General features: G+C 40.7%; 2 protein-coding genes across 2 annotated transcripts in view; both read right to left on the bottom strand.

The window, feature by feature from the left end:
• Window positions 1-24129: 24129 nt before the first annotated feature.
• On the bottom strand, window positions 24130-53669 carry wnt10a (wingless-type MMTV integration site family, member 10a). The gene is made up of 4 exons (XM_037788879.1): window positions 53181-53669; window positions 51031-51296; window positions 44459-44832; window positions 24130-25574 (listed from the first exon to the last, which is right to left on the bottom strand). The coding sequence occupies exons 1-4, from the start codon at window positions 53240-53242 to the stop codon at window positions 25008-25010; spliced, it is 1269 nt and encodes a 422-aa protein (XP_037644807.1). The 5' UTR covers window positions 53243-53669; the 3' UTR covers window positions 24130-25007.
• A 15646-nt stretch (window positions 53670-69315) lies between these two features.
• wnt6b (wingless-type MMTV integration site family, member 6b) overlaps window positions 69316-72089 on the bottom strand; it is a 24652-nt gene continuing 21878 nt past the window's right edge. The window contains exon 4 of the mRNA XM_037788807.1: window positions 69316-72089. This exon is cut by the window's right edge and continues 1011 nt beyond it. The gene's annotated coding sequence lies outside the window, so the exon portion shown is untranslated.

A 72089-nucleotide genomic window follows, 5' to 3' on the forward strand; every position in this document is an offset into this window, starting at 1 on the left:
TGGCGTGAACAAGAGTGACAACGAGTTTTGTACTACAAAAGAAGGGGGATGCTCATCCCATTGACCCTTCACAATGTCATGTTTTCAAATAGCTGGAACGGTGAAATTGAGGTTAGGTTACAAACGTGTGATTCAACATGACCTTTTCAAAACATTAAGGGGCATTGATCCTTCCCGGCATTCATTTCATAAACCACAAAAGCCTCAAAACAAAGCATATTTCAAGCAATTCATTATTTACTTTGTACCTCTTGGCATCAATGAGGACAAGAGACAACGTTTCTCTGCTTCATTTGCTTATGACTGGTGAGCTGTTTTGTTAGTCTTATCAAATGTTTTCATAGTTCTGCATGGTAAGCTTGCCCAAGTGAGTCAGCTTTTACAAATCTACAAGTTGTTCTAGCACCGATCTTACTGTAACTAGATACAAAGGTCTCTGGTGCATTGTAAACAGTGTCCTCAATGCAGCATTATGCTGCTGGAATTTGCAATACACAGTACAGTACAGAGCGGACACACCACTGCTCATAGCTTCATAGTTTCATACTCTACATGTGGCAATACGGCCTTGATTTTATGCATTAATACTGAGTCATCAAGAACTTATACAAGGCAAAACATTCATCCAATGCATCTTGTTGTCGATGTCTATAATCACAAATCTGATTTCACTAATCTTAGTTTTCAACGGGCAACATGCAAATCAAGAGAGTGGTGGTAATAGACGTAAGAAGTGGATGTAGTCACCATGACATCACCTATTCATTTGTGGACTGCAGTTTGGAAGTCTCTAGTTCAGCATTTTGGCTTCCGAGCGCTGAATAAGACATTTTTAGGTGACCAAAAATGAAAAAACACGGACAACTCCCAGACTGGACAATGCCGTGGTAGCGACCTGTCAATCACAAGGTAGCCACTCCCTAAAGCATCCCCTGCTTTATGGTCTATTTGACTTTAAATGGGACCATAATTTACTAAATGAACATCAAGCTGTATTGAAGAAGACTTGAAACTAGCGATTGAGACCATAAACTCATGTTTACAATGTTTACTGAGGTAACAAATCAAGTGAGAACTTTAGTTAGGATCATTTTCTCATAGACTTCTATACAATCAGGCTTCTTTTTGCAACCAGAGGAGTCGCCCCCTGCTGGCTGTTAGAAAGAGTGCAAGTTTAAGGCACTTCTGCATTGGCTTCACTTTTCAGAATCAGAGGTTGCCGCATGGTGGTAACGCACCGAAGCTGTTTGGTAACTGCTAAAGATTCTTCAAGAAGAATTACTTGTGCACTTTAACAGTTTAGTTTACAACCCTGGATGTATTAAGGAGAACTGGATACCGTGTTCAAAGATGGCGCCCCATTCATTCCTATTAAAATTGAGCACATATGCCAAAGAAGTCCCTGTGGAGGAGAGACTTCAGAGACCAGATCCGAAGCAAACTGTAGCACATGGATTTAAGGCAATCAACTTAATTAGCAGAATAACGTTTCAACACCAACTGCGTCTTCATCAGAGACTTCCCCTGGCCGAGCCGGATGACTACCTTTTGGCATAAACCACCTAAAGTAAACTAATCATATGGCTCTATTAGACTTCCCAAATGTTACTGGATCAAATTAATAATACACAGAGTCATTTCAGGGTGTTTGTGTCACTCAGGCACATTGAAAAACGCTTGTTGGGCCAGTGTGTCTGTCTGCTGGAATACCAAGTGGTTACCTGACCCAAATCACCTCACAGCCAAGCACTGCTCGTATGAGAGAGACAAATGTTTTCCTCACAGGCTCTCACTGACATGATCTGCTCTGCTTTAAGTTCATGTTTACTTTGTTTCTTGTAATGTATTCGTTGTTTTTTGTTTTATTTTGAAAGACTTAACTAATCCTGCCATTTCAGTTCCTGCCCTAGTGTGTTTCCCGCCTCCTTGATTAATTTCCCCTGTCCCTCGTTGGCCCTGCGCTCACCAGACTCTCTCACACTCTGCTCACCTGTTCCCACTTCCCCATTAGTCAGACACTACATATACAGGTCCACCTCCTTTGTTCTGTTGTCAGTTCCTTGCTACCTGCCTGTTATCTGTCAGACCCTCAGTCATTTAGGGCTTTTGATCATTGTAAGCTTGAAAAGTGTAAAACACTGAATTCATCCTGCAGCTTCTTCATCTGTCTGCATTTGGGTCCAATCCATTTCCCTGCATTGCCAGTTGTGACACTCACAAATACTGCTCCCTGCTAGTAAATAGAAAAATCTAAGAGAAAAGAAGTTTAATAATGACATTCCTACATTTCACTTTGTGGAAGTCTACAGTGCTACAAACCAGTATGTTCTCCAGTTCTCACAGTTCAACCATAATGAGAATTTTAGGCCTCTGTTAAAACCCTTTTTCCGCCACTGCCAACCCATGGCGATGTAGAACATATGACAGATATTACCCGGCTTTCTTTATATAGACCTAGCCCTGCCTAGCCCTGCCCAACACTTTCCTCATGGTCCCAAACCTGACAAGCACAAAGAGGGACACACTGAGAGAGAAATGCATTAGGAGATGGAGTAATTAATACATGTTTCTGAGCATGACGCATTCGCTAAAGACAGCAAGCGGGAAGATAACCGATAGAGAGATCAGAGAGACGGACAGAGAGAGTCTGGATCTGAGCTCTATAGAGGAGGAAACCACGGAGAAAACCTCTGTGGCCAAGGCATCCATCATGCTCATGTTACTGCGATGGGAAGAGATTGCTGACCTCACTAGCAGATGTGCAGCCTGCTGGCTGGGCTGGGCTGCAGGGTTGGGCAGGGAACAGTTGGACTGATGCATCTACATGGACATTCCCATCCAAGTTCTTCAATGGCCATTTAGCTAGCATGCTTGTAATTGAATGGTCATCTTGCTGGTACAGTACACTTATGATTAAATGGCCATGTAGCCTTAATATGGATCTAGAATGGAACAGTCGGCTAGTACAATGATACTGAGGGAAATAAATCTAATCTATTTTAGGGTTGTTTTGGAAAGCTAATGTACGGGCTGGGTCTGAACCTCCAGGTCTGAGAAGTGAAGCTCATGCTGAAGTGCCTTAAATTTGCATTCATTCTAATAGCCAGCAGGGGGCGACTCCTCTGGTTGCAAAAAGAAGTCTGATTGTATAGAAGTCTATGAGAAAATGTGCCTACTTCTCACTTGATTTATTACCTCAGTAAACATTTTCGTTAACATTAACGTTTCAAGTCTTCTTCAATACAGCATGATGTTCATTTAGTAAATAATGGTCCCATTTAGAGTCCAATAGACCATGAAGCAGGTGATGCTTTAGGGTGGGGCTACCTTGTGATTGACAGGTCAATACCATGGCGTTGTCCGGTCTGGGAGTTTTACGTTTTTTTGTGTTTTCGTCTTAGAACTTTAATCCTTTCACAGTGTGTTTTCAGTTCATGAAAGTTAATTACAACATTTTAGTCACCTAAAAATGTCTTATTCAGCACTCTGTTGTACTTCGCTCCACCCTCTCGAGTCACTTCTGGTTGCAAAAAACAAAAAACAAGAATGCAACGTGTTTTAGTAGCCTAGACAGAAGAAGGACGCGGAACTCAAACCCCAGTCAAATCAAGCCATTTTTATTTATATTGCCCAATGTCACAGATCACACATTTGCTTCATGGGGGTTTACAATCTGCACAACATACAACACCCTCTATTCCTATAAGGTAAAGACCCACTGAAGGTGGTGGGATGCAATGTTCACCCCCTTTAATTTTCTATGGAAGACAAGCAAATCGCTTCACAAGACATTGTGGGATTCCAGGCGATTCGAGACTGAACACCAACACGAAAAAATAGATTTGCATAAAGTTTAACATTTTTTAACTTTATTGCTTATTTACATAATGTTTAATGAGCAAGCTGCTTGCAAGCTTGCAAGCACTGACAGGCCCAGGCGAGATAAGCGAGTAGTGGTTGAGGCGATTTGTTCGCTTCCAGTGGTTCTTCTCCATTAGACCCAGGTATTCAAAAACTCCCCTTGAAAAAAACTTTAACAGGGAAAAAAGTGGAAGAAACCTCAGATAGAGGAGGGATTCCTCTTCCAGGACATATACTAGACATGCAACATATGTTGTGTGTACAGAATAGACTGACATAGGATAGATAGGATAGAATTATAGATAGATTGTAAACATAAAATTTGAAGAATATGGATCCAGGAGGATGTTAAGCAACTTCCAGAGCCACGCGACCTCCTCTGCACCACGGAGACCTGGAAGAGGAAAGACTAAAAGCTCAACATTCCCACTGATAGGAGAAAAGAAACACACACACAGAAGAAGAGAGAGACGAGAGCAGAGACTGAATCTCCTAAAGGACGAAGATCCAGATCCAAAACATCTGGAATGAGGCACCAACAGCTGGGGGAATGTCAGTCCTTTGTGCTGCATATTTCTATGTGACAAACTGTTCTTGATTGAAAACCACTGGATCAATGTGTAGTTGCTCTGTGCTAGAGGATGTAATTACTAAAGCCTGCACAAAGATGAGCAAGTTATGACAACAGCACAGATCAGCTTCTCTTGAGAACTGCTGAAAATAACATTTGGCCCCTAACAGCCCAGTGTTCATGTTCATGAAGACTCGGTCCCATGTTGGTGTGTTGACATCTTTACACCTGAAAATGATCAAATCTTTGACCTGTTTCAGCCATGTCAATATCATCCGATCTGGACTGAGCTCTCCAGGATTTTAAAACATCTAAAACTCTTCTGCCCTTCTCATCCTCTTTTTCTCATCTGCTGTCATTTCCCACCTTTTATGTTATCGCTACTACTTTTTCCCTTTTTGTTCTTTCGCTCCTTATTTGTCTTTAAGCCACCGTGCAGTCTCTCCCTGCTGCCTTTATCTCCCCCCCCCATCTCTTGATCCCAGCGCTCTCTCTCTCACTTCTTCTCCACTGGAAAGTCCCCTGAGTTTAGCAGTGGCACCGGGAGCTGCAGCAGCAGTGTTTGGGTCACACTGGTGAGGGGAAGGCACGCCACTGGCAGCTGGCCTACCACATTAGAGGACTTTGGTGTACGCATGTGTGTGCGCTTGCATGTGTGTGAGTGCATGTGTGTGTGTGTGTACAATAATAAGAGCCCTGCTGCCTGTCAGCCACAAGGCAGCAGCTGCTCAGGCCCACAGATTAGAGGCTTGCACTGCACTGGATGCCCTTAGTGAGTGGTTAGATGGATGGATGAATGGATGGATGGATGGATGGATGATGTTGAGAGGTTGGGAACTGACCGTTCACTAAGACCCTCTCAGTTAAAGTTGCTATACCTGCCAAGCTTTACATTCTAGCACGGCACATATACAATCATAATGGCGGGAAATTTCCAACTCAAAATTCATCGTAATTTTCAGACAGAAGTAGAAAAAAAGCAGATTTCTCAATTCGTCAATATTGCAGGCTGAAATGTTTCCAGGTGACTCATTTGAAAATAACAACCTGCAAAATATGCATTTGATGTACATGGTATCATGCTAACTCAGCCCGATTTACAGTAATGATGCACAAATACTCAGAAAATATAATCCCCAAATCTAATAAAGTGCAGGACAAAGCCACAAATGTTAACCTGAACTCCGAGATAGGAGCAACTCCCACCCAGGCAGCGTGCTATAGACATGAACAGAGCTTTTTCCAATATGACCTGTAACGCCTATATTAACAAGATGAATCAAATGACTTTAAGAAACGTGACAGTATTGGATATTTGTTCAAATGCGTCCAACAACTTATGTTTTCCTGACAAGCATCCTCTTGTAGTCGTCTAGATCACTCTCCTCTGTTCATCAAACAAACCTCAAACATGCAAAAACTTTTAAATGAGTCTGGGGTGCATAGTTGTCTTTGACAAACTCACATATACCATAACAGTGATGTTTTCCTAATCTCGACCGCAGACATATTATTTTTGGGCATTTTTTGCCTTTGTTGGACAGTCATATTGAAGAGGCAGACAAAGGGAAGAGAGAGAAGTGGGACAGATGCTACAGAGGTTCTTGGAATCAAACCTGAGACGTTGTGATTATGCGGCATGCACTGCACGGTGAACAATTATCCATTTAGATATGAAGAATTGTTGCTTATAATAGCCAAAATCGAATCAATCTAATCAACTAAAATTATTTTAGTTAGTTAATAGTTTGGCTATGAATACCAAAAGTTAATTCATTACTTAGTTGAATAAAGGGATTTGCCCAACTCAATTGAGTCCTTGCTCTCTGTAGGGTTACTTGCAACTTTTTTTGGCAGCTCTTCTCCGATATACTTTTTTCATTCCTCCATAATGTTTCTGTCCTAAGTCAGTTTTATGAAAGTTTAAATTGAAAGTGGCTTAAAGTACAACATGTAACAAATGGATGGATTCATTCTTTACAACTGACAACAGCAAAAAAACAACAACTCTTCCTCTGTTGTCTGTACATCAGCTCGACACAAAGACCCATTCTATTACACTTCCACAAAAATAAGGGGTTATTTCAGCTCACTAAAGTACTGCCAAATGACAAAACCATCCCACAGAAGTTTAATACAAGACGTATTTCATACATGCCAGTATAATTACATCCTCAGATCCCCCAGGGTCAAAGTAAAACAGTTTAGGTGTAAATGAAATTCCACCCTGGATTTTAATTCCTTATCATTAATCTCTGTCAGTGCAGTGTTTTTGAATGTCTCAACAAGAGTCAAGAGTTCAGTCAAGAGTCTTATCCACCTTCGTTACTGATACAATACTGTAACTGCAAACAAATTATTACAATGTCAATGAATAGGAAAAAGGCTTAGTGGCTTATTTGGTGTTTTAGCTTTTCTAAATGTAATTTTGATTTGGTTTAGTGATAAATATTAAGGTAATTTGGCTTGATGCAAGTAAAATCAGGACATAAGTTTCCTCGCTCCCTGTCCTTTGATAACATAGTACAGTACAGTCTTGAGTAAAGTTTAACAGGCCAAATATCTCCTTTATTGATGTCTAAAAAGCTCATTCTTTCCACCCAACAATTATTTAGACTAGCTGAGATGAGGTAGTCATCACACATCAGCTGCTCCTCCTCAGTGGCGTTTTCATGTATTCAAACTGAACCGCATTCGGTTGCCAGCTGCTAAGGACTACTATAAAAGAGTAGGTGGCTGCCGTATATCCCACCTGTGCATAAAATCAGTTTTTAGGGTGGAATTTCCCTTTAGGCGGGAGCTATCAGTCATGTGCCAGTGAGGTATCCCCCCTGATCCTCTGTTGTGGTTTTCTCTGGGTGAGATGAAGGCTATTGCTGTGACACTGGGAGGTAGGCGAACTCTTAAATGCTCCCTCTCTGTGTCTGATCTCTTTGTTCCCTACATACTGGCACACACGTGCATGAGTGAAAATACACACACACCAGTGAATGAATGAATACAAGTACATGGAAACACACACACACACATTCATGCACGCGTACACCGTTAGTTGATCCCTGTAAGAGTATACTCTTTATGTCATAACCCCAATAAAAGCACAGCCCTCCAGATGTCTGGTGTGTGTGTCATTGTATTGGGCAGATCACGTAAGATGAATGCCCACTCACTACATCAGAAAGAATTCACAATCCTCCACACACACACACACACACACACGTCATCCAGGAGGTGCGATCATGCCAGTGGTGGAGAGGTGGTGAGACACCAGCAGCGGCTGCCTCATACATAAAGGAATGCTGTTCAGAAGACATCTGGTGCAGGTAGGGATGTAGCGTGGTCAAACATTATGTCATCATGTTCAGGTGCTGCTGATAAAGAAGGGGATTGTTCGTACACCTCATGCTTCACACTCAACACACAATTACACAAATTGTCTCATTCTCTTTGACACACGAGCACTCACACATTCAATTATCTTACATTTCAGTAATAACGTAAATCTATTATGGTGACTCAAGAAAATGTAATGACAGAACCAATTCATCTGAGGCATCCTGCCAGATGGATTACCACAAACAATATTCCACACATCTTTGAATAATGGTAATGGTGGTGGCGTGGTAACTTTTTGTAAATCTTTTTATTGGGATTTTCAGAGTGAAACTTACAGTTTCGTAAATAATCTTTTGTGGTGATCATAATGTCATACCATGACAAGATCTTCAAATAGGCTATAGCTGAAGGCTATTATTATGCTGCTGAAACAACTGATAATAATACTGCTGTTCTTGACTTTTTAGGATGGCAATGTGGCTTTGTCGTCGGTCTGTCCACCACTTTAGTCCAGAACGAAATAACTCCACAATTATTGGATGGATTGTCGTGAAATAAAAGGATGAACGTCTCTCCCTATTGTGATCCCTTGAAATTTCATTTAGCGCCACAATCAGGTCACAATTCAACAATAAACTAATCACTTTCCCATCAGCCTCAGCTGTACTGTTCTGTGTTTAATGAACTAATGCCAGCATGCTACCATGCCAAACTAAGATACTGAATTCGTTAAACATTATGCCTGCATAGCATTTTCATTGGGAGCATGTTAGCATGCTGATGTAGGCGTTCAGCTCAAAGCACCGCTGCACATAAGTACAGCCTCAGAAAGATAAATGGCTGTAGACTCTTATACAGTATATACAATTAACCCTGTAGCTATAATGGCATTTGAAGTGAGCAGTCACAATTGGAGGCCACAGAATGTTTGTTTCTTAACATTTCGGCTACAGAGCACCCACTCCATGAAGGCATTATGTCCTCGTTTTCAAAAGCATAATTTTGGGACGGGCCAAAGGCCAAAAAAGAAGATGTCTTTTCATATTTAGTGTATAAAGAGTGTAGCCCCTTTTGTGTAGACATTAATGACCATCATTAATGACCAAAGACTTTGCGTTTGGAAGTCTACTCGTGGCTTATAGGTCTCATCCACTGGGAGGTCCCTGGTCTGCAGAAATACATACTTTGAAAAGATTGTATGTGTGTGCACACGCAGATATACATGTGCACTCGCACACCCGCCTTCAGCGTGGGGCAGGTTTGAACACTGTGGTAGCAGTGAAGCCTTGGCACTCCCCGTCTGACATGTTCAAATCTGTCCTCATCACTGATTCTCCACTTAATCTGCACCTGATCGCCTCTGTCTGTCACATCAAAAAGAGAAGGGAGGAGTGGCAGAGAGAAATGATGTGTGCCCTTCTCTAATTTGCTTCTATATACGTTAATACTAGAGGTCAATAAAGTACCTTTGAGTTAAACTGGAGGTAAAAGGAGCAGCATCTGCAGGGTTAAGTGATGTGGTGGAGGTGTTGGGGTGGTGGGGGACATGAAAGCTCCGGTCACACCTGTATGAAACAGAAGGTGAAAGTTTTAGGCTACATTCCTCACACTCTTCCCTTTAGTTAAACACATGGAATGTACTGTATGCTGTATGTCTGCAAAAAAGTGAGAAACTGTGTGTGTCTGTGTGTGTGTGTGTGTGTGTGTGTGTCAGAGGTAGCAGTTAGAGGCACAGACATGTAGGCTACATTGCAGACAAACAGATCATGTCTGTTTCTGTTGCAAAGCAAAGTGATACCAAAATTGGAACGCTGTTGCGAGAGATACTGTAGAGATGTGCTAGTGCACTCAGACATCAATTATTGAGTGCATTTCTCAGTCATATGATGTAAGTAAGAGTACTATACAGTATACTGTATACTGTACATTCTTTATGAGTAGAACCAGTGTCTGTGTGAGAGAGAGCATGACAGAACCGTACAAGCACAAAGTAAATAAAATAAAGGCCAGGTGATCCAGCCTGTTCCCGGCAATATCTGCCCACGTTGTACCTCAGTCTGCAGACAGGGTTGCCCTGCGGGATCATGGGAGAGAAACAGGAGGGATGGACAGGAGGGAACGGAGGAGGGAAGAATGTGAGGAATGAAGGGTGAGCTCAGCCCCAGCAGGTCTGTGCAGAGACAGCATGCGCGGTGAACTCTATGTAAGGTATTAGAAATGGCCTAAGGACACATCTTTGCCTCTGCCTCGGCTCAACTTGCTACTGATTAACCTACATCGATTCAACTCTCACACCCTTTCTTTGACACTGTCTCCATCCGTAGAGAAGAAGAATCACACTCATTTCCTATCAGTTAACAAGCTTGACTAACAGTTTATTAAAAGATGTATTTGTACCATCAACTCCTGTCTCATAACTCGTAAAAAATGTTTTCTTTTATGGGGCAGTTTGGGTAAAATAAAAGTGGGTGATGCCACACAGCTAATCTGTTAAAGCTTACTCCATTTTGGACTTCATTCCCTCTAAGGTCAGCACCGTCAAGATGGCTTGCTGAGATGGCAGTGTTTCTGGCAGCAGCCAACTGATTGCGATTAGGTCTTCACGGTGCATTGCAAATAATAATAAAAGGAATCCTCTGGACTACCTCTATCTTCTCACACACCGAAGAGCTGGTTTTAGTGCTAGAAAGCTTGGCGTATTGGAGTTAAGACTGACATGCTCATTAATTCTTCATATTTTTTTGTGAATACCGCCCCTGATATTTACCAACTATAGAGACAAGGAGGAAAACTCTTTTAAGTCCTCATCAAGGCTATGCATACAGCTGACAACAGTTTTGGTAATGACCATGATTGAGGCTAAGGCCATGATGATAAAGATTTTGACCTTCACTGGAACGGATAACTGGAATTCCTGTGCTGTGTTGAATCTCCAGCAAAACTGCACCATAATGTCTAAATGGTGCTGTCCTACAAATGATCAGTTGGTATGATGGTGTCTTTCCTGAACAATAGGCTACCTGTATCAGGCTACCAATGAGGAATTATGGATAGTTTCCAAATTGGGCCCCTCCTCCACACCCACTCCAGGTCATGTAGTTTCCTATGATACCAGTTTCTTCATTCTAGATGTAAAACTGAAGTTACACCCACAAGGCGAGTTCCAGATAAGGGTTGCTGAAAAGCTGACGGCCAGAGAAGTGAGCCACCTTCACCCCAGGCCTTTCAGGCCGACGTAGAGCCAATCGCTGTGAGCCACCACAGAGGAAATGTTGAAACTCAACCGCACCATTTTCACAATAACTGCAGGGTGTGGTATTAATTAATGTGTTATTCTTGTAACTTTTATTGTCAGTGATATAAGTCAGTAAGCAAATAGGTGTAGCCTTAGATCTGTGACCTTTTCATGGGCCTTGGACCTGGGTCATCTGTACCCTTTGAGCCCCGCTGACGGTGGGGCAGAACTGTATCCTAATGGGGATGTGAATTAGTGAAATGTAAGGTTTTCTTTGTCAACAAAGGACCCATATATTGTCTATTTGCATTGTTTATGATGACATAATAAAGGTTACGCAATGTAACGCTTGTTCCATGTACACAAGCAGCTCACTCAAGCTAAACAGTATGCTGAATCAGGCCAGACCACCAACAGTTCCACTGAGTTACTTTAACTCCTCCGCTGATCCTTAGAGTTCATTATAATCCTTTGATGCTCAACAGGTCACAGGAGAATATCTAAGGCATTAAAAGACTACAAATGAGAAATTACCCACAAATGAAGTCGTTGGGCTAACCACTAGTTGTCAGATCTTACTATAGAACCATACACACCCTTTCTCTGAGGCTTAAATGTCTGGTCTGGTAGAAGATCGTGGGTTGCAGTCCATCATGGGTCAGTAAAGTAAAGAAGAAGGTAGGAGGTGGAAAGGAGAAGGGCCATAAAAACAAGCCTCTGAAAAGCTTAAGATTAAAGGGTACCACTGCTTGTCCCTCGTTGCGTTATTAATGCCGAAATTAGTAGTAAGTATACTGTCTCAGATGTTTTTAAGGCTTGGTTGTTGAAGCAGCAATTTAACTTGTTTGGGGCAGATAACTGATCAAAGCAGGACAAGCCGGGGTTGTAAAGGAGAAGGCTGAAGTCCATACAACTACAGAGAAAAATATAGAAAAAGAGAGAGAGACGAATAAAGATACTGTACATGTATGACGTGTTAAAGCAAAGTAAAATTATTTCATTTATATAATTTATTGAAGATAAAAGTTTGATGAGAACATTTTTTAAAGCTACTTGAATTAAAGATGGCAGAGTGTGGGCCTACACAGCTAAAGACAAGGGTGAAAATTCAGTCTAACCATGGCAGGTGCTTAGTTTAAAGGAGATTCTGTTTTTTTCCAACCTGGTAATTAATTGTGGCCATTCAGAATAAAGTGGCAATGCACTCACTATCTGCATTGTAGAGATTCGTGGAGAAACAACATATATCCAACAACAAAAAATATATTACAACAAGCAGCACGACCCTTCTAAAGCTTTCCAAATAACTTTATTAAATTATGTAATTTGCTTCCAGGGCAACTTGCCGGCTAGCCAAGCTACTGCCATTCATCTGCAGTAATAACAAATATAGCATGATTGTACAGGGTAAATTACTATGAAGGGCTGAATGTTTAGTCAAGCCAGCCTCTGCCTTTTCTTCCAGTTGATTTTTTAGAAGGTGAAGCACAGTATCCCCAACGGCAATGCTGATCAGAGCAGCAAATTCATTTGTTGTAGCAGCTGGGATCACATCTACAGTATATATTCCAAGTCTGGCATCAACGGGTCCCACCTTTTGCAGCAAAGTTCAGTAGGCTTTGGAGAGTAATGACCGCGGGAACACCACCAGTTTCCGGAGGTACTAAGCTCTGGGGGACGGTCCAATGTTGCCTTTCTTCCTCTGAATCCATTCTTCGTCTTTGTTCTTCCAAATGAGTTAGCTCTTTGTCTATGTACTCTAGTTCAAACATATACGAACCGATGCAACCCACCTCCACCCCATCATCTCCAGTCTTCCTTGGTTGGATCTTCAGCAACTCCCTTCACCACCAGCACCAGTGTCTGGACTCCAAGGGCGAATGTACCTAGTCTCACCACGGCATCACTACCTTCTTTAATACACTACGTCATGATGGAATCTAATCACCAAAGACTTTGCACTATTCATCTTATCATGCACCATGTAATAAATTATTGTTGATTCGAAATGGAGTTTCTCCCGATTGAACTTTCTCTTGTTTGCTGCTACTTATTGAGCAAGCACTAAACTGACAGCTACCCATAGCCTCGCACAAAACCAGGCATGCACATATAGGCAGTTAGTGTAGTTAGGGGACAAGTTGCCCTGGAAGTAGAATCCTATGCAGTTAGCTATTAGTGTTAATCCAGTGGGTTTATTTCTATGTTGCTTTCAGTCAAGGCCAACATTCAAAATTAAGTTTATTTGGAAAGCATTCAGTGGCTTGCGCTGCTTGCCCCAACATACTCGTTTTGCTGGAGGAAGTGGTAAGTACAAAGATAGCGTGACTTGTCAGAATGGCCACTTGTGAGATTAAGACCTTCAAGTTGAAAACTATAAGGATCAACAAGAACAGAGTGAACATTACCTAAGGCACGTATATTGTCTAGCTGTCAACGGTGCGAGTGAATAGAGGGCGCCCTGGCCTGCTGAGTCACAATTTTTCTAAAACAGCCAAGATTCTTGATGGACAAAGCATGAATAGTATGAGATTAAAACAGGTATGCCAATTCAGTACAGCAGAAGGATGTTGATGAGGACTTCCATGATGGCTGTACTACTTCATGTGTGGTGGTTGGGACGGTGGGTGGTAGAGGGTTTCCAGCAATTACAAAGAGACAGATGACAGATGAGGAAAGAATGCAGACACAGAAGACCAAAGATTAATGGCACATTAAGTACATTCCTTTGTTTGGGTGCAATAATCAAGATATCAGCCACTCTCACATGTGTCTTTTAATTCAGCTGAGGCCAGTCTCTTGAGGCTGAAGCAATAGTTCGACATTTTGTGAAATGCACTTATTTGCTTTCTTGCTGAACGTTAGACGAGTCTGTTCGTCCGATATGAAGCTACAGCCAGCAGCTGGTTAGCTATACTGAGAATAAAGACTGGAAATAGGGAGAAAAAGCTGGCCTGCTCTGTCCAAAGTATAACAAAATCCACCTGTTAAAACTCACTAATTAACACTCTGTATCTCATTTGTTTAATTTGTGCAAAAATATTTTCATTTTAAAGAAAACACCCGGCCAAGAAATACGAATTGTTTAATAATTCAATAAATAGTCCAACTATTCTTTACAGATGTGATCGTAGGGGAAAGATCTTCTGTAGAATCAAGGTTCTGCAATAATTTTCTATAATTTTAACTACAACTACAGTATTGACGATAACCGTGATATATACAAAATTTAATATTGATATGTTAATAATACACATATGATAATATTGTGTACATTTTTGTACAGGTATGGTTACAGACTCTCTCTCCACCTCCCTACTTTCGTATTTTGAGTGTAATTCATATGCGAAACGCACAATATACACAGTTGAAGATGAATTTGACTGATAACATTATTATTATTTTCAAAATTTCTCTAGATGTCCTGTCAATATTGTTATTGTGAATTATTTTGCCCGCGATAATCGTTTAGTGAAAATCTGATGTGACATATATGTGACAGCCCTGTGACAGTCGATCAATTTGAATGCATCAACAACTTCAGCAATTAGTATTTTTAAAATAAAAAAAAAAAATAAAAAAATCCTGCTGTAGATGCAAGGTAAGGAATGGATTTATATTTAAGCCGTCTTACCACCACAACACCACTGGATGCATCAAACATTCGTAGGCCATGTTCATATAATTATTAATATCTTAACTACTGTAATCATGTACCTTCGCTTACGTTTGGTCATGCACTTGTAAAAGGAATTTATGGTGGGAAGCTTTGCACTGGAAATGGCTTTGCAAGCTAGATCACTAATTACAGATGTTTTGAACTGCTAAAGAGGCGATGATTACTGAGCTGTGCAGCTATCAATATGCACCTGAAACAGTTCTTTCTCACAATGCATTCTTGTCTGTACTTTTTTTTCTCATACATATGAAACATCATCAGTCATTGCCAAAGTACTGTCCTGATTCAAAGTCCGCATTTTAGCCAAGCAGCAGTCGTACAAATACTTGCAAACATTTGCTGTTCTCTACTTAGCTGAGCTCAAAGTGCAATATTTCAACCAGTTCTAGGTGCATCAGTACAGCTAAAGGTTCCTCCTGAGGAAAACCGCTGGCCCTCTTCCATATATAGCCCTTCTTGTGAGGAAATGTTTGACCCTCACTGATCAATATTTTAGGAAATTGCTCCTTGTGTCACTCCCCATCTCCCAGCTGACAAGGACGTGATTGCCGTGTGTGTGTGTGTGTAAGGCTTGAGTTAAAGTGAATGCGTCAGCAGGCCTGTAGCATTTCTCCCCACCATCTCATTCCCTGTCAGGCTTCAAGAAAGTGGAACTCAAATCCAGTGGAGCAAGTGTCAGCTTAGGTCGAGCGGAACATGTTGCAAATGGTGTTAAAAGCATGTACTCGTTGGCCTCCGCTCTCAATAATTCATGAGAGAAGGCCCACAAAAAATGATCCCTGTTTCCTCTTCGATCCTTCCCTGGTGGAAGAGGGCATGAATTAGTAACACAGATCAAACTGCAGTGTTAGCGCAGATCAAGTATTTGTAAAGAAGCTGAAAGGACTATATACAAGACAGGTCCTATGAGATAATGTGGATGTTCCTGCATGTACCCTGTTCCTGTCACATTGAATTTTAATTTGGAATGGAGCAATTCTACAAGGTATAAGAATGATGAATTAGTTATCAAAACGCAAGACCTATCTTTAGACAGAAATGTCTTGGAAAAGAATTTTTAAAAGTGGTTTTCATAAAGTTGAAACTGAAATACTCCAGCGTACTGGAGAATGTACATTCACATCATTAAAGTTGATGAACAAATAACTCGATAGCAGATAATTTCGAACTGATTTAACCTTAGATGGTTGTTCTGCTTCAGTAGAACAGGCAGTAATTGGATTAAACTATCCACTTGTGTGGTCTTCTCTGATCTATCCTCAGAAAGAGCCACGCATGCTGATGTGGTATGTCCAAAATGACAGTGAGGGATTGCGGTGCTTCCAAACTTTACTAACGTGCATTTTAAGCAGTCCTTACGGAATCTGGAGTGACTGGTCATGAGCAATCTATTAAGAGTAAGCCATGCAACAGAAAAAGCACTTGCTAATATTACTTTGATACAAGTCCCCTTATAACTGGATAGTACTCTGGGCAGCTCAGTATGACTAGTTTTATTGAAAGCAGGCCCTATGGACAACCGAGTGATGGAACCATTTGAATGATGCTCTTGCTATCGGAGCAAAAACTGGCAGATATTTATAGCTCAGCGTAGATAAAAAAGTTACATATCCTAATCCAGCGCAGAACATCCAGAGCATTAAACACCAATGTAACATCTCTTTAGTGCAGGCAGAACACTGAAGTCATTCATTACGTCAATGGTCAGCTGACTTGTAGGACAACCCGTTCTCACTCCCAACTCGTCAAATGCCGATTCTTGATCAGTGTCCACCGGCGTCTGATATCGACGCACCGGGGCACCTTTTGGCGTCTATATGAGACACACTTAACTAACGCCAGTTACGCAACAGTTATTTTAGTTAAAGGAACGATGTTTAACATTTTGGTGGATCTATTAGCAGAAATGGAATATAATAACTATGTTTTCATTAATGTATAATCACCTGAAACTAAGAATGTTCTACAGTAGCCCAGAACAGACAAACCAAACACTGGCTCTAGAGAGAGCTTTTCACATTTTTACATTACCTGAAGGCCAACATACTGTAGTTCTCTGACACGCTTGTGAAACTGTAGTAACGTGAGCCGCAGAGTGCAAAACCGTGGTACCGCCTGCCGCCATCTGACTTTCTTTGCTCTTAAAGTAGTGTTATTATGGTAAAGATGGCCTCTGAGCAAGGCGAACGGCGTTACTGCGGTTTTACACTCGGCGGCTCACGTTACTGCAGTCTTGGAAAGGGAGGAGTGAGGGGAGGGGTACTCAATTGGTTGCAATCTGCAACCGCACCACTAGATGCCACCAAAACCTACACACTCTAATAACAACCACACTCTCTTAACAAACACACTTATTAACCCAAACCACAATCCTTTACAAAGCTTAACCAAGTGGTTTTGTTGCGTAAGTACGTTGAAAGTTTATTTGGAAAAGACACCGTTTGCATGTAACGAGCGGTAACTGCAACATTGTCCGTGACACATCCAAAACGGACACTGGAGGGATACCTTCAGGGGAGCGTCATGGTTTGAAGCGTCGGGCCACTGACCAAGTGTCGTATTTGTGGGAGTGAGAATGTGTTGGCATGTGGCATGTGCCCACAGCATATGAAGATTACTGTTATAATTCAGTATTCAGTGTTCTTTCTCCTGAGTTTACTTGTAGGGACTGGTCCCTCTCATTTGTTTTTTTCAAACCACCCTTGAGGGAAAAGGCAAAGAGAACGTTTATTTCCCATCAAGCTTGTAGCAGCTAGCTGGCCTGTCTATCTTCTTATCTTCAGCTTCCTACGTGTCTTTCTTTTCATCCCCACACTTCACACTGCCTTACCATCTCTCTGGCTCTGCAGCTTATTGCTTATTTACTTTTTGGTTGGTTTCTGCATATTTTTGGTTATACTAACCTCTGTTTAGGTGACCAGTGATACAGTTTAGTACCAGTGATTCAGTTTAAACCTCAAGAAGTACCAGATCAGTTGATCTCAAAGCACAAACACACTCAAATAAAATCACTCATGCCTACAAACACTTGCATGCACAAATGCTCATACACAAATATACATTACGCTAGAAAGACAGAGGTATGCTTTCTCCTGCTATCTTTTGCACACTTGCATATTTTTCGCACATGTGCCCAGCAGTTACAGAAACACTGATTACAGCTTGCACGCTGTGGTCTTGTTACTTGCAGGAATATGCACAATTTATGTCTTTAATTAGTTTGTTTACTCTGAAGATATCTGAGTTATTAAAACGTTCTTTATCAGTCATCTCAGAAAACAACAATATCAATTAAGCAATTAAGGTTAAGATTCATTAATATACCTGTTGATAGTTTGGTATGCAGCGCCAAAGGGTCCTGGGAAAACCAGAACAACAGAGAAACTGGTGTATTTTCCCCACTAAAGGAAAAAAAGGTGAAGAATTACACATTTTCAATTTACAAGGTAATACAGTGGTTTTAGAAGCCATTTGGCTCCGCACAGTGAAGACGCACATGTCTCTACATGTTATTTACATGCATAGTGAGTGTCCATTTAGGCATCATTGCAAAACAACCTGACCATGTCCTCGAAAACATTAAAGAATGTCTAACAAGTGATGCGGACCTGCTAGTTCATGCCAAGGGATCATAACACAATAAATCTCATTCACCAGCATAATGTTGTTTCAGCTCAAATCGGCAGTCACTTTGGGACCTGCTCTCTATCAAAATAACAGCCACTGTTCAAATAAACTCAACACACAAGTCCAGGCCTGGTGTTTCTTCACAGGCGAGAGCTATTCTCATGAAGATTAATGTTTTTTTTCCTTCTTCTTTCGAGTAATCTGATATTAAACAAGTATTTATCAAGGATTATAATATCTGTTCAGGTTCTGAATAGTCATATGATCATTTGGCATTTATTTCTTTCCATGCCAGATGAAATTGTTAAAGCAGGAAAAAAAGAGAGGTGAGCATTTTTGATTGAATTTTACGCAATCTTATATAAAATAGAGCTGAACTTTGATTTGGCAGCCATTGGAGCCTACTGGTGGAAGAACCCAGCAGGGATGCTGCACTTGATTCAACTGTTATCAGGCCATTAAATAGGCGTTATCAGTTGCTATAAGCCCCATAGATGTCGGTCATTAGGGGCCTACTGCAAGTACTACATTGTAAAAGTAAAAGTGAAACTTAAAAGCAACACATTCTAACATGTAAAACTGAACAAAACATTACGTTTTGAACACAACAAAAAACAGTTAGGTTTAGGTAACAAAACTACAACTTCTTTAGGTTTAGGCAATAAAACCACAACTTTTTTAGGTTTAGGCAATAAAACCACAACTTTTTTAGGTTAAGGCAAGAAAGCCCTTAGTTAAGTTTAGGGAAAGACATTGTGTTTTTGGTTAAAATAACTACGAACATAAAGACACATTGTCTACTGGGTGAAAACCCTATGTTTATCCCACAGCACCTGACTTCCTCTTCTGCTCCTGTCATCATTACTACGGTCACTAAAGGTCACTGTCGTGTTCTTTTATACCTTCTTTCGGTGATCTACCATGTGAATAGAAGATAAAACCTACTAGTAGGCGTAGTAGGCCCCTATTGACCCACATCTATGGGGCTTATAGCGACCGATGATGCCTCTCAGCAGGTTTCTCAACCTTGGCATCAGGTTGTTGTCAACGTGAGCATGCAAACACACCCCGACACTTAAATACATGTGCCCGCGAAAAGAAACACAACAAAACATGCACATGCAATTCCCACATGGTGTTGTCACTACAAGAACAGATCCACACATAAACTATTTATACACAGAGAGAGAGATGAAGAGCGTGTTCACTTAAACCAGTGCACTAAAAGATGCAGTATGCACGCTAAGCTCAACGTACAGATGGTGCACCGCGGAGGAGAGAGGAGAGGCGGGAACGCCGAAGGAAGCTTTCTTTTTTTTTCTCCCCCCTGAAAGCGAGCAGTATGTTTGGATAAGAATAGAACCGCAGGACTCTGAAATAGCACCTTTTTACTGCACAGCTGTTTACTTTGAAAGTGTATCTCTTGCATTCTTACACTTGACTTGGTGACTTCATCGCTTCCCTCAGGGCACAGAATATTTAAGTGAGTCAGGACGCTCAACAGGATTTCTCTCTGCACGCAAGCAGCAACTGGTAAGGGAGGGTCTACAATTGACCACAAACTTGCGGTCTTATCTGGTCTGGGTATATCTTAAGGTTCCTAACAAAACATCCCGGCTATGTGCAGTCAAAAGCAATCACTGTAATAGCTGTAATTACAGTATGGGTGCCAACTATTCCAATGATGGGTCTTCTTTGTTGGTTTTTCAGTCAATGTGGAAAGAATAAAAGCCTCTGCACACTTTCTCCACTGCAGATTTGACTGAGCTTTCTTTCAAAGACCTCCTTTAAAGCATGAGAAACACTTCCCAGACGACATCCTCCTATATCCTACTGTACACCTCAGTATATCCTCCCAATAGAAAGGGCAACAACCAGTTATTAGATCCTAATTGTATAAATATGGACAATAAAAGTAAGAAATTTAAAAGATCTACATTTTAAAGACTAAATTATTGAAAAATAGCACACCCAGACACGAACAGAGCACATACTGTAAGCAGTCAAGTTAAGCTTTCTTGTCACAGTGTGTGACTAGAAAGTGTTATTGTGTTATTTAGCCTGGAAAACGTCTGTATATTGTCTTCTGTGGCTCTGGAGGAGTTTTCTTACCTTGATTCTCGTAATATCACATATCACATATCACAAAAAAATCTATCTTGTCAGTCCTCAAGTAATGCGTTTGTGTCCGGCAAGCCAGAGCACAGACCAATCTGAATCCTGTGAGGAGCTACTTGCAGCTACAGATGCTACTGTTTGTTCTAAACACCAATGGCGGCTCCTGAACAGGTTAGCGTAGATGCTGCAATAGCATCAGTTATATCAGAACTGGAGATTTCTTCATTGAAAGAAGAGCAAAGAACTGAAGGAACTGAAGGCTTTCCTCGATGGGAAAGATGTTTTCGCTCTTCTCCCGACTGGCTTCAGCAAGAGTTTGATTGACAGATGGTTCTTCCAATCACCTGCCAAGTATTTTTTTGAAAGTGCCTGCCCTTTACCGAACAGTTACCAATGACAGCTTCTCAGATGGTTCTGTGTAACAAACCATCTGGCGAGTCAGGTAAGGAGCTTTGCCAAGCAAAAGTGAAAAATCAATTTCACTCTGATTTGGATTAGCCAAGCAGACTATGGCTTGTGAAAGCGCCCTAAGAGACTTTCTGGGTCTTGTTACAAAAGTAAGAAAGCCTCATTAAAAATCCCATTCACATTTGCAACTATTAATAACTAATCCAGACTACAAATCCAGCCTCGGTACATTCAGGGCCTTACTCAACAGTATGCTGTGTGGCTCGCTTCATATGTCAATAAGGACACATATCGTTGTTTATTCAATGTCTATATCACGGCTTGACAGAGGAAGTGTGACCATGAGTGAGTTGAGGGGTCTCGGCCAGCTCAGACACGTCTGTCATAACAGCAGGACAGAGAAGACTGAATGCTGTAGACAGTAGAGATTACAGCTACATTGAAAAAACACTTTAGAAGAGAGCTTTGGTGAATACATATAAGTACCTGCACTTGCAGCTTTTTTCATGGGAGCTGTAGTTTGTTCTGTGCTCACAAAGTAATTGTTGTTTAGCTTTGTTATAATCGTAGAGGTTTCAATTTCTATAGCAAACTACTGTTGTGGATGGCAATTTGAGTTAGAATATGAAAAGTGAACAACAGGAAGACTCTTCAGTTTTTCAGAAAGACAGATGAAAGAAATGTGGAATGAGCGAGATCTTTGTATTGAGTAACATAAGCTGGTGGAACAGAGGCTATAACCCGGACATAACGTCATGACATCAGCTCTCTATACGTGAGACTAAAAGTCAGGATACTCTGCTGCTTCTTTTTTTCTTGAAGTGCACAACTAAATCTCAGGAGTGGCCTTTCAAAAGGTATCAGAAACAGAAAGTGTGTCAATTTTCAAAAATATCCAATGTTATACCAATCTATATCTGTTTGGGTTGCATGCCTGTCACAAGCTCTCTGTTGTGTACGCCACCGGGCCTAGAGGGTAATTAAAATCACCTGCGTCCCTGTTGATTAGCAGTTTTTTGTTTGTAACAGAGAGGGCGAGAGTAGTTATTTTCTGTTGACCGCTACCAATCTACAATCAGTCCAGTTTTGCTACAATATCTGAGAGCATCATGTAAGGTAAATCTATTTTATTTGTTTGCAAGAAACAAAAAGGAACGCAGTTACGGACTCATGCTCTTTGTTGGACAAAGTGTGTCGGAAAGACCTTCCTGCATTAGCACTCTGATCGGCTCTTTTTTGACCATCGCTACAACACCATACCTGTAGCTAATGCAGCGTGTCGGTTTTTATGACAACTTTGCCTGATTTGTTTGCGACTAAAAGATCAGTTAATAATAGTGTAATCTGCAAGGAGGAAGCTGTTATTCTTCTAATTTATACAAATTACCTTGGTACAAAATAAAGTAATGATAATCAATGGCCTATGTGTTCCCATAGGATGGAAACTAATGACCTCTGAGGTAACCTTACCATACTATAGTAGCATACAGTAACTAAGGGATTTATCATCATTAGTGTTCTGACGGCAGCAGACTGGTGACAAAATAAACATAAAACTGTTCTCTGACCAAACACACTGCTTTCATGTATTTTATTATTCATCACATTAAAGCCCCTTTCAATATTATGGTCTTTCTTTATTGTCTTACAAATATTAAGTTATCCACAAAAATAAAATAACTTAGATAATAACCATATTAAAACATAAAAATACATACATACATACATACATTACATTTATGACATGAAAATAATGCATATTGCTGATATCTCCCAGAGTTTTCCTGGACACAGTTCTGTATGTGCAAACTACTTATCAGAACCAAAATAATCACTGGAAACACAAGTCCAGATTTATTTTTTTTTATCTCCCTCTGCTTTCAACACAGAAACATATTTGCTTGAAATAAATTACACCGTCTGATAAGGAGCCTCACTCATACGCGTTTCTTGAGACCAAATGTGATCTTCAAAATGTGCATATACAGAAATCAACTTTGTTTTTTTATATACGTCGAAGTTGACATCAGAACATCCCTATTTGCACACGTCGAAGAAGTGTGAAGAAGGTGAGTGTGGATATATCATAAGAAGCTTACAGTGTCGCACACAGCACGTTGCATCACAAAACAGGAAACACTTTGATTGATGGCAGCTTATAGGATGTTTATAGTGGGAGGAACCGAAGCCTTGTTCACGTGCGCTCAGTTTCCTGAGGCACTTTAACTTTATTGATGGTGTTTGTGCAGCATTATTCAGCTTTTATTTACAATGCTGTTGAGATCATGCTGAAGATGAAAATGGTACTTGATAAATGAAGGTGTAACTGTGCACTGTACTCTGACAGTCCTCTTACATTACATACCACACACAACACACACAACACATGGGACATTTTGGATAAATCAGGACAATGTATCTGTGCTCTGTTTTAGGGAGGCTGACCTTATTGTGTGGAGGGATAGTGCTTGTCCTCACTAAAGCTGATTTGTGTGTTTTTTGTTTATTTCAACGCCCTCTATTAGAGGGAAGGGAATGGTTTCAGCTGTGAGGGTCTGATATGAGGAATCGTACCAACAATCAGACTTTTAGATCTGTCTTCTGATTGACTTCAGCTTCAGCCGCTCTGATTCAACGTCCTCCTGTAAAAGCCTTCGGTAACACTTTATAATAACCATCTTTTATAAATGGTAAATTGATAGTTAATTAAACTCAGTTAATAGTTATTTTACAATGAAACATGAAATTATAATTTTTTATGTTTACTAATTATTACTTATTAATTAATACTAACTCTTTATATACTATATTATAAGTATTTGTTTCTTAAAAATAATTGTTAAATCTTTAAGAAATTGTTTGTAAAACATTTAAAACATTAGATATTTGTAACACTTTGTTAATGGTAAATAAATGGTTTGTAAACCGTCTATAAAAAAAATGTTTGGATGGCGATTATAAAGTTACAACTGATGATTATAATAGCTTGTTGAATGGTTAATAAATACTTTGTAAAGCATTTATTAACATAATTTAGATAGACAATTAATTATTTTACAAATTATTTCTTAAAGGTTTACAAATCATTTGGTAATTGTAGCTAACAAATACTTAATATAGTATATTAAATATTGTAATAATAACAATAAAATGATAATTAATACTTTACTAATGTGTCATCTATGATACATTATAAGATATACACACATATCATATTACACAAACTAATGATAAAATTACATAAATTATACAAATAATTAGTAAACCTTATTTATTATAATTTTGTTGTTTTTTTAAAAGTAAAATAACTATTAACTGAATTTAATTAACTATCAATTTACCATTTATAAATGATGGTTATTATAAAGTGTTACAGAAACTTCTAATTTAAATAGTCCAGTCCGTCTTGGGACTCGTGTGAATGTATTTATTCAGGGGTGTCATCACTGTTACTGCAGGGTTACACATTATGCATACAACATTGACTGATACATCTACACAGTGTCAGTTAAACCAGACAATCCCCTGCTGTCTTTTTTAGGTGTGACATGATAGTTGCTATAAACACTGAACTGCCCTTGAACAAGGCACTAAATCCTTAAGTGCTCCAGGTGTGTTGTGCTGTGTCAAATCCTGTGCATTGTGAATCCTGATGTGTGAAAAAGGTTTATTTGTGTCTCAACCTTTCCACTTTATACACTGCTGGTGCTAGGAAGCAATATTATTTTCTTTCTGCATGCAATCTGCTTACTCTCAACTCCCTCTACGCTCACCTGAATATCATGCAGCTGTATGTCAGTCAACATGAAACAACAATAATGTTGTTGTTTTTTTGAGCCCAGATTTCATATTCAGAGCTTTCAGATATTTATCTGATATGTTCCTTTCTCTCAAGAGGAAGGCAGTAAACATCCAAGCTCTCTGAGTTGTGGCAGCTTTAGACATACCCCGCATGTGCACCCTCTTTACCAACATGCATATCTATCTTTCTGCTGGCTCAACTGCTACACACTCTGTCCTCGCTCTTCTGGAAAACAGCAGTCCACCGCAAAAAGGTATGGGGCACATATATTACAGTCATATTCCCCTTTCAAATGAATAGTCTTGATTTTTAAAAACGTCTCTTTTTCTTTGTTTTCTTTGTTGTGTACAGTCTTTTAGTGTGTGTTTCTTCATTTACAGACACTGACCCACTCTGTTATCCTGCATTCTTCGCACACCACGTAGCAGCACCAGTGAAACTTGCAGTTGCAGCGTTCGCTCCGCGTCTGCTGCAGGATGTTGTGGCCTCTCCCGCAGCACAGACTCTCACAGTTGTCCATGCCAGGGCTGGTCTTGTTGCAGATCCGGCCCTGTGTGCCCACCGAGTCCGACCCCAGGTCCCGCTCGCAGAAATCTGGCGACTTTTCAAAGTAGACCAGCTCGTTGACGCTCGGCCGCCGCCTGTGTGTATGGTGGTGGTGGTTGTGGCGGTTGCTCTGATGATGGTGATGGTGGTGGTGGTTGTGGTCGTTGTGATGGTTGTGGTGGCTGTGGTGGTTGTTGTTGTTGTGGTTGGAGTGGTCGAGCTGTCCGGTGTTTCGGTTGTGAGCCTTGATGAGCGTGGCGATGTGGAAGCGCTCTTTGAGGATGGAGCCCACCACCCGGAACTCCGGGGTGACCTGCCAGCAGGTCTTCAGCTGGCAGCTCCCCGACGTCCCGTGGCACTTGCATTTCCTTCTCATGTGGTCGAGCACCACCTGTGGAAAACACAGATGGAGACAGACAAAAAGAGAGAGTGGGATGGAGAGAGGAAGTGAGCGGGGGGGAGAGAAAAAAAATGAGAAGGATTAATGACTTTCTTGATTACTGGCTGCATTTGAAGTTTAACATATACAGGTCCAGGCTGTTGCAGACTGCATGTCATATTTCAAACTGTTTTTTAAAAAATGTGTTTGTTCTTCTAAGCATAGTGAATGACACCTAATGCCCTGAAGGAATATTGGTCCCGCATTTAACAAGCCAGGTGGTCCGTCTCTGAGCCTGTTGTCAAACATACTGATATCAGATATCACAGATGGATGCAGGCATCACCCAAACAGACAGTAGTGTCATTACTCATCTTTTGGCTTCAGGTAACGTCTCCATGCATGACAGACGTGTAGCTGCACACTGGAGCATTTATATCACAGTCTAATATTTTCACTTTAATGGTTTAAGGCTGACCAATGGAACTACATACTACTACTTATATAAACCAGCCCAGTCGTGAAATAGTCACAAAATTTAAGGTATTGATTCGTGTACATAGACACGAATTTCAATTTTTTTTCGTGATGGTGGGTCAAAAAGCACACTTTTGCCCAGGAGACCGGTGTTTGTGTCCCGTGTGAAACCAGAAGTCAAAGTTGATTTATTTGCCACGTAACTTCCGTACTTAAGTTACAGCACTTCCAGAGCTATGTCAACCCAAACCATGGTCTTTTACTAGACTAGTCTATTCCTAAACCTAACTAAATAGTTTATTTTGAATAGACTGGAGTGGAAAGTGACTTGTGCGTCACGCGTCACGAAAAAAAGGGAAATTTGTGTCTATGTACATAAATAAAATAGATTCAATTTCGTGACTATTTCACAAACTGCCGTGGGGCTGTGGCGTATCAACAGCCAGCGTGTATTGTTTTTATTTATTACATTACAGGAAAAAGCATGACTGAGTGAAAGCCATTTTTACTCACATAATGGATTTGTTCATCTAAATGTACTTGCTTTGGGCCCTGCAAAGTAATTTAAATATCCTTTAGGGCCTTTAAGGTCCAAAACAGGGATCAGCAACATTCACTTACAAAAGAGCTGTTTTAGTCTAATGTAGTGAGGACCCGCACGTGCAAATGAGAGGCTGAAGAAACGTCTCAGGAGTTTTGGCTGGAAGCTCCTGCTGGCTTTTCAGCAAATGCAGCGGGCTTGTTCTGGAAATGACTTTCAATTACTTTTTTGGTTGTTTGCTAATTTGTCGCTGCAGATCAAGCATGCCGGTAAGCCCGCAAGTTATGCCAGAAACCAATGACTAACCACCGCTATTGAGGTTCAGCAAAATTAGAGGATAATAGAGGATAAGGCTATGACGCACATTTTAGTTGACTAAAATGTGTTTAACTTGTTGTATAGGCTACAATTTTTTGTAATTTTTTGTCAAAGCCACAGGGAGCCACTGGAGAAGAGCTGAAGAGCTGCATGAGGATCTGGAGCCACAGGTCTAAAAGAACATTGCTGATGTCTGTAGTATATCTACAAGCATAAACACAAAACGGCCCACTAGAGCATGACCAACACTGCAACATACCCACCGCTTCAGCCCACACACACACGTACATCCCACATGGCATAAATCCTGTCCATCTCAATAATATTTCCTCCAGGCTATATGTATTTATTTATGTATGTGTGTGCTTATCAGTCATCACCTGCTCTAAACTTTAAGATCCAATTACCAACAGGAACAGCAGGCCACCCAGTGTACTGACAGATGCTGCTGCTGTTGCCGCCCCTATCAACACACGCACACAAACACATACACACACACATGCTGGACACTTCCACACATGTGCTAGCAATAATGCTAATCTCCGCACACACACACACAAAACATGACTGTCACCCACATGCTCTGTGTCACCCACGCAGAACGAGACAGATATGGCCAACCACAGAAATGACCAATATAAAGAGATGAGTTCAGGTGTTTATAGTTTGTGCGTATGTGTGTATGTATGTGTAAGCATGTCCACTATACCGTATATTCATGCTTTTATGATATATATGTATGATATCTTACGAAAAGTTATTCCTTATTTGTTTTGTGTTTTCCTACCAATGTCTGGCGTCAATTTCCGCTCCAGTATTTTCAAAATAAACCCCCGTTTTCAGAGGAAACAACTTGGTTAAAATTAGTTAACATAACCACTTAGTTAGGATTAGGAAAATATCGACTTGGTTAAATTCAGGCAACAAAACTTAGTTAGTTAAGATAAGATAAGATATTCCTTTATTAGGTTTAGGAAAAGATCGTGGTTAAGTTATGCCAAAAAGGAAGTGGTGTAACTTAAGTACGGAAGTTCCGTGACAAAAACTACATGGTTAGGTTTAGGAAAAGGATAACATACAAATACATACAAATTGATTTTGTGGGATGTATACGAATTACAATGCATTTACTTTTTGTAGGTATTATTAGAGTTTATTACTTTATTTGATAGGGACAGTGCATATTGATAAGATGTTTCTGCTTATAGTTGGACGTCTGTTTGTGTGTGCAGGAATGATCCTGTAGACTCAGCTTGTTTTGCTTTCAGAACATGAAACTCTCTCGATAAGAGCATCACACGGATTACTTTCCTTGTAAGAAGTTACATAGTCGCACCCCCTCCATTATTTAACCAGGATCTCATCTATTAAAGAGGCGGCAGAAGGAACCAAAGCCTAGAGGGAAAAAATAGAGATGGGAGAGATCTATCATGTATCTATTGAGCGTGACAATCCAGTTACACAATTCCACAAAGTCAAGGTTAATTCGGGCCGATGCTGAAAAATCGGATACTGCACTTGTCCTATATCCTTTTTTATCCTTCCACCTCTTCTCAGAGGGAGCTAGAACAAGATGTTGAGGACACAGTTTGCGTGCTGTAAGGCTCCTCTGCGTGCTGGAAGCTGGGTTCCCAATTGAGGAAAGCGTGCAGAGTAAAAAAAGGAGTATAATGCATCTTTCCTTGTTCTGGAGCGTGAACGAGTGCAGAGGTGGATGAGAGAAAAATGATAAATTGAGCTACTTGACTCATCTGCTTGGCATGAACAAAGAGTGAAAAAAAGAGCAGCAAAAGAAAACACTCTTTTGCCACTCAGCCAAAGTTAATAATAATCAGTAAATGTGACAACCCCCTCCTCTGCCCTGTCTTGAGTGACTGCAGGTCTCGGAGACGGGCGTGGCAGAGCATCATCAGTGAATTGGCATCACCTGAGCTCATCAGAAACACTGGCACCACCTGGGACCTGTGTGCCAGAGCTCCTTTAAAAACCCTGTTGGAGCTCAGTTGCTGTTTCCCTCTCCTTCCTGAGACACCCATTTGGCTTTGCATTATGTTTATGTTGCTGCACTATACAAAAATTTAAAAAAAGTAATGACATAGAATAAAAAAAATGCAAAAACATGTGAAGCAGTGAAGGTTATGAGACATCCATCTGTAAATATATCCTTACATTAAGATATGTTTATGTGTCACTCATCAAATCCACCAGTAAGCAGTAGAGAATTTAAGAAATTGTAATGTTAGGAACATTGATGCTGCAGCTTTAAATCATTTTAATGGCGTATTATAACAATTACGCAAAATAATATCTTTTCAGTCTTTGCATCATTGCATGTTTTGCTCTTAACGTTACAGAAAGTGACTAAAATGCATTTTGGATAAACATGGTTCCACTGTTATTGAGAGTGTTGAAAACAACGTTTAAAGAAGCTGTGATCCGCGGTGAGGAGAGGCCTGTAAGGTTTCATAGTAAACAACATTATAATAGCTCAAACAGCACTTGCACTGAGTTCAGATTGCAGCGTTTGGTTCAGTTTTTAGGGCAGAGGCAACCCCAGAATCACAAACGTGCTGGCCTTAAACACACAGCAAAGTCTGTAATCATAAAACTCTCCAACCCACTTAAACCTTAAAGGGACAAACTGACCCAGGAGTCATAATTGCATCCACATTGCTTCTGTTTGAAGGTACATTCACAGCAGGATAGAGGTTTCAAAGGACAGTAAAACAACAAAAACAGTGGAAAAGTGTTATTTCTAATGACAGTTTGTCATTTTTGGCAAGGAAAAATAAAAAAAAAAAGCTTCAGTGTTCAGGGAGATTATGAACCACAGCAGCGTGACTCAAACTTTTTTTTATGTGTTTCAGAGTAAAGTAAATAGTTTCAGCAGCATATGGAAATGTTCTCACTAAAACTGTGATGCCTCCAGTGGTGCAGCATGTCTGGCTTCCATAATGTTTAGAATGCAGAAAAATGCAATTTACTGTTCCCGAAACTCGTCCCCCGAACACTGATTGTCCAATCATAGCTTAGCAACCGTAACTATGGCAGGCCTGTGGATTTCCCCACATAGGGGCTGTAGTGAGGATGGTGTCTTTGTTTTAGCCTCTCCAAAACACAAGAGCATAAGTGCAAGGAATGGATTCAACAGCTTACTCCTCTACCAGAAAATTAAATTATTAGTATGTCCGGTTAACTAGCCTACCTACTTATACAGTAGCAACAGAGCGTTACTTCCAAGGCCAAGCAGCACATCATTCACCAACTACAATGTGTTCGGCTACAGGTAGCATAATGTAAAAAAAAAGAGCATCATTCACAACTAACTCATCTACTGTATAATGTATAATCTAATATTTCCCCACTGCATGGACCCTGGTTCTGCATGAAAGACAGCGTGTAGAGCCGGCACATTTTCACATCTAATTCGATGAATTACAGGTTTATTATGACCAAATTGTTGGAACAGTGGAAAGACTAACCAAGACTGTTTTGGTGAGTTTTATCTTTTATCTTTTATCTTTATCTTCTGTCAAGTTTGATTGAAGTGTTTGTTGCATTGCACCGCCGCTCTAACACAACCCTTAGCTGAAACTACGGGGTGTGCCGCACCGCACGCACACACACACACACACACCTGCGCGAATATAAATCAAAATATTTTTATGACAGGACGATAGTCTCATAAACTGTTTGATTTTTTATAATTTAACGACTATTTTAAAATTTTAAAATCATGAGCTATCCCTAGATGCTATTAGAGTTTAGCCAATCTTAGCAGCTCTATCCTGTTCTTTATTGGATTTGGGGAAGTTTACACTCCACAGCCAAAAAATCTGCCACTGTTATAATTGTAAAGTGTATATAGGTGCTGTGCGAGAACAGAAAGCTCGAGAGGTATAGCAACATAACTACAAAGGGGTGCAGGGCTTAGAAAAACATACATTTTGCCTCGGGTTTCTTAATTATAAATGCATAACGATGTATCCTATAGGTTTGATTTATTCTGTCAGACACAGCCAGTTAGGATTCACAACGTGTCGCTACTCAGTTAAAGTCCAACCTGGTACCAATGGCGAGGCCTGCGACATCTTTTTAGATTTAAAGAAGAATACCACACCATTTAAAAATAACAACATTCAGCATCAAAGAAGTAACATCAGTGAGTTCAGAGTGGATTCATCCGTTAATCACACGAGGCATGCTGCTCACCCTCTGACTGGGCAGAGCTTAATAAAAGATCGCAGGCTCCTAAAACCCTCAACAAAAGAACATAACTCTTGGTGACAGGTACGTTTGTGTGTGTTGGGAAACTGTCAAATATTCTTTTCACGCGTAGTTGAAAGGCAAACAGGTACAATCCAATCCCTTAAACAGGTTATAGGAAATAAGGAAGCTGTCTGCTCTTGCTATATTAAAAGTGGTCTGTCAGTATGACACGAGGAGCGTTGGTCCATCTGACAAAAGAGCTGCGAAAAGTGGAGTACATTTCGTACAAGAGGAGAAAAATAAAAACATTTACAAATGAGCACCTGATAATGTAAATGTCTGGCAAAATAAATGAAGCATGTAGTTCAAATGCATGAAATAGCTTTTAATCCAATAACTCGGAAACAGATTGGAACAGTGATCTCAGATTATTCACTTGTATTTTTCCAATGCTGTGTGGATTTAGGTTCAGAAGATGAGAGTCGGAAACGTTTTTAGTCTTTACTGATCTAATATATTGAACTTCCTATGACTCTCCAAATCATTTTGACTGTAGAAGATCCAGACTGGTTATTGATGATCAGATGAAAGGTTTCTGCTTTCTTCCTGTTGCTTATCATCTGTATACCCGGGGGCTACGACTGACAAAGAGAGAGTGAGACAACAACGAAAAATGTTGTGTCTGTGTTTACTAACTTGACTACGGTGGAAAAAGGGGAAGGATAGTGATGCGTTGATTTATTGTTGCCTTGTTAAGGATCTTGGGAATTAGCCCCGAGGACACTGGAGGAGGGGCTGGGTGTGAAGCTGAAGGATGGGGGTGTACAGAACATGTGGAGGAGGTGAAGGGAAGGGAAGGAAAGAGGAAAAGAAGATGACAGGTGGGGGAGATGATCTTTGGATTATCTCTTTGCGGTCCCAACACAAAGGCTGTTTATTTGTGTGTGTGTGTGTGTGTGAGGGCGTCACCTGTCCGTCTAGCTGACACTCCATCAAGGCTCAGTCATCATGTCCTGCTGCTATTAGCCATACAATTGACTTGCAGTGGTGGGAGAGGTACTCAGATCCTTTACTTAAGTAAAAGTAGAAATACCATAGTCTAAAAATACTCCATTACAAGTAAAAGTCCTGAATTTTAAATGTTATAATACACTTTTCTCTCTGAGATATAAGGAGTGGAAGTATAAAGTTGTATAAAATGGAAATACTCAAGTACAAGTCTGTCAAAATGGTACTTAAGTACAGTACTTATGTAAATGTACCTAGTTACATTCCACCACTGCTGTTGTCTTGGCAGTTTGAGCCGGGAAATATACAAATATTCTTCGTTTCAGACAACTTGAGTCACTTTGCACAAGCTATAAAAGACTTGCTTGAAACACACACTTACTGTCAGCTACGGTGGTGTATGTTAATGTGACCAGAGACTCAGCGGTGGCCTGACGTCTGGGTTTTGAGAAGAATAAAATAGGTTACTAAACGAGGAAAAGAGCTGATGTTTAATGGATGAAACAAGTGACAATGATGCAGTATATGTCCAGTCTTTTGGCTTACATCGCACGTACACTGAGAGATGTAATTGCTTCAAAGTCAATGGCGGTCGGACCACAGTTAGAAACAAACATCTGGCAAGTTTTAATTGGCTTAGAGAGTAAGACAGAGGCTTCTATAAAACAACCCCAGACAGAGATCAAACACAACATGTTGGTGGCAGATTAGGACTGCAGGCTACATAATACAGTAGACCGGGGGTAAAGTAGTAGAGCGCAGCAGACTACCGTGCAATGAAGAGGTGTGGACGAAGTAAACTGGAGCTATAGTGTCTGGCCTTCGTACCACAATCTGATGCTTTGGCTTTACTGGAGAGCAAACAGCAGAATCAGAAGCCACAAAACAAGAGCCGAGGATGAAAGGGTGACGACATGTGTCCCAGTTCGCCAGCCAGAAGTGAACCGCAAATGTTTCAGTTACGTGGAGTATTTGACAACGGCGACAACTACTTTCACACTTTGTCCTGTTCTTGTTTATTTGTTTTGATTTAGTACATTTGTCAGTTGTCAAGTTATTTGAGTCAATCAACAACTTTTTTTTGTTTCGTTTTTAAATGGATTAAAAATAGTACAGTATGTGTCAGTCAACTTTTTTGTTCAACACCTTCCTTGTAGCAACAGTCAATAATTATAGCGCTAATTCTCTAGAACATACTAATGACGCTGTGTTTCATTCAAGCATGCAAGTGCCTGTGGCAGCCGTGTCATACTGACAACTATGATCGACTCATGCTAAAGGTTAGGTGTTACCACGCTCCTTTTAGCCTGGTGTTACACCTGATTTTGTCATCCTGACCAAATACCAGATTTGGTTGAGTCAATACTGACTCAGTGGTAATGAAGGAGTGGGTGATGACTTACTGCATTGCTTTTTTATTTTGGTTGTTGTGGAGGGAAAGTCCTGTGGCATGACACACATACAGTAACACCACCAATCTCTGATGGAGGGAAGCAACAGCCAATGAGGAGTTGAGCAATTTTCTGTCTGTCTGTGCTTGTAACAGCATTACTGAGGAATCCCACACCCAAAATAGTCCTTGTTGTCAAATATGTGATCCATCCCTGTAATCTGTCAAACTGTGCAGGTTGGTCTCATACACTGTTTCGTAGCTACACCTACAAATAGTAATACAATGTAATTCCCACGAAAACAATTTTGTTTGTAATCATGAACCAGGAAATAAAAATATCGGCGGATGGCGTGTAGGGAGGACGCTGGGATGGGCAGGTCATAAAACACCAGACTGTCACCCAGGAAAGAGCCGTTTGTGTCCCTTGTGAAACCAGAAGTCAGCGTTGATGTATTTGTCACGTAACTGACGTGCTTAACGCCACTTCTGGAGGTATTTTAAGCCAAACCACCACCAAATCTTTTCCTAAATCTAGTTTTATTGCCTAAACCTACCAAAGGTCGATTTAACCTAAGGTCGTGTCCGCAATTCCATACTAACATGCTATAAAGCAGTATGTGAGATATTTTAGAATGTCCGATATCTTAGTATGAAACCAATAGTGTGCAAATTGCATACTCTTAAGTATAAGATTTCACTTTGCTTGACATAGTATATATTTTAAATTAATTCCAACTTTGATTCTCACAAACCATCGTTTTGGTTACATGAGGTTGGCACGGGTTACCATGGTTACACGTCTCCAACCGGCAAAGAGACTCTCAGGAAGTGGTGACGTAAATTACTGCTCAGTGCTTCCGAAAAGACACATACTACTGTTAATTCACACAAAAGTATGTTGAAAGATAGTACATATATTGAGTACGTAGTGCATAGTGTGTGATTTCTGATGAAGCCTAAGTAGCTTTCTTGCCTAAACCTAAGGAAGTTGTTTCCTGTGAAGACGGAAGTTTGCTGGACATTTGAAAACGATCAAAAAGATGGAATAACTTTATCAATTAGTTGAGTTATTTAGTGCTTTAATTTTGGTCTCAATGTTAATCCACATTAATAATCACCACTTTTTTAAATATGAGACTTCTATGTTAATGTTCACCATGTGGTAACCAACTTCATTGCCAGTCATAACCAGCTACACTGTACCACTATAATTTACGCCTTATTCCCTGTTTTGTTGGGCGCATTGGATTTAATCGTGGGCCAATCCCTGTGTCATCACCACTAACCGCTTTTTGGGAAAATCCTAATCTGATGTCTATGTGTCCCGCAAACGACCCTTCCTGCCGATAAACGGCAAACTAGTCTGCATGCTGCCTTGTGTTCGTCAGTTCAAAGACAATCTACTGAAGGACCTTTAAAGCCGAGCAGAAAGCCAAGGCGATATCAAAGCACACAAACAAATCCCACAGCAGCACATTAAGCCCAGACATCACTTTAAACAAATCAAACGCCTCGCTTCAAAAGAACAGTTAAGCATATACGCAGACAAATACACAAGCACACATGCAAACACAATGACATGCAATTACTGAGCAAAAGCTACAGTGAGAACTACATTACAACGAGTCTGTTCGCGTGTGTGCGTGTAGTATTTACTCACTGTTAATTGCACACAATGTCCACAGCTCTTATTTAGAGACTCTAATAAAATGTTATTACCAGCATAAGCACTTCCACCTGCTGCGCTTTTACTATGAAGCATTTGGCTCTATGTATATTTACGTGTATGTGTGAGTAAAGGAGAGGCGTGTGCATATGCACATGCATGTATGTGTGTGTGTGCATGTGTTACAGTATGTGGTGGGTCAGATCAAATGCTGTGCCGCAGCACTGTCAGGACTCAGGAATGCTCTGCACACCACTGATGATATGAAATGGCCTCTGAGGAGCGCAGGACCAACCCCGCACTAATGTGGCTATTTTTGTTCAAACACACTTTGCTTTTCGTGTGGGTTCTGAGTCAATGAATTAGCGTGAATGGGCTCTCCAGAGCCGTTTATCATCCCTCAAGGGTTAAATTAGGCATAAAAGGATCCTAGGAGTCCCACTGTTACTGGTTTGGATCAAGCTAGAGGGGGTGCTGCTCCAGACTCATTATGGTTTAAACACTTTTACATCATGTTCAGTGCTCTGGTGAAGCAATGTGCCTTGACTCATACAAAACATCAGCTTTCAAACATTTACAGTTGGCGGCATCTAAGTTCTCAACATATTTCTCTCAGGTGTGGATGGCAGGTGGCTGAGGTTATTTCTTTTTTTAATCACTCAAACCACAAGTCCTTCCCATTTCCACTGAGCAATACACACAGCACACGACGATAGCTGGTGCAGTAGGGTGAGTGAATTCACTCTTTGCCAAGAGGAAGCTGATGTTCTTGTACAACTGGTACAATATGAATATATCAATTAAATTAGATGGGTTAACATATTCAGTTGCTGTGTGTTTTTGGTCCTATCCAGTGGTACTCAACCTGGGGGTCGAGACCCTGGCCCACTGGGGAAGGGTTTTTACATTCCATCACCTGTACCAATGATATAATTTGCCTCAGAATAGATTTGATTGAGTCTGTTTGTGAGAGTCAAAGTGCACGTGCACATGAGTTTCTGCAGGGAGCACATTGGACAATGCCTAGGACGGTGCTAACTGTTAAAACTAAACAAAACTAATTTACTAAGAGATGTGATAGTGACAAGACTGTTTAATGGCGATCAATGTGTTTGCATCGGGATGTTGTGAGTTAAATGTCCCAGTGCTATTTGGGGAAGGGGGGTCGCAAACACCGACCTGATTATTCTGGGGGGTCACCACTTGAAAAGGTTGAGAACCACTGCTATACGGGAACCATTGCTCCACAAAGCTTGCAGTTACCCCCGGCGTTTGCATATGGCAATTGGGCATTCACAAACCAGTCCATCATACGATAGAGGGCCTGGCTATAAAGGGTTCAGCCACCTCCAGAATTTGGACTTTGTGTCACATCATATACTTACATTTCTATCGTTGCTCATCTAAATGAGCCTTTGAATCACTTCCTGAAGCTGCAAAGACAGCTTAAAAAATACAACAGCGCTGAATGAGAAAACACAAATCCCAGCAATTCTTAAAGAAAAAATGAAATAAAAATACATTTTCCAAATCCTAGGCCTGTATCCCTACTGGCAAATATACCACTTATATCAAAATCCCTCCCTTTCCTCTTCCCGTAATATTTTGATGACTCATCTTAATCCAATCAAATCCAATTTGCGGCTAGCTAACCCCTCCCATCATGTAGAACCATTTGACCGCCGTAGTAGAGCAACGTCATAGTAGATGATGGAGGTGTATGAGAGCATGGTTGTTCTGTAATGTAGTAATCTCCCTGTGCTGCTGATCTAACAACACAGGTGAGAGAGGTGTGGGTAGAGGCCCGTCACTTCTGAGTGATCCAATCAGATCTGAAGGATTTGATTTAAATCCCTCTGTCCACATGCACCTCCACCCACACTTACTGGTACTGTGAAGATCAACAAAATGCCAAAGACACAAGTGCCGTCATGAACATAACCTTTGAAAATGATTTGGAGGGAGTGCAAATGTCTCAAATGTTCAAAATAAGTAAAAACAAGTATTGAACAGCAGATTGGCTTCATTACAAATTTGGAAAGGGGGTGAGAAGAAGTTGAAATGTATAGCTTGTTTCCTGAAAAAGGGGGATACCATCTCTCCTTACTCCCCTGAAGTCAGGCCCTGATGGTAAATTGTAATTACCAGACACCCCTTGCCAGTAACATGACAGACTGTTGCAGAGTCGGCACTGTCACCACCTGCCTAATGAACAGACAGGATTGAACAGAACCTCTGCGTGGCTCTAAGCTGTGCAACATGAACACAGCGAAGCGTGCCAAGCATTTTGTTTTGAGGTGTGCTCTCTAAACGATTGAGGACAACGCTCAAGGGAAAAAAAGAAACTTGGCCGAGAATTTTACTGCCCCGGTGAAGTGTTTCCATGTCACAAGCAGCCACTTTACACATGAAGTCAGGCGTGTTAAAACCACTCTTATTAACTACTGAACAGTAGTGCGTTCTGGTTCACTGCAACGAGGGCTCAACGGTCCATCTTCACAGCATAAACAGACATATAAATCAGTTGAATAAAACGGCTTTCATCACCTTAAGTAGAGCCGTGAATGTTAGATTAGCAAAAACTTTAATTTTCATGTTTTAAAAATTGTTGGGAGGGGATTTATCTAACGATGTAGACGCATGAAATGTTTTTATTTATATTTCTACTTATGGTGCCTTCAAATGAAACTCGTGAACTCGTGTTTACAACATGGGAAGTTGTGTACACGATATGCTTGGCGTTCAAGTGGTTAAGTCGTGAGAACACCGCTGCTAAGCAACCGCAATATTAACGCTACTGTCGGCGTCTAGAAGCCACAGAGGCTGACGATTTAGCAAGCTAGCAAGTGGGTAACATAATGCAGAGGAAAAAGATGAGGCCGTTGGGAATATCAACTTTTTCCTCACATATAAAATTACGAAGAAAAACAATATACAACTAAAATTACAATATATTAACTTATTATGCACCGAAAAATGAACTTCCAAGGCCTCCGCCATTTCTGACAACGTCAAGAAACACGTCACAACTCGTGAACTCGGAGCCTTCAGAAACTTTCTACTTGTGAATACGGACTCATATGGACTCTTCTCGTGAACACGGTAAACACGACACCATCTGAAGGCACAATTACTCTAATTATATTATTATATTATTATATTATTTATTGAACTTTACATATGTATGACGTTAGTGATAGGCTGACATCACATGTAAATAAACCTCCCCTCCGCATTAATTTCTCGTGCCTCCTCAGTGTACAGTATTATTTGTGTAATCAGCCCTGCTGGAGAGACGCTGGAGGGGGCAGCGCAGGAGAGGGGGAAGAGGGGAGGGAAGGAAGGGCGAATCTCTTTCTACTTTCCGCCCCGGTGTTTGAAGTCTAAAATCTTTTGCAGGGTTTTAAACATCTGTTTCCAAACTGCCAGCAGCCACTAATTAGGGCTAAAAACAAGACGGAACGTCGTGAGAACCCTGGGGTGGGCATGAGGCGACATGCACACCCCGCTAAAAAACCACCGCATTCCTCTGCCTAAAGACTACTTCTCTGAAAAGGGGGGAGTGGGGCAGGGGACAGAGGGGGAGGAGCAGGGCGGAGGGAGGTGAGGCGGTGGTAGCGGCGGGTCGGTGGGATACGGGAAGGGTAGGCATTATTATGAGGCCCCACCTGTCAGTGTTTTCTGTTTGATTGTAGGGGCCGTGTGTGTGTGTGTTTCAAGGTCTTAGAGGGGTTTTGTTGCGGCTTTCTATACCTATTGAAGTCATCAAGGTGCATGATATTTTAGAGTTTAACAGCTCTGCAATGACTCATGCTGAGTTTGTTCTCTGTCTCTCTTCTTCTTTTCTCTGTCCTTCAGTGCCCTCTCTCTTTCTCATCCCTCTTTCTCCACAGGCTCTGCACACTCATTCAAGCACTGATCTCCAGCCTGTGGTGAGCCGTAACAAGTCAGCACTCCGAGCATCTCCATGTAAACAGTGGTTTGATATTGTGCTGAAAGCTCACATCATCCCCTAATTTTAAAAGTAATTTTGCATGAAAGACATCCATTAAGCTCATTTTGTAATTTTAACAGCATAGCAGGGGAATTCTCCTCTATCTTATCTCCTTTTTCACAGTTTGGAGATGCTTTTTTTTTCTGTGCAACACTGATGTATAACCAGATTTATCAGAGAAGTGTGCAGGCGAAAGACTTCTGGCTTTGAACCCTACCAAGGTCATCAGGGGTCGTCGAGCTTGTGTCAAAATACAAAAAGTAAAGGTCAGGAGCAGTGGGTGTCCTTTAGCGTTAGTCGTTGATCGTAACCAGAAGCTTTTCCAAAAAAAATGTACAATCTCTTTGATGTTGAGGACTTTGAGTCTCTCTTGTTTGATTGATGCTTCAGCTCGCTTAGCTGGAAATTTTGCAGCCTGGCATACAGAAAGATAAATTTATGGTGAAGAATCTGTGAGCCAATATTTAGTCTTTCTCAATAACCTTCTGGAAAGGTGAAACTGTCTATAAGGCGGAGTAGTGCCAGTCGTAGATTGTTTTCTTTGAGCTACTGTTGGTCTTTTCATAGTTTAAAGGGTGTGATTAATTATATATTCCGATTTTGAAAGATTTACCTCGGGGCACTACACCTGCTAAACGGTGGAACTGAATTGCTTTGATAAACTTGTTTGGGAAATTTCATAATTTACTACTTTAATTGATATTGTGCCTTTGAAAATTACTCTCCCACATTGCAAAGTTGCCCCCAAATGAACTTCTTCTGTCAGTTTTTGCTTTCGGTCACATCTACAGGTAAGTTTTCTTGCCCATCAAATTCATAACACATCAGACTGGCTATTGTATTTTTTTTTTTACCACAGACATCAAGTCATCATACTGCCAGACAGTCTAAGCCAAAAACAGAAAACGGCTTGATTTTGACTCCCTGCAACTTCATAATGATTCTGTCAATATGCCCTTTTCACAGCATCTTGACATGTCATTGCAGGGTAAACAATGGCAATTAATACCATTGATTATGGCTCTGTTCCATTTAGGTGGGCCAAGGCCCTGGCATTGTGCATGCTGGCTCAGTAGAATGGCCGTGACACTAAATAGAAAAGTTCGTCACGGAATTTAATGAATTGTTTTTTTCCTTTTTTTTTGTGATGGTAAGCATGAGATCAATTCTTATGTAATTCACGTAATTGTAAACCGTGAAGTACAGAGCGGCAAACGCCGCGAAGGGAGGAGGTCGGGGTGGATGAGAGGGTCAAAAAACACTGGACTTTCGCCCAGGAGACTGGTGTTTGTACCCCGCGTGAAAAACCAGAAGTCAAGGTTGATTTATTTGTCATGTAACTTCTATACTTAAGTTATGCCACTTCCGGTGTCATCTTAAGCCAAACCGCGATCTTTTCCTAAAGCTAAGTAGTTTTTGTCACCTAACTTCCGTACTTAAGTTACTTATTTTAACCCAAACTGCGATCTTTTCCTGAACATAAGTAGTTTTGTTGCCTAAGCCTAACCAAGTCCATCTTTTCCTAAAGCTAACTAAGTAGTTTTATTTTTGAAAAGAGTGGAGCGGAAATTGACACGTGCGATACGTGTTACTGGACATTCGTAGGAAAACGCACAAAAATACGTTGTTGAAAGTCGTGCACAAGAAAAAGGGAAATTTGTTTCTATGTACACGAATCAAATAGATTAAATCCCGTGACTATTTCACCAACTGCCGTGAGACTGTGTTGTTCTTTGACAGCGGTTTGCCAAACAGTGACTGTTATAGTCATGTATCATGTGTCATATTCCGGTTATGCCTATTGTATAATAAAAGTGACATTCAAATGTGACACTAATTGATGTCTGTGTCATCATGCCTCAGTAAACAGGATTTATGTAAAGTCAGCATTCAGTGACAATGATATATGACCATCTCCGCATGCCATTGTGAAATGAAGGTCTCATGTTTCAACAGCAGAATTAGCAGCGGCGTGAAGCTCATGTTTAACTTATTATTTTGCATTTTTACATATTAGTGACTCAATTCCACATTCCTACGCGCAAGAAGAGATGTCTCAGTGTCTTGCTCAAGGGCATTTTTGACATGATACACTGCTGCAAAATAACTAACAAGGAAAGACAAAGCAGGATCGAACGTGTTTTGGATGTAGGGCAGTGTATAAGTCTGCCATCATCCATCACTTATTGGGAAACGTCGCCTCAAGAGGTAGAGCAGACAGAGTAAAGACAACATACATGAGGCCACACTGTGACCCTGCCTGTTAGTTTCACAACCATATGTTCACATAAAACGAGAAAGACCCAAAAGACAAATTACTCTCTTTCCTTGGCTCGTGAACTCATTACTACTCATGTCATATCAGCCCCCACCCAAAGTTTATACTCCCATAAGTCCACAGCACTGACTGGAATCGAAGTCACCAGTTCTACAACCGTGACTCTTTCTACCATTACAGCTACTGCAGGGAGGCCAGCTGTTGTTGAGTTCAGGCTGACGCGCTCCACATTTGTGTTTTGTCTGCATAATCAAGGAAACCAGAAGTAAACTGATGGAGAGATACAGGCCCAAATTACTCAGGAGGAAACGGGGAACAATGAGCAATTTACGGTCGCTTCTTGTCTCTGTTCCATCACAGTGCTGGGAATCGTCAAGGCCTTATCACTGTCATTTACATCTCTTTTCTCCCATTGCCAGAGGCAGAAACCTCAATAGGAGTGTGCTATTATATGGACATTTCAACCGTTAAGTGTTTAAATGGTTAATTACTACAGTAGCAATTTAGATTCCAATCAATAGTTGACCCTGAAATACTTTATTTGACCCTTTTACCGAGTCAAAAGTACCCCACAATATAACTACAACAACAATGATGCTGATGATGATTATTGATTACGTCATAGGGTGTTTTGATGTCAGTGTACCTACATGAGAAACAAGACAAGTCTGCTTCTCAGCTGGAAAGATACATAAGAATCTTCCTGCGGTATTGAGCACTGTCACTCTACTTGAACATCATGACTGATCTGACACTACAATAACTGACAGAACACGACGAGCACACGGCCGCCATGATAACAGAACAATGTTAGTCCAAACAGGCAACTTCCAGTTGTCAAACAGAGACTGACTGATCCATAAATGTCCTGCGAGTTGGAGTAATTACTAGAGTTTTGCCCAAAGACAACAAAACGGGGGAACAACACAGCTAATTATAAAAGTGGTCTAATCTTACAATAACAAAGAATAACAAAGTAAAGCCATCAAAATAACCATTTGCACGAAGGCTTCTTTCAACTTTAACATCATCATCATCAAGAAGTGTTTGAATTAATATTTCCAAAATATCACTCAATCATTATGATCATTATTATATTATACTGTAAGTCAGAGTTTGAATAAAGTGAAAAGTTACTCCCCAAGTATGTAATCCCCAAGGCTGTGTAGGCTTTTAAGGCAACCCTAAAGAAGAGTCATATTGGGACTGCAATATGGTGCAATATGTAAGATCTGGTCACACGTTCCAAACACATAGGGGGCAGCATTTTACCTCTACTACCGGGTCCCAACAATCCAGTATTTACAGTCATCATCACTACTACGCTGGCTGAATGCTACAGCAAAGCGCTAACCACCAACTGAAGGTCATTCTCCCGGAGCCGTCGCCCACCCTCCACCCGGCGAAGTAATCTCCCAGTGGCAGGGAGGACGAAACGAAAACATGAGTCGTTTTCCCCTTTCTGCCACTTTGGATTTAATCCAATAAACAAACTATCAAAACGTACACAGACCCTGTACCTTCAACATGATTGACAAGCCCTCGGGGCGGCTCTATTCATTCGTCCTCTCATGTTGGACTAACGACAGACTGGACGCTACAGTGACTCATCATCGTCTCTCGAGATACAAGTGGTATTAAGACAGGACGTGCCGGGGCTAGCTGCTCATTTCAGTCTCATCTCTGCAACTCAATAGATGTCTTTGACATATAACGTCAACCTCTTCACATTCTGTTGATAAAGTTAATTCATTATCTGACTGTTTTAAACTAAAATCTGGCCAGATCATTGCACCTTTAACAACTACACATACCTCTCTTTGGATTGCACCGAGAGAGCATAAAAGGGCAAAGGCTCTGAGCTGTTAAGAACAGATAAAGTTGAGCGTACAAGAGAGTTGATTGGACACCAAGCTCTTAATGATATGAAACAATGGTTTGTCACTTCCTGCAGCCATATCATTCTTCTTCTTTTGCATATTAAAACTAAAAGAAAATACACAACCAGGGTAGCAGCCTCACACTCTGCATCTATGCCATTGTTTTCAAATAATTCTTCTCTCGTAAAAACAACTTCTGCTGCCCTGCGGTGCCACAAAAAGTGTTTGAAATGGACCCTGTAGTAGTAGTTAGGCCTACTGTGTGTTGGGACAGAATACAACCGTAGTGGTGATTAGATATTATCACAATTTGAAACACATTTTATCTGAATTGTTGCAATAAATATACAGTGTTATAATAAAAGTCCCGTTGTGATTCAAGTTACTTTCAAAGAACAGATTCACTGTTATACTTTGCAAGACTTGAACTGTAGAGTAACCATCAGCTTAGGCTATAAACACACACACACACACACAGAGTCTCCGCCAGCAGAAATAAACAGCAGTGTAATAATGGCAGGTTCAACGCTGACCTAGCCAATAAAATCAGATAGTGTTTTGCTCTTTAGAGTTATTGTTGGCCCAGTAGCACTCTACCCACCCATTCTCCACCTGTTTTATGTTTTCTTATATAAATCATATTAAAGATTGTGTAATATTGCCATTGATAGCCGAGGAAGGCTAACTGTGTTTTGCTTCCTTCACACGTCTGTAGATAAATAGAGCACAGCAGGTTCACAGCAGAGTCAACTTAATTTAACCCCGGTTGCTTTATAAGCAACGCCTACTAAATTGATAGTGGTAGTATAATGGTAATAACAGAGTATTGTTTTTGCACAAACTACCTTCTCACACTGAATTATTTTCAATTTAAAGAAGCACGTCAATGATTTAGTTTCATAAAGTTGTGAGAGACAGATTTATTTTTAAATGGTCACAATTGAAGCAACAAAAGCCTGACCTTTAGCCCCAGGTATGGGTCAAGCTCCAAAAACTCTTGATCCTACAATTCCCATAATGCAGCTGGATATCATCTTTCATTAGATCGTCCCTGCCTGGTAAATGCACACGTCTTTCAAACTCCATAAAACTTGGAGAAACACTCAAACACCCACATCCCCTCCCCACTCACCTGTCTCCCAACTCTGTTATTATGCAGCCTCATGCGGGCGTGGATGTCCTTGTAGGTTTCGCGGGCATCCAAGAAGTCCCTGGAGAACTTCTCGCCGAATTCCACGTCGGGGCTGCAGCCGCCCCACTCCCAGGAGTCCTGGGGTCCCGGCAGGTCGGCGGGGAAGTGCTCCATGACGCCGTGTACCATGCCCTTCCCTCGGTGGATGGCCTCCAGTTGCAAACGGTGCAGTTTGATGCGAAAGGCCTCCTCGTCCCCGCGCCGCTTCTCGTCACAGCTGCACGCCTTCAGTTTGCCCATGGAGCAAGCGTTGGCCACTGCGTGCACCACGCCTGCTGCTGCGATGGCATACGCAAAGGCGCTCTCTCTGAAACCTGTGGGGTGAAAGGACAGGATAGTGGTGTTGTTATATAATGTGGAAGTAGAAGGTTATAAGAACTGTCACAATCAGGAAAGAGAGTTTGGGAAAAGAAAGACTGGATATTTTGTCTAAAAAAACATGTTCACAGCTTAGTTCAAGACAAGTTTTCAGTTGAAACAGCAGTTACCGAGAGGAAGATGGACATTAAACTCTCTAAACTGACACTGTGCTTCACTGCGATGTCCAAAATGACACAGGCATCACACAAAAAGCTGACATGAGGACTGTGTCAATATTTAGCGATGTGACATGTGTCTTTTAAGAAGCCGCCGTAGAGGCGTTTACGAGCGTTTTAAAATGGAGTTTGTAAAATGTCAACAAAATTTCCATAACCCGCAGGCAGAACATACCTGTGCGTCATGAACCTGACAGGTGAAATGAGAGGATTATCAAGTCGATGGAGGGTGACATTTGATAACCATCCAAATTCACATTACTCTGCTGTTTACAAGTGTTTTTTTACATTTTCAATTTTAACAGAAAAAGCATCGGGTTTAGCAACGAAACTATTTAAATCCCCTCATTAAAGTTCTGTTGTAAAACTGCTGCATACAACTTTAAGATGTCAAGTGATTTTCCTAACCCTAAAACTCAGTTTAACAACAGCTAATTGAGCAAGACAAAGACATCTTTTTACTCCTCTGTTAGCGTCAAATTTGCGAGTCCACACGCTTTGTTTCATGTACGATCAGTAACGCTGCAGCAAAGGAGCTTCCTCTATTTTGACAAAGACACACATACAAGTTTATTCACACATTTATACTGTATACACACATGCCAAAGAGTCATAAAACCTGGGGAAACATCTGGGACAAAAGCAATTAAGTGTTCCAAACACTTGCGTACTTCGTCTCGGTGGACCATGTGAACATGAACAGACCCCCACCACTCCCATCAGAGGACTCACAGAGGACTCACACACTAAACAGGGCTGTGTCTCCTTATGTGGCTGTGCAACTCACTACTGTCTACTTACACGTACTATCTGTGTAAGTGAGTAGAATGGTGCGATATCCAGCTTTCTCCACGCTTTCCTCCACAAGTGTCCCTGATGCACTTTCAAGAGATCTTCCATCCAGTCGGCACCCATTACCTTTGCTATTCTGGGGTCACTGACCTACTTCTCCGGCTGTGTGGCATCAGATTGCTGATCCTTTTATCTTTTTTGTCATTTCATATCTTGCAATGAAAGTTCAGAACCAAACTGTGTTACTGTACGTGCATGTGTTTAGGTTAGAGAGGCCGATCATGCCACACCGCGACTTTTGCCTTGTAATCACTTCCAATTGCCTCAGACGGACGACTGCAAGCAGAGGAGGCGGTTAAATGGCCGTGTGCATGTAACCTCTCTATACGACGTGCGACTGCTTTAGTCTTTACAGCTAAACACATCCCTTTCTCCTCGACAGCAAGTCTAACTTGCACGCGGCACATGTAATGAGTTCAACTCATACCACAACTGATCTGTAATTCAGCAGACTAATGTTACAGTGCTCTTCTCCTTACACTCACGCACTGGCAATATAAACACACATACAGTACACATTCACTCTGTCCGTGGTGATATATTTCTGTGACCAAAAAAAAACCCCATGTCCAATTGTGGAATCCGTGAATATTGAAGGATGAAGTGCGACAACAGCGCTTGCACTCGTAGCCTCTACACGTGTTTGTTGTTGGATCTCAGCTTACTGCCTGTGAGCAGGTTCTATAAAAGCAGCCCCACTGGCAGTCACTTACTGGTGTAGAAAACACTGAAGATTATAATGGAAACTTGTAAAGAAAACATGAAAAGAAGCCACTCAGGAGTTTATAGCGCTCTGCTTGAAGGGGAAATGATTCCGGCTGCTTGTTGGAGTCAAATAAAAGGCTATTAACTGGAACAGCCCCTTTTAGCACTGTTTGATGTTACGTTCTTATTTGTGTATTTAAGTAAACTTCATATTATTTTGTTTTTGTGAGGTATGATGTAAAGTTTGACACGTTTGTTGTCATGCTGGACTTTTGTAGCCTGTACTCGACACTGGCCACATAAAGAGTCGGAGGCAGCGCAATTACGAGAAAACGAGAAATTCAGCATAAACCAAGTGACACTATTGTCACAGTGTGAAACAAACACAGTGAAAACCACCGCCCTCATTAGAATGGAGCCAGTCGGTCACCACAGGGGGCTCTGGCAAAACAACGCAGCGTCGTCCATGAAATAGCTGGAAAGGCTCAACTTTTGCTGCAAAACAATGTAATCCAGCAAGGCGCCGTATTAACCCTAAACAGGTCTTAAACAAGCCCCCCGCCAAGGCAGCCCCATGCGCGGTTTTAACACAGGACTGTTTTAACGCAGGACTGTTTTAGTTTGAAGCCCTGCTTAACAACTTGGACTTTGAAAAAAGCAGTGAGCCGACCAGATGCAGGTTGATTTTCAGTTTGCAAGGAAGTTGATAGTCCTCATTTCAACAAGCTGGCGACATTACCCAAAGTGTTTCTCTCTGCACGCAACCTGCCCTTAAACCTGCATCACTTTTTTGGGCCACAATTGGAAACAGGCTGTAAATACAACATGGGCATATTATCACTTTTCGACCGTGTTAGCAAAAAGTTGCTTGTTAACACATCTAGCAGAAATGGAGCAACATTAGCATTCACATGGAGTCATATTAGATTAATGAAAGTCCGATATTCCAACACAGTCTCAAAGCAGTTTATGAAATAGTCACGAAATTGAATCTATTTGATTCGTTTGCATAGACTCGATTTTCCCTTTTTTTTCGTGACACTCAGCACGACTTTCAACAACACGTGATGCACGTGTCAATTTCCGCTCCAGTCTTTTCAAAATAAAACTATTTAGTTAAGCGTAGGAAAAGATCGATTTGGTTAGGCTTAGGCAACAAAACTACTTAAGTAGGTTTAGGAAAAGATCTTGGTTTGGGTTAAAACAACACTGGAAGTGCCGTAACTTAAGTACGGAAGTTACAGGACAAAACCTACTTGGTTACCGTTACAAAAAGATTGTGCTTTGGGTTAAAATAACATTGAGTACGGAAGTTACGTGGCAAATAAATCAACTTTTGCTTGTGGTTTCACATGGTACACCGGTCTCTTTGGTGAAAGTCCTATGTATCTTGACCCACCAATCCACCCCGACCTCCTCCCTATACTTCCCAGTTCCGAATTATGTGGGTTACGTGCAAAATTATTTCATGCTTACCATCTCTAAAAAAAAATTTGTCTATGCACACGAATCAATAAAATTTCGTGACTATTTCACAAGCTGCTGTGTGACTGGGCTGGATATTCACTCTCCTTTTAGCTCTGTTTTTGGTCTCCACCAGCTCTTGAGGGAAATATCTGGCTCTTTAGTAGCTATATGCTCCACATATGTTCACAAGCTAGTCGATAACTTTGTCTGCTCTGTCTTGTGTGCCGGGGAAGTAGCACACAGCGGATTTATCAGAGCTTTATTTGCTGAATACAGCTTCATGCTACATCTGGAAACATGAGAACGGTGAGACTGAACCAAAACACTGAAGCTGTTTGGCCATAAAACCAAACAATGAGATTAAAGACTCTATAGAGCTCTATAAACGGGATCTGCAGAGTTGGGTGATAATTCTCTGTGGATTCGTCACTGTGAGTGATCCATTTAACAACATACAAGTAGTCATTTGATCCGTTGTTATCATAAAAGAATATTTGTTATAGCAGCTTTAATGTTCCATCAAATCTTAACATCAAATTAAGAGCAATTACTAATTCGGTTTTATATCAGCAAATAAACAAACTCATAACTCTCAATCTGCCCCTCCCTCCTCCACCCTCACACCTTGACTCACTTAAGGTGGGGGAAGTGAACGGGATGGCACTTAGGCACATCCTCATACATAGAAAGCCTGTTTTAGCTCTTGCCCTGCTCTGCGCCGGGCTCCCCCGGAAGACTGGGAACAAATCAATCTAACAAATAATTTACCGGCAGCGACACGCCCGGCTGAACTGATGGCAGAGGAAGTGACAAAATGAATTAAAGATTCAAAGGAAACTGTCACTTTGTGTTACAGAAACCGACTAAACAGGTTTATGCTTTTGCCGCCGAGAGTTGGGAAAGTGCTGAGAGCAAATTCACAAGCACTTGCACTGGCAAGGGAAGTAAAAGCATTAGGAGCAGCCCGGCGAGGGAGGACGCAGACACAGTGACAGAGAAGGAGAGGGAGATTCTCCTATTTCTGTCTATCCATGTCTTGCCTGGCGTCCTCTTTAGCCTAGTTTTTGATGCAAGCTAAACGGGAATGAACATGGGCCCATAAAAGTTATCAGAAACCATCAGCAGAGAGATACGTGGCAGAGCCAGAGAGGATCCGAGCAGCATGTGATGTAGTAAAATTAGACACCAAAACAAACATTGAGATAGAGAGCACCTGATACGCAACTCCAAAACTTTGTAGAATATCGGAAGAAAGCTCTGCAAGAATATTTGAACAGGCGAAGTTCCCAAAAAGCATTTAATTTGTATCTCGTTTTACTAGGTTTTGTGTAAACATAGATAAACTTGTTATTGTATTATACATAAGCCTTTCATTTGTTTTTCTATGCAGTTACACTGAATACATGTGTTAATCTCCACAATTCCACCTAATCCCTGTCTGTAACCCTGTCTCGATGTAAGCACTGCCCCTCTGCAGGAGCTGCACGCAACAGCGGCTGCAGCACGCCAACTTGTATCCATTTTTTAGCTTCTGTGGAGCTTCTGTGAACGTATCAACATGTTACAGATGAATCATCCGATTTAAAGAGGTTGTTTATGTCAGTGGTTTGGAGTTTCTGCACCCGAGGCAAACCAGGGATGCCAGACAACCAGCAACTGCCTCTACTAATAATGGCAAACAGGCATCCAATGAGTCAGTGAGAAGTGAAAGTAAGTCCAGAGGTGTGTGTAAGCATATACTGAAGTTACTAATAGGTTTTCTTTTAAGATCCACAGAGGTGGCGGGGTATAAAGTCCTCAGCGAGGGTTTCAAAACTAGAGTTTCGTGATATACTGCACACAGATTAAGGAGAACATAAATTATAGCAGTACCCCTCCAGGGATGATCTGACACATTTAATCAGTTTGTCTTTCTTTTTATGACGACGGGGAATTCCATCAACAATTCAGTGACAAGGTCTAAAATGATACTTCAATCCTGGGTTATATACTTTTTTACACTTTGCACATTTTTTTTTATAAAATAAAAACTAAAAAATTAATTTAACAGATAGATGTTATTGTACCAAAGCCAATGCACTATGATGCAATACATTAATATGAAATGCAAGAATGACGCACTTCATCCCAACATGATCAGGGTCCTACATCAACAACATTTTAGAGCCGTATCTGACAAGTCATTTCTAAAGATTGGGATCTATTAATAATTCAGTTTTGAGCACTATCTTCTTCCTCAATCAACCACATTGTGCGCTGTTCATCCATCCAGGTGAGAAACTGATGCCTTTTCCAGTCAATAACCGCTGATGAGTCCATCTGAAGGCCTTCCCAACACTAAAGATCCTCTTTCATCCTTTGTGGCTTACTTGCAAAGCTCCACAAACCGTCACAGAAAACTGATCTGCATGAGGTTTGGTGATCTTGAGGTGACTAACTGCTTTTGAAGTTACCCGCTCTTTTGTACGGGGCAACTGAGGAGATACGGCGAGGGTTAGAAAGTAGATACCATGTCTGCTAGTCTCTAGAGATAACCTGACCATCTGGGAGACTTCATACCTGTGAGATAACATTCAATAACTGCATCTATGACGGAATATGATCACTAATCTTTTGACGGTGTTTGGAGAACATTATTACACCGCAACTAATCTTTCAAGGTATTCTATCAAAGTGTGTTTGAGGATGAAACCACAGCTTGTTTGAAGGCCAAAACTTTAGAACTGCATGTCTGTACTTCATTGTTTTGTTTTCAGCAGGTACCCTGTGGGGATCTTTCACCTCATTGCTCTAAAGGTATCTTGCAAGGGATTTTTCATTTTGTATTTAAATTCTACATTGCTGCGACTTTTAATTGAAGAGATGCAAAGTGTTTCCAAGAAAAGCAGATGTGAATTAAAATGAAATTCCACACTTCTATAGTACATTGTATATTGTGACCGTAGAACTGACCTCTTTTAAAGACTATGCTGTCGTAGGGTATTTTGTTCCTCGTCTCCAGGCTGGAGCAGTTCCAGCGGTGTCCTCTGAACTGGTGCTGGCACTCGTGGATGGCAATCTGGATTCCCTGAATTGCTGAAGCTGTCACGTCTGGGTTGCGCATACACACCTCCAGCTGGCGCCGTGTCAAACCTGGCAGCGTGAGACACACCGTGTTGGCATTCAGGATCGGGTCGATGTTGGGGAGCTTCAGGCCCAAGATTTCGTTGGAGTCTACCCTGCATGGAGCACACAGGTCAGGTTATTGACGAGACAAACTGCATGGAGCACACAGGTCAGGTTATTGACGACACAAACGCACAAGTCATAAATCTGTTGTTGCTCACTAAAGTCTGCTCAGGACAATTATGATTTCTATTGATGTTCCTTGGGTGTTACAGCAAGAGTTCAGTTCCCACAGTACCAAAGAGACACCCTGACTCCTGTAAAACCATCTCCACATGCTGGTGGTTTCAATGAGAAAAGTGCTCGCACATCGGATCTCACATGATTCAATTTATGATCATGCAAAGTTGTCAACAATATAAAAAGAGAGCTGTTGACTATGATTTGTGGTTTAAATGCATGTGCAGAAACTTGCAATAGCTTACTTGCAATTTGTGTTAAATTAGGCTAAATTCAGGTTTTGTATCCTGACCTTCACTTTGATGCTGTGCAAGATAATTGTGGTACAGCAGGTGAGTTGAAGTGGGTAATGAAAGGAACAGCATCCACTCTGTTGGCATGAACCCAATAGTTCTGGTAACAGTTTCAGATACACAGCGGGGGGAAAAACAACTTGAACATGTAAAATCACCTCAGGAAATCAGTCAGCATGTAAATTCACTGACTTTTTGGCTGCAAGGTGTGTCTCTGTACTCAACCGCCTGCTGCCTCTGTTGCAGATCAATCATGTGAACAACAGTAATTGAGCCGACAGCGGTCAAAGCTCATTTCTACTTCACAGAGAAACAGTAACAGCAGTAACAAGGAAAACACAGGCTGCGCTGATGAAGGCTCCAGAGCTCAAAGGTGTCCGGCTTTTTTTTTTCTCTTTTCATTATCATTACAAGTAAAACACATGGTACGACTGACACACACAAGTCAGAGTTTATGTATGGCTGTGGGCACACATGCACATCTGTATGCACACATGCTCAAGCATGCACACACATATACCCAGGTGTAGGGAGGAGTGTATAGTAACACGCACAGGAGGCACAGCTGCAGAAACTTTGCATACTATTTCTTCCCATAGTTTCTTCAACATGTGAAACTGCAAGTTCCTTTTGCCTCTTTAACAAAGAAGTTTCTGAATGAAAAAACAACCAGCAGCTTTGGTCTATAATTAAAATTTGCATGTAGTGGTGCCCTATTTTTAGGTGGCATTTCATGTGTGACTCTGTAATTCCAGTTTTTGTTGCTACCTGTTGTTCCCTGCTTTGAGAGTAGACCTGTTCCAACAACTGTCATTCCAAACTGGCAACTTTTTATTTATTGGAATCATTGTTGGGTAATGAGGGGTGCATGGGAAGCATGCAATTGTCAATAGACCGGAACCTTGTAAAAAAAAAAGCTGATGTTTCATTATTTAATTCATGTTTTGATATGTCATCTCTATAAGCACGTCAGCCAGAATAATGTGACTGTGATTCACTTTTGCTTGCATGCAGAAAACTTTAATGTTGTGAAATTTGATTATTATTTAATTCTCTGAAACATCTAATCTAATCTAATAATTTAGGCTATGACGAAAATAACATAAAGTTGTTGAACACATTTTTATAAAAAAACAAACAAAAAAAAAAAAAAACACAGAGATGCTCTTTCAGTGTATTAAACCAACACTAACTTTTTTTTTTTTTTTTTTTTCTTTTTTTTTTTTACTGTGAATTCATTCAACTCACCTTTTATCCAAGAGACAGATAATCACCAAGAGGCATGCTAAACATCTAATATAATATAATCATTTAGGCTATGAGGAAAATAACATAAAGTTGTTGAACACATTTTTATAAAAAAACACAACAACAACAACAGAGATGCTCTTTCAGTGTATTAAACCAACACTAACTTTTTTTTTTTTAATTCTTTTTTTTTAACTGTAAATTCATTCAACTCACCTTTTATCCAAGAGACAGATAACCACCAAGACGCATGCTATTCTGAGGACCAAGTGTTCCATTTTGTGCCTTGTAATTATGAAAGAAAAGTTGTAAAAATAAAGAAAGAGAAGAGTTTAAAGTCCAGTATTCCTCCTTTAAAGTTGACGAATCAGAAGAGGAAAAGGGGGTCAGGTCAGGTCCGGTTGGAAACTGGACTTGACAGCTCTCCGACGACGCGTCCAGATGTGCCAGCCAGCGGTGGTGGGATACTCATTCACAAAAAAAAAAAAAGTTTCATCCACCTCTCAACTCACTGAATGGAGGAGGTTGCTACAAGTTTGAGGAAAAAAGTCTGTCTCATACACATCCGTACACATCCCGGTTATCTCCTGCTGATGGTATTTGCATTGGTATATAACATCCGAGAGAGAGAGACGAGCTGAACCGAGATATAGGCGCTCTAAATGAAGTCTGCTCCACTAGTGATGTGTTCGGTGCGCTCCTCTAAACTCCACTTAGCGCTTCGCCAGCCCACTTTTTTTTTGCGTCAGAGGAGCGCCGAGGGAGGTCAAGTGGCTCGTTAAGAGCAGGATAGAGATCCTCTTAGATAAGGAAAAGCAGAAAACACTTAGCCTGCAACCTCTCTGTGAGGAGGAACATTTATACGCACTGGATGCTGAGGATGAGGAGGTGGACACATTGCAAAAGTGAAGACTACAAAAAAAAAGTGGATTGGAAATTTTTGGTTAAAAAGATGAAGAGGAGGAGGAGGAGGAGAATGATGATGATTTTGAGTTGTAAGAGGAAGTCCATACTGCAGAGAAGACTGACTTTTTTAATAAATAAAAAAGGTGATTCATGATGATTACATGATGAAGATGAAAGATAATTAGATTGCAGCTGTTTTATCCTCAAATCAAAGTTACTGTATGTTTTTGCATCTGTGTACAAAGGCACACTTTTTGTAATGACAAAAAGGCAACTGGGGAAATTTAATTATATACTTTATACTTTAATTCTTCATTTCACTCTTTACTTTAGTACTTTTATTGATGAAGATGGAAGATGATTAGATTGCAACTGTTTTATCCTCAAGACAAACCATGATTTTTTCAGCTACTGTGTGTGTTTGTATCTGTGCAATGACAAAAAGGCAACTGGGGAAATTGAATTATATTCTTTAATTCTTCATTTCACTCTTTACTTGAGTATGGTAGAGCAGGATAGAGATCCTTTTAGATAAGGAAAGCAGAAAACACTTAGCATGCACCCTCTCTGTGAGGAGGAACATTTAGATTCACTGGATGCTGAGGATGAGGAGGTGGACTACACACATTTCAAAAGTGAAGACTACAAAAAATAGAGGATTGGAATTTTTGGTTGAAAAGATGAAGATGGTTATGTATCCCTCTCTCTCTCCCTCTCTCTCCCTCTGGTACCTGATTGTTTTCACAACAGCACTATCTGTTTATATCATGTTTATTTTTGTTTATAGCTTATTTTGTGTATTGGTAGAATTTCAAATTTGTTTTATTCTTATTTTATTCTAACGTTTTTATCTATTCTTTTGTTATTATACTGTTTAACTTGCACCAACAAAACCAAAGCAAATTCCTAGTTTATACCTCTTACACCTGGCAATAAACACGATTCTGATTCTGATTCTGATTCTGAAGAGGAGGAGGAGGAGAATAATGATTGTGAGTTGTAAGAGGAAGCCCATACTGCAGGGAAGACTGACTTTTTTTTTAATAAAAAAAAATGGTGATTTATGAAGATGAAAGATGATTAGATTGCAGCTGTTTTATCCTCAAAACAAACCATGATTTTCAGCTACTGTGTGTGTTTGTATCTGTGCAATGACAAAAATGCAACTGGGGAAATTGAATTATATTCTTTAATTCTTCATTTCACTCTTTACTTTAGTACTTGACCACAATTATCCTCAGCCTGGGGCTCATTTCCTCTCTCTCTTGTGCCTTGAATTAAAGGGGAACATTTAATTTATTTTGTGTTTCACTTCCATAAAGTTGTTGGACTCTTAACTCTATTAAAAAAAAAAAAAAAAAAAAAAGAAAGGTCAAGATTGAGTAGTAGAGGCTGAAAAATCCTGAGTTTTAGTTCCTAAATGAACCAAGCTCCAACAGCATATTTTCATGACACCCTCCCTTCCTGTTAACCTCTGTTTACATCATCAGAGGAAGTCCATACTGCAGGGATGACTGACTTTTTTAAATAAAAAAGATGATTCATGATGAATGCACAATGACGTTGAACGATGATAAGATTGCAGCTGTTTTATCCTCAAATTAAACCCTGATTTTTAGCTATTGTGTGTGTATACAGATGCAAACACAAAGGCAAACTTTTTATTATGACAAAAAGACAACTGTGGAAATTGAATTATATACTTTAAACTTTAATTCTTCATGTCACTGTTTACTTTAGTACTTGACCACAATTATCGTCAGCCTCGGGCTTATTTCCTCTCTCTTGTGCCTTGAATTAAAGGGAACATTTGATTCATTTTGTGTTTCACTTCCATAAAGTTGATGGACTCTAAAGAGAAATATAAAAAAAAATGTCACTATTGAGCAGTAGAGGCTGAAATATCCTGACTTTTAGTCCCTATATGGGTCAAGATCTTACACTTACATCATCAGGGTGGTTTATTTATCAGATGACTGTTTTCACATGCTGAGTGGTGCAAACAATTAAACTGATTTTGTTGTGGAAAATTGGTGGAGTTAATAACGCTTTTATTAAAATCAATATGTGTATTGAACGGTGGGTTTGCAAAGTTTGAAATATGTCAGTGTGAGGAGAACCCTCTTGTAGAAAACGTATCGTTAGAAAATGACTGCTTGTTAAAGTCGTCGGCTGAAGTTGCCATTCCTCTCTAACCTTGCCTTGTGTGTCACAGCCTTTAATCTTTCAATTTAAATGACTATAAAGTAAAACAAAAAGCTCCCTTGTTGATGAAGACCACATGATATCACTCATCTCAGAGCTTTATGAGTAGCTTAGAATAAAGATTCAGAAAACCACAAATAAAAAGGTTTTCCCCCCACCAGTGGAGGGAAGGAAGCATTCTGCCAGCATGGAGTCACCAGAGCAGTAAAACGCTACACGAGTTTAGCATTCAGACGCAATTAAGTTGCCGTGCACAAATTTAGAAGATCAGGGACACAATCCCACATCAAATTTTCTCCCAGAGGGATTCATCACAGCACCCTGAGCTGGAAGAATTGGCAGGGACGGCAAAACTTTGTGCTTAATTATTTCAAGGCCTGTAAAGAAAGCAGGCTTGTTAGTCGACTTAGTGGTTTTTGTGTCTTTGAGTTCAGTTCTGCAGCAGGATGTGTTGCATGCTGTCATCCCGATCGCTCTGTCTCTCTTTCTCTCATCATGACTGATGATAAAATGACTTTCTGAATCACCGTTGCTTATAAACTTGACTCATACATTACTCCCCTGTTTCCACTTGGAGAATCAAAAACAGCGGCAGAGGGGATCTCTGTTGTGACGCTATTGTGACCCAGTGAGGCAGCTCAATAAACCAAATCATGAAAAGGTGTTGAGGGTGATTATTTTCTCTATGGAAGCCCATTACTGCCAGAAAAAGACATTATTATATATGAATATGAATATATATAAAAAATATGTAGTCATATAAATATAAAAATGGTAAAAATTGTCAAATCTATGAGATATAAAATGTAATTACAAAGTAAAAATTATGAAATAATATGTCAAATACTTTACTTAAAGCACTAAGTAACATTTGAAAGAAGAAATGACACATTACTCCTCCTAAAAATGGAAAGGTGAATCCATAAGCAGTAAAATGCACCTTTGCTCAGGTCAATATGCTGACTGGTTTTGCTGCTACAGCCTTACTTGGTCTGGTATGACCAGTAGCCTTTTCATGGCTAATGTAAGCTTATGCTAAAAACCTTAGCTAGGCATTGTTTTGTAACTGACATTACTGAGTCTGTGTGCTGACTTTATGACTTTTATACCGTAATTGTCACTTATAGGCTCTCTTTAAGTGATGTTTCATATATCGTTTAAAGCAGGTCTATGTACAGTAACGTTTGCTCCACAGCTGCCACTGTGGTTTTAATATCTAAAACATATGAGACAATAAGTCAAAAACTAGCACTTTTATTGTCGTATCGTGAATTTTTGAATATATTTATCATCTAACTTTTCATCTAGTTTTGACTTAGTAAGTCAACTAAGTCCAAATTTTGACGTAGTAATTAAGTCAACATCTTGAGCCATTAAAAAAGAATATAAAACAGTAAGTCAAAATTAGGAAACAGCAAGTCAAAATACTTATGAAAATGTTTTAAAAATGTTCATCATGACTAATTGTTTATCTTTTTTTTTTATTTTCCTTGCGGATATGAGCTTCCACTTCGATGCGATCCACAAGTCAAAGTCGGAGTTTGTGCTCATGATTGGTTGTTGCTGACCTCAAAATTGAGTTATTATAGCTTTGGCAAATCTCATTAGGAACTAATAAGCTCCGCCTGTTTTTATTTGAACATTAATACTCTCTAAATGTGTCGGGGACGATGACTTTGGGGGCCTAATTTTTTTAAAAACTTGAATGACAAGTGCAGGTCCCAGCAGGCAACAGCACTTTATTACACACACGTTACATATTCATGCTGTGGACCTATTACACATTATTCATAATGAAAAGGATATTGTGCACACGCACTCGCGCACATGCAGACACATAATACACACAACCTCCACATCTGGACCGGAGTCCTCTGCCAAGGAGTCGGGTCTGTCGTCTTATTCTCTCCCTGCCTCTTATTGTGAGTGTGTGTCTCCTTCTCCCTCTCTCTCTCTCTCACACACACACACACCTTTAATTGTTTCCCATTCTTCACCGGAGTGTGTGCTCAGTTACATTCATTAAAAATGATATGGGAAACATTTCAGTGCTGGTCCCAGTTCAACTTGACTCCCGTGTCTAGAGACATAAAGACTTTATTTTTGTCGAAAGCTCATGCCAGGTTCACTCCATAGTTCCCTGTTTTGAGCCTGAACAGTTTTTGTTTTAACATGATGTTCCTGCAGCCCTCGAAAACATTTAATATTTTTTATCTCGCGCTGCTCAATCTCACTCGCTCTGCTACATGAAATATGAACATTTAATTCAATAATGAACGAAAACACAGAGATTTCCCAACAGCGGCCTGTATTTTTGTGGAGTTGCACTGTCTGGTTCAATTGAAACTTTATTGTCCTGCAGGGAGAGACACGGCCGAGCTAAGCTTTCACAGTCTGGTGACGAGTGCCATGTAAACACATTAGGTCATAAGGTATTTATGAATATATAGTTTCTGCTCTTGTGCAATCAGACTGTTAACTTTTAGTGTGGCAGTATCACAGAACCCCAGTGATTTACTACTGAAATGTCAAACATGGAAATACAGGATTTTATCTTTATGTTTGCGTCAGACAAATCCAGTTGTAAAATTTGAAGCTCATGTCACAGCTTAAGGCCAAAATACAGAAAGTGTTGAGACTGGATTCGTCATGTGGCCTCTCTCGTACCAAGACAGTGGTCACTTCTTTTCCAGTGATTTTCCCCTGCAATAAATAGTAAATGCTTTGCCATGCAACTTGTAGGCTACCATGCAAATTGAGATTATGTGTTATTATACAAAGCAAGACACTTTTATAGCGAATGAGACACACACCACACCACACCTTTTTTTCATATTATGAAAAAGTGACATTCAAAATGTTTGATGGAACAAAAGTAAAGCATATAGTTATAGATGATGCAAGGTAAAGTAAATTCTTGCTTGACAAAATCATTATGCTTTACATACTTGACTGTGTCTTTCTTGTCAACTCGCACGAACATAAGTTCAAGTAAAGATTTTACCCTCCAAACACTGGAAACAGAGGCAGCTTCAGTTTTGTACGACTTCAGATTTTATACGGATTAAACAAACAAGAGAAAACATTGTGATTTTCAGGCTTGCTGGTACACAGATTACCTTTGCACAGAGCCAGGCTAGCTGTTTCCCTCTGTTTCCAGTCTTTGTGCTAAGCTAAGCTAATCAGCTGTTGGGTGGGAGTGCTATCGATCTTCTCATCTGACTTTTGGCAAGAGGGCGAATAATCGTTATTTCCCAAAATGTCAAACTATTGCCTTAAATTGGATTAAAACTGTTTTCCAACACTTTGTTTCCAATCTCCACTTAGTATAAACAGCAGCCAGATCATTTCTTCCCTGTTAACTACAAAGTTCAACTGCATTGCTGCTTTCGTACTCGTTTGAAAACCATGGCAACATTGGTCTGATTACTTCTGTCACACTTGTAAACTCAAAGGTGATATATAAAATGTGATGGAGTATATTACTGCCTTTTACACTGTAGAGGGTTCCCATTGTGTCTTGACTTTGGTGCATTTTCACACAGTACAGTGTTGAGCTTTCATTAGTTTGCAGCGTCACCCCCTTTTGCTCCCATGAACTTTTCAAGATTGACTTCATTGTTGTAGAAATAGCAGAGCGGGTGTCATGGTTACTTTCACCATTTAATGCATGCACAGGACTATCGTGAACCCAAACCACTGTTACTGTCACCCTGGGATCTCATACGTATACAGTATAACAAATTAAGTAGAAGGTTCTCTCTGATAGGATTTATGATAGAAGGTCAGAAATAATTACAACATACAGTAATTTAAAGATAGCTTGCGGCCATTTCTCGTCTTCTCTCTATGCGTTTCTGGCTGGTCTAGGCCTTTCTTTACCTCACTCTCCCTCTCAGCACATGGACCAATAACACTGTGACAGTACAGTGTGCAGTATATTAGCTGACAGAAGTTATGTTTGTCACACCCTCGGCCTCTGTGTCTCTCTGAGGAGGGAGTTCAGGCGAAGTTCATGTTTCTTGGAGAGTTTTGGACCGAGCTGACGAAAATGAGCAAAGCAGAGGAGAGCGCGGCAGAGCAGAGGTTAGTCAATTACAAGGCTCAACTCTAGTAACAAACTTCTAACAAGCAAATTCTTGGCTCTGTGCGAGTGTGTTTGTGTGAGCGTAGGAGACAGAGAGAGGGGAGGGGAAAAAAAGAGTGTGGGTGCACAAGGCTGTCAATAAGCACGGGCGTTTGGATGTTTTTGCTTGCAGGGACACATGTTTTGGGATTTCGTGTGAAATGTGGAGAGCCGGCAGGGCAGGACAAACAAAGTGAAGGAAAGACAAAGTGCGAAGGAAGAGACGGCTGTGCAATTACACCAGAGGGAACTGAGACAAATGACAGGGCTGCCAGTTAGACAATCAGTTTTCCAGATCGATGGCATCTGTGATTGAAGTGCTTGAAAAAGAGAAAGTTAAAAACAAAAAGTAGTCATGTGAAAGCATTTTGGCTCTCTTTTTCCTCGAAACTCTACTTCATTTTTCTTTCTTCGTCTGAGTCCTTTTGCCCAGGACACTTTGACTGAAGCAACTATATGACGCACTTTGGCTTTATCTTATCTTACAGAACAAGATCATTTTCAAATCAGCAGTTAAATAAGCAGGGCTCTGGATTCCTTCACTATGATGGACATTGATTGACAGTATTACTGTACAATCAACCACTTTACCTTAAAGGGGAACTGCGCCCATTTTCAAAGTTCATACATGTTATTCTTATGGTCTAAGGCAGTCCAGAAATATTAGTAAACATGAACAACTCTCTCCTAAATCCAAAAACGAGAGTGCTAAAACTCAAATTTGTGATGTCATCAAGTATAAAGTGTGGAACTGCTCAACGTATTCTCATGCAACAGTTTGTATATGCCTATCTTACCAAAAAGTTGTTCCCCCATTTTAGTTTGTTTTCCTAAAAATATCCAGCAACACGTGTCAGTTTCAGCCCGCTACTTGCGTCTTTTCAAAATCCGTCTTCACAAGAAACAACTTCCTTTGGATTAGGTAACAAAACGGCTTAGTTATGTTCAGGAAAAGATCGTGGTTTGGCTTAAAATAACTCCGGAAGTGGCGTTACTTAAATACGGTAAGTTGTGCGACAACAAAAAAATCATGTTGTCTTCTGGTTTCACACGGGACGTTCTCATGGGCGAAAGTCTGGTCTTTTTAGACCCACCCATCCACCCCGACCTCCTCCCTATACGGCTCTATATATTACCTGGTTCACGATTACGTTAATTACTAACTAACTACTATTAGTAATAACTATGAAGTGATTTGTGGGATATACTCGAATAACGTGAATAAGTGCATTACTTTTCATAGGTATAGCTACAATAATAGTCAATGCATTGAGAAAGATGTTCTAGACGACACTGAGAGCACCCAGGGGGGATGTTCTGAGTATATTGGAACATTTTTGTTTCACTACTGAGAACACTACAATTGAATAAAGATCATTTGGGTATAAAAAAGAAATCAGTCTATGGAGCAGCTCCAGACTTTTTACCCTATGACATCACAAGTTTGAGACTTACTTCTCTGGTTTCTGGCTTTGGGAGAGAGTAGCTCATGTTCACTAATATTGATTGAACTTTCCTCGGCCATGGAAATAACATATTGGAATCCTTAATGTGGGTGGAGTTCCCCTTTAAAATCTGCAAACCATTCATGCTACGCTTTGCTGTACATCTAAATGTTTGTTGTACCTTCCACGTGCATGTTATTAAAGCAGTCACAGAGCTGTTTCCTACTATTGTGTTGCAATCCCATGCCGAGACCCCAGTGTGCTTCTAATCAATTAACCCATCACTGCTAGGAATGAAAATATCCCGGGGTTGTGAGAACTGGCTTTATTTTGAATGATCCTGACGATTCACAGAATGCACAGAGAACACATGCCTGAGGGGAGGTGAAACTTCCAAAAAGGATCCTTTAACAAAACAGGCAAAGAGGGATGCAAAGCTCCGGTGAATGGAAAAGAAAATACTTCTTGGGTTGTATTTTCTGGGGAAGGGAGAAAGTGAAAGAGTCATATTCTAGTATCTCAATTCAAACAAAGGTATAGTCATTGTTCATTTAAAAACAGTTCACATGGAATAGGGTAACAATAATGCCTTGCTTTGTATTAGCTTACTTCTGTCATTCCACTTATTTTGTTCTTCAAACTTTGCAAGGGCGGCATCAAAAAAGTAATGAAATGTTTTATCAAAAGGGAAACACAAAACGTTTCAAATTTCAGTATTATGAATGATGTACTTTGTGCATGTAGTCACCCATACATTCTGGTGTTTATTTCACTAATCACCATGTCTGGTCCCTGGAGGCAGGTAGTGCAGTTCAGTATCTTACTCACTCACACTTTTATGAGGTGCCTTGATGGTCTGGTGTATGTGTGACAATGATGTACTACATTTGAGCCCATCAGTCCAGTACCTTCGCAGAACCTCATCGCTCCTAAACTGTCCCTTTCTTTACCCACTACTCACTAAAGGACACTTTATAAAGTTTAAACTGACCCACACCTAGCAGATCCCCAGACCAAGGGACCCCATCACATCTGTTTTGTTTTTTTTAATCTGAGAAGTTGAAGAAGCTGTTTTTGTAACTGTGCTGGCAAAGGATGGATAAGACGGGAGAATCATGCTATTCTGAAGACTTAAAGACTGCACACACACACACTCACACACGCACACACACACACACACACACACACACACACACACACACACACACACGCACAAATACACGCACTCACTCTGTCTTTTTTGTTTAGCGGCATCAGAAGTGCTTGTTTTCCTTCCCGCCTCACTAACCCCCGGGTATCTCTAATCGGGGATGATAACAACATGTTTGCCTGTTATTGTTGTCTCAAAATGTTGTTGTTTGGTGTGTGTGTGTGTGTGTGTGCGTGCGCGCGCATGTGTGTGTGTGTAATTCAACTAGGGAGGTATGCAAGGTAGCAGGCACAGCCGACCCAAGACTGTTTACAAAACCCTTATCGTTGCTTCAGAGCAAGACTGCCGCATGAAGAACAGTCGGATAATTATATGGATTACTAAACTAAAAATGTCAATAAAAATCTCTTTCTTTTTCTGGAACACATAAAAACTAGAGCTCACGTACGTGCGCACACACACAAACACAAACACAAGTAAGCACAAATGGTTATACAGGCTGAAAAGTTGAGCTGATTGAAACTAAGCCAGATGCAGCTGTACATGTCATTTATGATTTATTGTTAATATGTTATTATAGTGTATTTCACTTGATTGTAATGTACTTTATTTGACTTTGACATTGATTTTCATTTTTGATCATGGTTATCATTACAAGCAGTCCTCTCAGTGTAGTCTGAGTAGAACGGAGGTGTAGATCAAATCAACTTTCTGCTCCAAGGACGCCATCTTGTGTTCAAAAAACAAAATGAATAGAGAATCTCAGTCCACTATGTGTAGAAATACATTATCCTGCAAACCAAAGGTAGTAAAATTGCTCTGTAAACAGTGCTTAGCTCTGTATTACTGTTTTAGAGCCATAACCAACCTAAACAGGGTAGTATATATGTTACAGTATGGGACTCTTTGCTTTAACACTGTAGCAGCTCACGTGTTGCTGAGGTCAAAGGTCGTATTAAAGGATGCCTTCATGTCTGTGTGTGAGATCATTTCTCACTCAGCTTCCCCGAACAGTAAAGATGCTTTGCACGCTGACCACAAGTTGCCCATATTGCACATATGCACACACTTTAGCGAGCTGGTTGTCTGCTTCCCATCAAGGCATTCCGCGACTGTTGTTGCACAAACAACCATGTTTATTGTCTCTGTCCTAAAGAGAGAGAGACCTGCCCTGTCTTCACACAGGAACACTGAGCCAAAGCAGCCACTATAGACAGCAGACCCCCCTCTCTCTGTCTCCCACCAACCTCTGGTGGCCATGTTTTCACAACCCAAGATAACAGAGAGAAGGGGAGGAGACAGTTACGGAGTTTGATAAATGGCACAATCGCGAGGAAGACGTGACGGAAGAGAGAGAGAGAGAGAGAGGGGAAGAGGGATGTGGGACAGATGCAGGGAGATTTAGGCGGGGGTGAAAGAGATGAGTAAAAGATACATTCATCTCAATGTTTATCCACCCACGACAATCATGGGGGTCAACGACTGTTTCTCAAGGCAAGTGTTGTTTCAGGATGTTGCAATGATGACAGGTTCCTCGAGGAAAGCGCTCATATTTTCTCATGCGGTATATTTCTCAAGGAGGAGAGTGATATTGCAAAAACACATTTTCAGAATTAAACTATACAAGCTTTATCTGCACAGCAATTTATCTGGATTAACACTCGACTCACCTCGTGTATGGGGGAACAACCCATGATAAGTCATACTCCGGATGTGATTTTGTAAATGTTGTTTAAAGGATAAAGGATCTAAGTGACTAATGGGGACAACACTTTTTGAAATTGGTCTTGAGGGAGTACGCTGTAGCCGCTAAACGGGCTGTAGTGTAACAATTTGGGGCAACCTGGCACCGTTAGTTTACGTCCAAGTGCTTGTCTTTGCCACTGACAGGCTCAGGTTATTATAAGTGTCTGACAACATTATGGAAAGGATCCTACAGAGACGACCTGTCCAGGATGTACCCCGTCTTCGCCCAATGGCAGCTGGGATCGGCTCCAGCCCCCTGTTGACCCTGAATAGGATAAGCGGTTACAAATAATGGATGGATTGACCCTATAGAGAAACGTTTCTCTTATCTTTCGTTCGCTTGATCTGGTCTGCTTGTTATTGTGTGTCTCGCTCGGAGAAGCCTCGTTCTGAAATCTCGCGTCGCATCCACGTTGTCGAAATCATCTAAATATTCAGCCATGACATTGAAAATCTTTTAAATAACACAAAGCTACGCTTTCTTTACTCCTAACACAGCAAACTCTGACAACACCGGTGGCACTCCTCTCTCAATTTCTCACTCACGTTTTCACCGTTGTCTCTTTCGGCAACAAGTCACATGACACGATGACTTATAGAAAGCAAAAGGTAAAGAAAAAGGTTTTATTTCTCAGACACCTATGATAACAATCTGAGCCAAAACAAAGCATTTTTAACAAGCACTTTAAGAGGATGTAAACTGACGGTACCAGGTTGCCCCAAATGATTACACTCCAGCCCGTTTAGCGGCAACGTTATCCCTCAATACTTGACCAATTTCAAAAAGTGCTGTCCTCATTAGTCACTTAGACACAAAATCATGGGAAAATAGGGTGGAAAAATATCCTTTAAGTTACCCTTTAAGGGTCCCTCCTGAGGCAAGCTGGGCCTAAAAGGCGGAGATGCAATGTCGTGCACAAAATAGACTATTAAATCTCTTAGCACTAGCAGCCTAGTTGGGTGGCCCGTGGAACTTAGGCGGCAGCTGAGCCATCACCTCCAGGGCCTGCATTAACTCATAAAGATCACTGTCTCCTCCTAACACACTGAGCCAAAGTGGAGGTCATGGGTGTTCATGCGGATTTGTGAAAATGTGCGTGTCTCTATCTTAAAAGCATGATAAATTATACTTTTAGTGCATATTTCATCTGTAAAAGAAGCAAGATTGCTTCATTTCACGGTCTGTATTAAACACGTGCGTGTGTGTGTCTCCCACTCCTATAATTACAGTCAGTGGTATCAGATGAAACCCCACACAGAGTTGATCTCGAGATGTGCCCTTTGTGTAAGCAACATCTCACTGCTAGATTGATGGAGAATTGGAGGAGTTCACACAAATGGAGGAGCATTATAGTGTCGGGTTACCTCTAAGTTCTCCCTCTGTGTCTCTTTCTCTCTCGTTATCTATACTGTATCTCTCAGTCTTTCCCTCCTTTCTCTTTTCCTCTATTCATTAATAACTTTCCCTCCCTTGTCGCTCATTCCCTATACGCTGGCCCACTCATTTCTCATTTTCTCATCCCTCCTATCAATGGTCCTTGTTTTTCTGCAAGCGAACACGCACATGTGCAGGAAATGCATGGTAAATAAAAGCAGCAGACCACCTAGACTCCACTGTAGGAGATAAGAAATAGGAGGACTCCACTTATCTGACTGATCTACAGAAATGACTGTCTGCAGCGTATAGATCCATTTACAGTGGCAACCCCTCATTAATGCTTTGTGGGAGGTTGCATGTGTGTATGCACTTAACAGTCATTGTAGGTGGAGACAAAACTCATCTCTAGTAGGGACGCTGTTGCGTTCCTCAGGCACTATTTCTTTCTCAGAGGGACACATGGAAAAATACACCCACGCTAACCTGGCCGTGCACTCCCACGGACACACACATATGCATACACACACACACACACACACACTGACTGACAAAGACAGACGCATGCAGCCACATGCACACAGATGTCGACAGACTACCAGATTTATACCAATGCTCTAATAAATCTATCTGCTCACTTGTCTATTTTCTCTGGCTTTGCCCATGCAGCACTGAATGCCTGCACAGCTTAAGGACAGAGAGGAGAGGAGAGGAGAGGAAAGGAGAGGACAGTAGAGGAAAGGAGAGGAAAAAGGAGGACAGGAAAGGAGAGGACATGAGAGGAGAGGAGAGGAGAAGAGAGGAAAGGAAAGGAAAGGAAAGGAAATGAAAAAGGAGGAGAGGAGAGGAGAGGAAAGGAAACGAAAAAGGAGGACAGGAAAGGAGAGGGCAGGAGATGAGACGAGAGGAGAGGACGAGTGGAAAGGAAAGGAAACGAAAAAGGAGGACAGGAAAGGAGAGTAGAAGAGAGGAGAGGAGAGTAAAGGAAAGGAAAGGAAAGGAAATGAAAAAGGAGGAGAGGAGAGGAGAGGAGAACAGAGGAGAGGAAAGGAAAGGAAAGGAAAGGAAAGGAAAGGAAAAGGGAGGAGAAAAGAGGAGAGGAGAGGAAAGGAAAGGGAAAAGGAGGACAGGAAAGAAGAGGAAAGGAATGGAAAGGAAAAGAAAAGAAAATAAATGAAACGAAACGAAACAAAAAAGGAGGAGAGGAGAGGAGAGGTGAGGAGAGGAAAGGAAAGGAGAGGAGTGTAGAAAAGAGGAGAGGAGAGGACAGGAGAGGAGAGGAATGGTGAGGAGAGGGTAAAGGATATAGGGGAGACAGGAGGAGATGAGTGCCCCATGTCATTTTCCTCTTCTTTGGCCTACCTCTCCACGTCTTAAACACAACTGCTGGAACCGACTCCGCTGCACCACCATGCAACAAATTCCAGGAAAATATGAACCTGTGTCAACTTGTACAGCTCAAACTAATACAGGCCGTCTTTTCTTTTTCTTTTTTCTCCTCCTCCTCGTCTTTTCATTTCTGCAGCATAAATACCTCCAAACAACACCTCTTTCTGCTGAGTGGCAAAAATAATCTAATCAAAGCTGAGGTGCGGAAAGGATCTAGTTTGGTGATAATCATCACTGAAGTGAAAACCTGTTTAAAATAAATTACACACTCACACAATGTGTGGAAGAACTGCGGAAGGAAAAAGCGATATAAGATGTGATTAAAGCAAATTAGTCTGTAAATGTTTAATGTCTCTATTAATTTTGGCGGGTTGAAATCTCTGCTTTGTGCTGCTTCTCCTTGCAAGATATAGTATTTATATGAGAGGTTTGATGTGGCATAGTTCTGTCAAGATTGGGCTCAAAGCCATATTTAAAGTTCAAACTGGCACCTAACACAAGCCTTAGAAGAGATAAAGAGATAAAGAGAGAGATAAAACACACTATAGGCCTACAGAAATACCTTCATACAGTTATTGCACATTGCTATATGCACCTGAATATGTCAGCATGGTTCCAAATATACAGCAAAATTCATCACTATTAAATTAGCAAAATGAGCGAGGGAGCTGCAAACCATCCCCTTCACTAAGATGGAAAAAGACACACACATGCTAATTAACTAAGGTCAAGAAAACAGACTAATGAAGTTCAGGTTGTAATGTTGTGTTTTTATTTTGGAGAACTCCTCTCTCTTTGAGGCTTACAGTGGTTCCAGGGGAGTGTTTTCAGGGAGCACACCTGAAACTTCAGCCACAGGTCTCCAGCTGATTTCACTTTGCTGGTTAGGCTGAACCAAGTGCCAGGGAAGAGAGAGGGGAGTGGGGTAGAGGTGTTTGCTTGTTAAGTTGCTTTATGTTTAATATTTCTTCCATTTATCATGCATATTATTTCATCTGTATTCATTTGTTATTGTTGTATATGTAAATATTACAGTACATCGTACATTAAGTTAAATTGATTGTGGGAGTGGGGATGTGCCCTTCATTGTTGGTATAGACCACAGGTATATATGCCAGATGGGAAAAGCAGTGTTGTGTGAGTTTGTGTGAGAGAGAGGGGGGAGTCAGGTTGAGTGTCGAGTCAATCCTGGAATCTGCTACATGTGTTACCCAGTTTTGTTGACCATCCCCCTGCTAAAGCTGAGCATACACTGTACGATTTTAGCCCGTTTCTAGCCTGAATTTTGAACCGCACAACTCATTTTAGAGTCGGATAGGATTTCAGCATGGTCGGGCGTGTACAGGGTGGACCGAGGACCGATTAACTCCTCCCAGTTCTCTCTGCAAAATGGACAAGCCATACCGTCTACGTCTTCCTAACCCACCTGCGAGTCCACATAGGCCTCTTTTTTTTAGACGTTTCAGCAGACAGGATGGCACAGATGATCAAGGCAGCACATATCTGCCTTGTTAGCATTGTGACCCGTACAGACCTCTGCTGGCAAACAAACTGGACCTGCCTCGGAGCTTTCAAACAAATCGTTGACAACTGTCCACAGCCAGAACGGTCCTCAGGTGCCGACGGGCCATGTTTTTATTTTCTATTTTACACGTACAGCGTGAGCACACAAATCGTGAGCTTTGGCTTCACATCGCAAACAATCTACTTGTACAGTAGGAGTAGGAATTAAACAACACATTTCTAAAATCAAACAATGTATGCCCAGCTTAACCATTGGTGAGGGTTTGTGATTTTTGGAACTTGTAAAAACTTGAGCTTTGAAAAAATCCTGGTTGGTCTGCTGCTGCTCACTTTTCCACCACTCTCGCTTTGCACCTCAATCCTGCTGGCTTCCGTCCCGGTTGTAAGGATCCACCACCTCAAAACCTTACAATAAATCTCATCACCTCACGTCTCATCAGACCTTAATAATGCACATGGAAAAAATTAGATTAAATAAAAACATGAATGTTTTACATTTTATTTGAATAGTGTTTTGAATGTGACTCACACACGGTAGTTTTACGTTAAATGAAAATGCAACATAACATCCAGATATGAAATGATTTCTGAAGAATACAAAAATGAAGAGCATAATGAAACATGAAGCAAACATGAAAGAATGTCTTTAAATAGATAACAAATCGATGTTAAGTTGTTTGACACAAACACAATAGTTGGCCAAAGACGGGTTGCTTTATGTAGTTGCCACTGAAATGTTTTGTTGTTTGAAAAGCATGTCAGCATGATTACCATGTACTGTATATTTATGGCCCTTTCATAACAAGTGTGTGAGAGTTTATGTTGTTGTTGATATCATTCTAATATTAAATACATGTGAGCTTTTCACAGAACTACTCTCATTTGCTGAAATAGTGATCATCCAAATAATAACTTTGACTATATGTCTTGCAACCGCAAAATATGAAACTGTGGGACCTTGTTCATACAACTGGATTCAGGATCAAAATGTATTTCTTCCTAAAATGCTTTCGATGAATATTTCAAAAATAAATTTGACTATAGTCTCTTAAATGCAATGCCAAATTCACACCAGTGCGGCGAACTGCCATGCAATATAAAGCTGCAGCGGCCGACCCCGAGTTCAGCGAGCTGCGGCCGTTTGATTCTGCGGGGAAGTGCGGCCAAACAAAAGTTGGGAAAAGTTCAACTTTTACTGGTGAAATGCGGTCAGAGAGGACCTGCAACCAATCAGTAAACAGATCCTGTGACTCCTGGTTCGTGTTGACGTATGTTACAAAACACCTTTTTCCCGCCTGAAACACATGAATGTCTCTCGGCCGCAGAAAAATTTAATTATTGCGGCGAAACGCCCTTCGCCGCTGCCTGGTGTGAATTCTGTGTAAGGATTACTGCTAACTGCTACTGAAAATATACTGTATACCAATGTTTTTTTTTACTTTGGAATTAAAATTATGTTGGTCTAGTTGAAACGTTACTAAACAAAGCTACACGCACATTAATCATATAAAGTGTTTGGGAGATATTGCCCACATTACAGCCATCCTAAAACATGTCACTAATCAAGGTGGTCGTTTGATTTTGCCCCTTCAAAAAGCTGTCATATAGAAGATATTGAAAGTAACTATGGTCAAGCCAGCTCTGAATCATGATCGCCTCCTGAAACACAAACATCACCAACTGTGAGATCAGATCAAAACAAGCTGAACCTGAACACTCAGTGTACTCAAACAGCCTTATCAGAACAAGTGGAGGCAATGTATTATTATAGTTCAGTATACTTACTGTACATTGGTAATAAAACGTAAGTGTAAATGAGATGACAGGTTTATGGGAAACATACTTCCTCTGAAAAGGAACAAATAAAAGATCTTGTCTGCCTCACACAGAGACAGAGAGTCAAAGAGCATGTGTGCTTTCAATAACCAACATAATGCAGTTTAACGTCAGACAGCAACTTGAAGATATAGGCCTGTATAAAAAGTACTGTCAACTGAAGGATACGGTGATAACTGGCCAACCTGTACAAACACATACTCAACACTTTCTCTCTCACACACACACTCACACACACATATGCAAATACAGTATCAAACGAAAGCTAACATCCAAAGTGCATTATTACATTAGCCCTGTATATCATAACAGATAAACAAAATACATTATATACATTTTCTCGATACCAAACAATGTCAAAGGTTGCTCTTTTGGTTTAATAGAAACAGACAACCGCAAAAAGGTTTTATTGCCAAGCTATTGAGGAAGTCCGCGGCAGCCAAAGTGCTTCTGAGAGAGATGGAAGTGAGTAGTCTTGTCATCATATCTTTATATAAATAACAGTCTTTGCTGGCAGGCCAAGTCCACACCTGCTAAACATGGTGTTGACAGCTAGCATTCTTCAAATATGATAATGTGATACCATTTCCCTTTTTTTGGTATATGTTTGACGAAGTAGCAGAAAAAAGAAAGTCAAGACCAGCATCTCTTTGTATTTGGTGTGTGATATTCATTTAAAGGCCACAGTTACTGTAACTGAGAGACAGATATATATCAACCTCTATAAAGATTTGGGGTAAAATGTAAAGATGCTCTGATTATTGCTTATAATAATATTATATAGGGCCATAGTGAGATCCTTAATCTTTCTATTGATCCTTGATCGTTCGCTAAACCCCTCAAACAAACAGCAACTGGCCAATCATAGCTTGGCGACCGTAACAGGGCATGGCAGGTCTGTCAGGCTTAGGGTTTCTCCACATGCTGACGTCATGTAAGAGTGATGCTCTGCATAGTTTGCAGGGCGGTGTTTTTCTTTTTTAGCCTTTCCAAAACCCAAAACACAAGAGTATAAAGAATAGTTGCTCCAATGAAGGCTGCAATTGTACTATTGCCCAGCTAAATAGCTTACTACCGGTAGGCTACTGCAGTTACATCCAAGACCAAGGATCATTTGTTTAGCTAACTGTCCCTGTTTTAAAACAAGACAGTTGGAGCTCATCAGCTACAGCTGATAAAATCTGCCAGTGACAGTTATAACTCCACTTGGCAAAACTGAAGCCTGCTTTTGTCAATCTCTGTCTGAAATCAAGGACCCATTGTTGCAAAAATTACTAAGAATTTCAGTGGTAAATCTTGCGCTGTTATTGTAAACTGTATATGTGAGAATGGGAAGCTGCACAGGGGTATTAACAAAGGGAGACGGGGCTTAGCAAACGGTCAGTTGGGGAAATTCCATAACCAAATCAGGCGCATCAGCACA

The sequence above is a fragment of the Sebastes umbrosus genome, chromosome 13 (genome assembly GCF_015220745.1).
Source record: "Sebastes umbrosus isolate fSebUmb1 chromosome 13, fSebUmb1.pri, whole genome shotgun sequence".
NCBI classification, from domain to species: Eukaryota; Metazoa; Chordata; class Actinopteri; order Perciformes; family Sebastidae; genus Sebastes; species Sebastes umbrosus.

Coding starts and splice junctions, on each gene's coding strand:
- wnt10a (XM_037788879.1), bottom strand. CDS start 53,242: ATGGAACACTTGGTCCTCAGAATAGCATGCGTCTTGGTGGTTATCTGT. Junction 51,297..53,180: donor ATCTGTCTCTTGGATAAAAG/GTGAGTTGAATG, acceptor TGCTCCATGCAG/GGTAGACTCCAACGAAATCT. Junction 25,575..44,458: donor ATAACAGAGTTGGGAGACAG/GTGAGTGGGGAG, acceptor TGTTTTCCACAG/GTGGTGCTCGACCACATGAG.